Genomic DNA, 72,089 nt, shown 5'->3' with positions numbered 1-72,089 from the left:
ATTTATTCAAATTCTGCATTTGTAATAATACCATAGAACTAAGACTCTCTCTTACATAACAAACAAGAACTCTCAATCTAAGACACTCAATCCGAAATTGTCAACATGAAAATGCAAATCATTCTAAATAACTTAATCATAAATCTCTCATGTAAATCATTCTAAATAACTTAATCATAAAACTCAGACATGTGTGAAACATGATCCATAGTATGGCTAGGAATCTTATCAAGCTTAATAGGATTGTTCTTCCCTCCAACCAACTTTGCCGGATTGCCAACAACAGTAGTCCTAGGAGGCACTTCCTTAATCACAACAGAACCAGCACCAATTTTAGCACTCTCACCAACCTTAATATTCCCCAAAATACAAGTTCCAGCACCAATCAACACTCCATCACCAATCTTAGGATGCCTATCACCATGAGCCTTACCAGTCCCTCCCAATGTTACACCATGCAAAATGGACACATCGTTTCCAATCACAGCCGTTTCTCCTACCACAATCCCCGTCGCGTGATCGAACAATATTCCACTTCCGAACCTCGCTCCCGGATGAATATCAACTCCGAAAACTTCACAAACTCGATTCTGAATTATAACAGCCAAAACCTTCCTTCCATTTGACCATAAATTATGAGCTATTCTATGAGCTTGACATGCTAAAAAGCCTTTGAAATTCAAGAAACAATGAACATGAGTTATACAAGCAGGATCTCTTTCCTTAACTGCTTTCATATCATTCTTAACAGCATCCATAATTTCAGCATCATGTTCAAAAATTCTAATAAAAAGATCATAAAGTGTTGTACTAGTAAGGCTTACATTACTTAACTTAACAGCTAGGTGATTAGCCAAAGCACTTTCCAAAGATTTATGAGAAAAAATTGAAACATGATAGTAACCAGACAAAATAGGTTCAACAGTGACATCAACTTTAGCTTCTTCTTTCATCTTCATCCACATGGAATCTTCAACCTCTTCTTTTTCTGATTGTTCAACAACTGAACTAGTAGTATGCAAGTTGTTGATTCCATATTTGGCATTGTGACCTGCTGCAGACATTTTTCCTCCTGAATGATTATCAACAGAAGAAGAGACAGACATGAAAGGGTGAGAGTGATATTTTTGGTATCTAAGAGAACGAAAGGACCATTGTTTTGGTGTTGGACTGGCAAAGAAGTTGAGGAATCGTCCAATCATCATATTAACTATGTTTGATTGAAGATGTGAAAAATTATGTTAATGGTTAGCACTATTATATTCCTTCTCATCATTATATAGGATTTGTTTTAAATATTAATAAAAAATTTATAAAAAAAAATTGGATGTATTTAAGTCAAAATTTGGACTAAATACATACATTTTCTGTGACCAACCTTTATTTTCTAGTAAATTGTAAGAATTTAAAAAAAAATTAAAATTAAAAGTTGTATGTATTTTATACAAAACTTAGACTAAATACATTTTTTTTAAAAAAGGTTGATTTATAAATATTAATAATTTATTTACATTAATTCATAAATATAAATGAATAATGTCATTAAGGGTTGCACCCTAGATTATCAACTAATACTCATTTAACTCAACTAACACACTACCCAAAATAAATACATTTGATTATTATTTTTTTTTCAATTTTTTTTAATCTTTTTTGAGATTCACAAATGTTAACATTAAATTATATATACTGATTCATTTTCACTTTTTTTCTTTCCTAAAATGATCTTTAAATTTTAGCTTTTAAAAATAGATATTAATATTATTTGAATTGTAATAAGTTTAGTATTTATTTGAGTATAACTTATGCTAAGATTTATGTGGTAAGAAAATTAAATATTTATCTAAATATACTTGACTTTAATTTTTTTGTATTGAAAATTGATTTAATTAGTTTTTTTTATTAAAAATCTGATTTTTTTTATGAAAACAGTTAAAGTGGTCATTTTAAAAAGTTATTATTTATTTTGAAGATATGTAATTTATATCAATAGGTAAGAGTCCGTTTGTTTTAACATTTTTTAAAAATAATTTTTGTAGTGTTACATAATTTTGTGTAAAAAAATGTAAAAAGAAATTTTTTATAAAAAATTCAAATGAAAATTTTGTTTGAATAGTAATTTTTAAAATGTTAGGTCTTTTATCTTTTACTGAATTTTTTTTTTAGATATCAAAATTTTTAAAAAAATCATTTAATTGTGAAGTCATTTCTAATAGATTTTCATAAAAATTATTTTTTAAATATCATTTTTAAAAAATTACGATTTTGACTATGTTTTGGTTTTCTATAATGGTTGTTTATGATATAGGACGTCAAAAATAATGTTTCAATTTAGAAAAAACGAATATAAATTTTTTTGTAATAATTTAAAAAACGGTTTTGTAAAATCTATTTTGAAAAATATAAAAAAAACAACTATTTTTTAAAACTGAAACAAACAGACTCTATAGTATGAAGGCATTACAATATTTTTTACTTTAGACAATAATACTAAAATAAGGCTAAAACAACTAAAATTGTAGTCTAATATTTTGGACAACAGTTTTTTAGTGGCGGAAGAGTACAATAAGGGGTTCTATAGAACCACTGGATTTAAAAAAGTGATTATAATAAGTCGGTTTGTTACAAATAGATTTTGACTGATAAGTTATTTGATAATTTATAGTTGATGACTGATGACTAATGACTGATAACTTATAATTTATAATTGATGGTTGAGGCTGATAGCTGGTAAAATTAGCGTACGTTCAACTAACTTATAACTGTAAAATGATATAAAAAAATTTAATAAATAGTTATTTTGTTTTAAATTAAAATAAATTATAAAGAATATATGTGGATTTTTATTAAAATAATAAAAATAAAAAAGAAATAAAAATATAAACTATAAGCTAAAACGCTATATGAAATAGCATCTGAACAATAAATTATAAGCTAGCAAAATAAACTATAAACTCCTCAAGAGAAGACTATTATCAAACTAATTTAAATTGTCATATGAACTTATAAATTATAGCTTCAAAAATATGTCTTACCAAATAAAACCCATATATATTATATTTGCTTTTAAAAAAAATAATATGGATTTGCCAACTAAAAATTGGTAATACATGAATATCGTGTTAATTATTTACATTATTAATAATTCATTGTGATAATTATTTAAAAAAACATGTTAAATTGGTATGAACTATCAAAATTGGTTTTATAAATTTTGTAAATACAATATTTTTAATATAATAAAAATAAGTTAAATTACCATTTTAGTTTCTCTATTTTATTTATTCATTTAATTAGTTTTTATATTTTAAATTTCAATAATTTTAATTTTTCAAACTGATAAGATGTTATTTTCAAAATGATATGGCATAATAATGTTGGAATGTAATATTCTACTTGCACCCTGATAAACACCCCATCACCACTTTGGATGCTTATTTACAAATAAGAAATACGAAAGTGAAAATACCTTAATATGCAGCTTTTTGCAGATCCGAACAGTTTAAACGTAGATTTAATGGTTAACGATTTTAGAATCGTTGGTTTATTGAGATTGATGGTAGAAAAATGAAAAATAGGTTTTACTCATCTTTTCTTTCTTTTGAAGTTAATTATTGCGTCTCTCTCTCTCAATCCTAAATTAACTCTCTCAACTTAAATAAGTGAGACACAAATGAACTAATATATTTGGGTCTTTCTCCACATAGGAAGGGAGTCAAAACCCAATAAATACTCCCTCACAATTATGTGGAGGAAATCGTCAAACCGAGGATATCACAACAAGCTTCAAACTTCCCCCTTGGTAACACTTTAGTCATCATATTAGAATCGTTATCATTCACATGAACTTCAACAAACTTCAACAACTTAGCATCCAAAACATCATGTGTCCAATGATATCTCACATCAATGTGTTTGGCCCTATTATGAAAAGTCGGATTCTTACAAAGATGAATAGCGCTTTAACTATCAACAAATAACACATATTTGTCTTTAAAAAAACTAAACTCCTGCAAAAAATTCTTCAATCATAGCAATTCTTTCCATGCTTTAGTAATGGCAATGAACCTGCATCTATAGTAGACAATGTTGCACACTTTTATAATTTGGACTGCCAAGCCACAACTCTGTTGGTGATTTTAGTATCATCAATGTATTTTGGTAGTAATGTGATTTACTGTAGGGCGATGCAATTATGCGTTAAGCTTGAAACGAGTTAGGGTAGTGCGGAGTGCACGCTCGTAGAGCCAAACGTGCAATTGAATACGAATAATAGAAACGGGGTTCCAAGGGGCGGAGCCCCTGGCGGGGTGCGGGGCAGCGCCCTGCCGGGGGTCCAAGGTATCCAGGATTATCATACCAGATTTCTAACAAACCCCCCTACAAATTTAATGATGTAGCCTAAATTGGATTTTCTAGAATCAATGTCTTCATCCATATCAGAGTTAGAGTATCCCTAGAGTAGGCTTATCTTCTCCAAAGCAAAGCCTCATACAAGTAGTACCACGAAGCTACCTTAAAACCCATTTTACAACATTCCAATGCTCTCTACCTAGATTTTACAAAAATATATTGACTATACCAACACCATGTGTTATATTTGGTCTTATACACACCATCTCATTCATTAAACTACCCATAATAGATGCGTAAGAGATACATTTCATATCAAAAGTTTCATCTTCACTTGAAGGACTTTGATTAGAATTATCTTTGAAATGAGTAGCAAAAGAAGTTTTTACTGCCTTAGAACTTTCCACTTGGACTCGTTGCAGCATTCTTTTGATATAATATTCTTGTGGCATCCAAAGTTTCTTCTCCTTTATGTCATGCATGATTCTAATACCAAGAATTTGTTTAGTTGCTTCCATGTCTTTGATGGAAAATGATTTGCCCAATTACTTCTTTAACATGTTAATGTTAGAAATATTTTTCCTATAATAAGCATATCATCAACATATAACAACAAGATAATGAAGTCATCGTTAGGAAATTTTCTAATAAATACGCAATAATCTGAAGTAGTCTTTTGGTATCCTTGATCACACATAACATACTCAAATTTCTTGTATTAATGCCTTGGAGCTTTCTTCAACTCATGTAGACTATTTCTCAATCTACATACATGATCTTCTTTGCCTTTAACTTGAAAATTATTGGTTTGTTTCATTCTCTTCCTTTAAATCACCATGAAAGAAAGTCGTTTTCACATCCTTTTGCTCAACCTATAAATCAAGAGTAGAAGCTAAACTCAATACGGTTATGATTGATGATATTTTACAACAGGTGCGAAAAATTCATTAAAAACAACAACCTTTCTTTGATGGAAACCTTTCATCACTAATCTGACTTTATACCTTGGAGACTTAGAGTTGCTCTCATGTTTAACTCTATAAATCCACCAGTTTTTCAAAGTCATTTTTCTTTGAGGAAACTTTACTAAATCATAAGTATGATTATCATGCAATAATTTCATCTCATCATGTATTGCATCTAACCGCTTTAGATTATCATCATTTTCAATGGCCTCTTTAAAACACCCAGGTTCACCCTCATTAGTCAATGTTACATACTTATCAAAATTATACCTTGTAGAATGATGTCTCAGCCTGTTAGGTCTCCTGTCGCGGAGAACACGCTTGAAAGCAACGAAGTTGCCACCAAAGTTTATTTTTAAAAAGGAAAAATATTGAAAAAACTTTTAAAGAAGAAAAATATAGGTATCACAACAAAATAGATTTAGGAGTCGATTATGCGTATGGAAGGTGTTAGCGCCCTACGACATATGTTTTACATAACAAATACCTCTAATTAATTTTGCAACAAAAAAAAAAAAAAGATAGTGTTAACCTTAAGGGTTAAATATGTCAGAGTCCCTATAAAAAGCGACCCATCATTTTTAGTTTCTAAAAGATTTTTCTTCGATGAATGGTTCTTCTAAAAATTTTATGCATGCAATTTTAGTCCTTGCTATTTTGTAATATTTCAAAAACTGTTTAACTACCTTCTAATTTTTAAGTTTTTGAATAATTTTTTTATTCATGTTTAGAATACTATAAAATATTTTTTATCAAATTTTAGAATTTTTTAAAATGCGAAAAATTAAATATGAAAATTTCAAATTTCAAATAATAATAATAAAAGTAATAAAAATCTCGACTTAAAAAATAAATTTTTGAGTTCATTTTTTTCAAGGAACTTTTTAAAACTGTCTAAACATGTCTGCAAAGTAATCATTTAAAAATACCCAATGATTTTATAGTAGGGACAAAAACTACGTACATAATAATTTTGTAGGGAACAAAACATGCATGTCATTTATTTTTAGAGGGACCAAAAATAAAATTTACTATTTTATAGGGACTAAAATCATATTTAACCCTAACCTTAATGTATTTGATTTCTCCTAATTATTATGGCATATTTACAAGACATGGGATACAAGTTTTTTTTCTCTAAGGTGCTTGACAAGATGTGAATCTTACTCCTACGTATTTCTCAGTGTAATGGAGAATTCAAAACTACGTAGTTCTTGGTAGAAAATCTTGTGTGTTGGTTTATTTTAAATAAAAAGGCTTGATTGCGCTAAGGCGGAAAGAAAGTTATTTATTAGCTATAGTTGTTTTTAGGAGGAAGACGAGTATTCAAACCAATAAGTCGTACGACTTGTGTCCGTATACTCGTGGATAAAATGGATGTATATCAAATTTATATTTTTTTAATTCAAATTTTGTTTGAAATTTAAAACGATCAAATTGTACAGTTTGCATCTTGAAAACTCGACTATTAAAATAGATGTACATTTATTTAACCAATTTTTTTTTTTATGATTTAGTTGTTAAGGCGAGATTTAGAATAACCAAGCCGTGTTCGGGAAGAAAGGCAAACATTGAAACAAGCAAGCACTGCGACTTGTGTCCGAATACTTGAGGATAAATAGAATGTACGTCGATTAATCCTTTTTTAATCAGTTTTATTAAAAGAGAAAATTATTTTGGCCTTTAAAAAAAAAAGAGAGAATTATTTTTTATTTTTAATTATAGGATTAGCAAATTGTAACGATTCAGACGTCCAAAACAAGCATTTCCATTTATTCTATTAAAATTGTTAATTACTAAATTTAGTTAACAAATTAGTGATAGTTATATGAAAACTTTGTTTAAAATGAAGAAATTAAATAAACATGTGAGAAAAAAAACAACTCTGAAAGAGAAATTGGATCAATCTAAAAACAGAATTTTGTCATAATTAAAATAAACACTAAAATTTAAAACTATTTGATCTTGTTTTGTTTTTTCTCTCTCTTTTTTTAAAGAAAAAATAAGTAATAAGTAGATAATATTTTCTTAGACTCTAAACCAAAAATGGATATAGCGTATTTCAATACTTTGAAATTGAAATATAGATAGTTAGAGTGTATTGGTCACATCAACGACTCAACTATGAAATTGTCCGTTTCATAGTGAGAAAAAAGGTAGTAAAATATAGGGACCACTTTAGAACAATAACTAGTTTGCAAAATATTTATTAATTAAAATCTATTTTAAAAATAATTAGAGAAATTAATTTAAATAAATAGAAATCATGATAAAAATAAACGCAAGCATCATTTTTTTTTCAAATAAATTTAATTCTTCGGACAAAATCAGAGTATTACAGTTATTCCTAATTAATTAGAGAATGTGAAAGATAGAAGTCTTCATCTAATTTTCGTAAAAGATAATTAAATATAAAAGAATCAAATTTTGTCTTTTGATGACAAGAAAACAAAATGATTGTCTCTAAAATGCATACTAGTGCGTAGATAGACATGAAAGTAAATGATTGTCGCCAGGCGGTACACTGTTCCTTAGATCGACAGAAGAGTAAATGATCGTCGCTAGGCAGTACGTTGGTCCTTAGACCAACAAAAGAGTAAATGACCTTGGTGCCGATGGTTATTGGGCTTTGGGGGTGCCAATGAGGATTGGGCTTTATGCGTGGATGAATTTTGAATAGGGCTTGCATTATGTCGCCCTGATTTTTGCCTAAGTCGCCTTGATTTTTACCTAAGTCGCCCTTTTCGGGTTTTCAACTTAGCGGGCTTTCTTTTTTTAAACATTTTTCAGACATAACACTTTTAACTTTTAACTGCATTAGAGTTAACTGGGAGCGGAAATTCTTCACCATCCATCTTTGTGAGAATCAAAGCTCCACGAGAGAAAGCCTTTTTCACAACATACAAACCTTCATATTTTGGGGTCCACTTCCCGCAAAAATCCTTTTGAATGGGCAATATCTTTTTTCATACTAGGTCACCTTCCTTGAACCCTCAAGAATAAACCTTTTGTCAAATGCCATTTTGAGCATTCTTTGATACAATTGACCGTGGCATAAAACTATCATTCTCTTTTCTTCAATGAGGTTCAATTGGTCAAATATTGCTTGGATCCACTCCAATTCTTCTAGCTTAGACTTCACTAAAACCCTCATTAAAGGAATTTCAACTTTGATTGGAAGTACTACTTCCATTCCATGCACCAGTGAAAAAGGTGTTGCCCCTGTTGAGGTACAAACCAATGTTCTATAGCCTTGTAATGCAAAGGGAAGCATTTATGCCAATCCTTTTAGGTTTTAACCATATTTTGTATTTTATATTCTTGTTTGCTTCTTCTACAACTTCATTCATCTTTGATCGATATCGTAATAAATTGTGGTCGCTAGAGAAACACGTATGGAATGGAAGAGTTACCTTATCCACTCTCTTGTTCTCTAGAGAAACAAATTCACCAAGGATATCCCAGTAGAGATTGTGAAAGGAATATTCACTTCCATTGTTGAGAGGTTTGCAGAGGAATTTTTGAAATAGAAAGGTAAGGAAGGAGATTATTCTCTAACATTGGTAGTTTAGCGTTTAGGGTATTGGTGCTTCCCTTGAACCCTAAATTTGTCCTATTTCTTACGAGAATTGTCCAGCGAGATGATTATTCATAAAATCTTGGTTATGAATCTCTCTCACTATCATTTAATTTCCTCTTCAATTCATATTTTATCCTAAGGTGGGGTTCTTAGGCTTTAATTGTCATTAGAACCTAGGATTATTGCATGAGAGGGATTAGGTTGAATTCTTGAAACTTGCAAGTTTGATTCTAAGAACTTTCTTTCTTGCCATAAATGTGTTTGAAATTATACTTTCATGTGTTATTTTGAAATGTTTATAGCTTTATCTTATGATAGGACATGATTCCGTGGGGTTATGGTTGGAAAATGACGGGAATTTGAGTGATTTTTAGTTCACAACATGGGTGTAACCGACTGTTAGGGACCAAATAGTACTAATTTTCATATATTGTTTTTGGTCCCTTTAACCACTTTTTACTCAATAATCACACTTTTATTCATACAATTTAATAATTTTGCAATTTTGTTCATATTAGTTCATTTGAATTGTTATTTCACATGTTTGTTAGTTTTGTAGCGTTTTTAAAGGTTTGAAGATCATGGAAGCAAAGAGGAATTACTTGAAGACTTGGAATAGCAAAAGAAGTGTTGATGAGGCCAGTTTTCCCCGCAAACATCCTTTGCGCCGCCAACTGCTAGATGCTGAACAAGTCCAGTTTGGAATTTCACTGTTTGCCCCGCAAACACTGCGCTGCAGAATTTTATCTTTTACTTTGTTGCCACTTGTCATGAGAATTGGGCTTATCTTTTGAATAGGAAAAGTTAGTACGAATTAGGGGTTATTTAGGGAGATAAAAAAGGGGAATTAGACATTCTATTCCATTGTGAACCAAACATTGAGGCTAGGGTTTTGGAGAGAAAAGCTTGTAACTTTGTGAGAGATTGATGCTCATAGCTTCTTCTTCATTCTTCTTGTTGTCAACCATGGTGATGAGTAGCTAAATCCCACTTTGACAAGATTGGAGGTAGTAGCTATCCTTGTTAACTATGTATTTTCTCTAACACTTTTGTATGAACTTCATTAGTATTGAAATGGATAAATGTTGTTGCTTTAACTTTATATTTAGATTTGATTTATGATTGAGAAATATATTTCAAATCTTGGTCTACAACATTTTATCAAGTAGTGAATGAATGCTAGAGATAGATTTATTTGCCACTTTTCTATTTGTATCAAACAATCAAGCTTAGTATATTGATAGTTAGAGTGAGAGATCATCTAAAGATTAATATATTAACTTTCACAACTTTGTTTAGACATAAACATTGTTGAGAGGATACTAGAACATTGCATTGCTATTGAAGTATACTTTAGTTGTTAAAGTCACATAGGAGATAGGGATAGTGAAACCAAAACCAATCTTGTCAATCTTTTATCTTTGAACAAATCTTATTTTATTACTTGTTTTACCTTTTGAATAGAAAAATAGAAACTCAACTTAAACCAACTTTGTTACAACTTAAACTTAAAGCGATAGTAACTATAGAACGGCGGTAATATCACCCAATCTCTGTGGATACGATTTAAAAATATTTGCCTTGAATATACTATTCAACAAATTGGCGCCGTTGCCGGGGATTGGCGTTTGATATTGCAAGCATTGCAATAGTTCATTGTTTTAAGTTTTGTTACTTTATTAATATTACTCTTGCGTTTCACTTGGTTTGTTAGTTTTGTAGATTCTTGTGCATGCGAGAAAAAGCTACCGAAGAGCAATTTCATTTCGATCCCGAAATTGAAAGAACACTCCGAAAGCTCAATAGCAAGACACGAAGAAGAAGGAAGTTAGCCCAAGAGAAGCGACAAAGAGAAGAGGCATCTACTTCTTCTAACAATCACATTGAAGAGGTAGTTGTAGACACTTTTGAAGGAGACATGGCGGGTGTTGTTCCAACCGAAATGTCCGCCAATAGTCCAAGGCGTACCGCCCAATTTGCACGCAATGCTCAAGGTGGAGCAAATACGGAGATGAAGACCGGAATCCTCCAACTTGTTTATGCAAATCCATTCACCGGAATGGATCATGAGGATCCTTTCGCACATCTCACCAAATTTTATGAGATTGCGGGTTCAACGGGAGTCGATGCGGCGAATGAAGAATCATTGTTCAAGAGACTATTTCCACACTCATTACTTGGGAAAGCCAAAGAATGGTATCTTGATCAATTACCAAATGTGATGACGGATTGGAATCTATTGGAAGAAAAATTTTTAGAACGATATTTTCCTCAATCCCGATTCATGGAGGCCAAAACGGCAATTGCGGTTTTCAATCAAGGAAGCAACGAGTCCTTAAATGATGCTTGGGAAAGATTCAAATCCATGCTTAGAAAATGCAAGGGTCATGGTTTTGATGATCTCACACAAATTCACATCTTCCGCAATGGACTTCAACCGGTGCACAAGACACTTTTGGATGCTACCGCGGGTGGCTCTCTAATGTCAAAAAGAGCGGAGGATGCAATAATGATAATCGATCGTATGACACTCAATGATCTCCAAACTCAACATGATAGGAGTCCATCACAAAGGAAGCCGTGTGTTCTTGAATTAAACACTAATGATGCCATCCTTGCTCAAAACAAGATTCTCTCTCAACAAGTTAAGTTACTCACCAAGCAAATGTCAAAGCTCCCACAACAAATGAAGGAAATTCATGGGATGCAAATGACTTCTCACGTAGCAAGTTGTGAACTTTGTCAAGGTGACCATCCGACCGGGTTTTGTCCTCCTCCCGAGGGTGAAGAAGTGAATTATGTCAACAATCAAAATCAAGGTTATCAAAGGCAGCCTCCACCTCACAACAATCCTTACCAAAGAAATAACCAATGATTTCAACCTTCAAGATTCAACAATCAACACTATCAACATCAAAATCCTTATCAAAATTCAAACCCTCAAGGTCAAGGTCAACAATCTCAAGGTGGAAGCTCAAAGTTGGAAGACACTCTTACACAATTCATGCAAGCATCCATGGCTAATCAAAGGAGTAATGAAGCGGCCATAAAGAATTTAGAAAATCAAGTGGGTCAACTTGCAAAGCAATTGTCCGAGCAACAACCGGGAGCATCCTTTTCCGCCAACACCCAAACCAATCCAAAGGAGCATTGCAAAGCCATTTTTACAAGAAGTGGGAAGGAGGTGAATAGTGGCGTAAATGAAGAGGTTATAGTGGAAGATAAGGAGGAAATAATAGTTGAAGATGAAGAGGAGGAAGTGACAGTTGAAAATGAGGGAGAAAAGAGTGAGGAGAAAGTGGAGGAAGAATTAGTTGAAAAAGAGCGGAAAGAAAAAGAAGGAAGAGAGAAAAATGACAAAAAAATGAAGAAGAATAAAAAGAGAAATGAGAATGTGAGCAAAATTCCTCTCCAACATCTACCTTACCCGCATGTGCAGTCAAGGAAGGAAGACGCAAGGCGCTACGTTCGATTTATGGATATATTTAAACAACTTCACATAAATATTCCATTTTCCGAAGCATTGGAGCAAATGCCCAAGTATGCAAAATTCATGAAGAAGATGCTCACAAAGAAAAAGAAGTACACGGATGAAGAGACGGTTGTGCTTGATGCTCATTGTAGTGCAATTATTCAAAAAACTCCCCCAAGAAAGGAAGCCGATCCGGGACGAGTCATTTTACCGATCACCATTGGAGGTAACTACATTAGTAATGGTTTGGTTGATTTGGGGTCTAGCATTAATTTAATACCTTTATCCGTTGTCAAGAGATTGGGGAACATTGAGATGAAACACACCAGGATAACTTTACAACTAGCCGATAAGTCTATCATTTCACCATATGGAGTTGTACAAGACATGCTGGTAAAGGTGGACAAATTTTTGTTCCCGGTTGATTTTGTGGTAGTCGACATGGAGGAGGATCGTGATGTGCCATTAATACTTGGAAGACTGTTGGTGCGGTAAAGCGGCAAGCAACAAAAGATTTGGAAGTATTCATCCGGGAATTATCGTGTCCACAGAGATCGGTGAGAAGAACTGCCGTTCGACTATCTCGTGTTCTAAGTTTCATGATTTGGGTGCGGAAAGGTAAATGCGGGAAAAGTAAATAAAAGCAGATAAACAATCTCAATAGTCTAAGAGAAATAGTTATGGAATTGCATTTCGTTCTACCCGTCGAATACTTAAATCTGAAGATCTATCGCTCGACACTCACAATACGCATCAACATCACCGGGCATCACTCGAGATGCCACATCGGTGCCCATGTCTGCAACACCGATGAAAGCTCAACCGTACTATTCACATCAGCGATTTCTCCACCGACACAAACAACACGGAGGCATTAGACTCGATACCCACTACGATTGTTAGTCCTGAATCCATGTCTGCAACCCAGAAACTAACAGTTATCATTCCTAATCAAGATCTATGGTGTCCATGTCTGCAACAACACAAATCCAGAGCATTTAAGCAAAAAGATCAAGAACAACAACAATGGTGATTTGTAAAGCGAATATATAAACGATCCCAAGATCCACAAATATACATACAATAAGAGTAGAAACATACATACAACACCCACCATTGGAATGAAACAAAGGGAAGAGAGAAGATGAACCGGAAAGATCTCACCGGTACAATGAAATCGAGTCAGATCCATGATCAATCCACATGACGTCGCACCCAATGGTGTTTCCTAAGCCTCTAAACTACCAAAAAAGGATCAGAGCTCAACTTGTCAAGAAGAGGTGATAAAAAACCTAAAAAATCTGTTATTAACTATTTATACAAAACTGAGTTTCGCAGTGGGCGCGACGCGCCCGAATTCAGTGCGACGCGCCCTATTTCAGTGCGACGCACCCGAATGATGATTGATATTGATGATGGGATTATGAAAGTGAGGGTGCAAGATAAAGAGGTAATTTTTACTCTTTTTGAGTCTATGAAGCCTCCTAAGGATGAACATGACAACTTTCGAATTGATGATGAAAAAGGAGAAATCATTGAGGTGGAGAATCAATTTCACAAGGACAAGGACAAGGCAAATCATGAGGGAAAGACTCATCACAAAAACTTTGAAGTTGGACGAATGGTGCTTGTGTGCAATTCAAGACTCAAGGTGTTTTCTAGTAAGTTAAAGTCAAAGTGGTCGGGGCCATTTGTTGTGAAAGAGGTGCGAAATTATGGAGCCATTGTGGTAGAGGACCCTAAAACACAAGAAAGATGGACTGTAAGGGAACAAAGACTCAAAGGCTACCACGATGGATAAGCAAGCCACGATGGTGTGTCATTTCGCTCGTCAAGCCTTGGTGCACCATCGAACCGTCGAGCTCGAACGACGTTAAACAAAGCGCTTGTTGGGAGGCAACCCAACGTCGTAAGTAAATTCTATTATGCTTTTTGATTTTTGTTTTCAGAGTTATTTAGTAACTATTTTTGAAAGGAAGTGGAAGTTAAGTGTAAAAATTGGCATTTTTCAAAAATTCAAGTCTGTTTGCCCCGCAAACAGAGCACAAACAGAGAACAAGCCAATTTTGCAAAGAAAATTTCACCTGTTTGCCCCGCAAACAGGTGTTTGCCCCGCAAACAGGTAAGCCAATTTTGAAAAAGAAATTTTCATCAGTGATTGCCCCGCAATCATTGTTTGCCCCGCGAACGGACCAAAAACAGAAAGTAAGCCAATTTTGTAAAGAAAATTTCATCTGTTTGCCCCGCGAACAGGTGTTTGCCCCGCAAACACTTCAGTACAAAAAAAATTCCACTTTCAAAAAAAAAAAATTAGCTTTTCATTTAACTTTTTTTTTTATCTTTTTTTTTTACTTCTCTCCTCTCACTCTACCGCTCTCGTCCTCACTAAACTCATCTCCCATTCTAATACCCTATCTTCACCCACATTCCTTGGAAGCAGAGTATGATGCATACGCAAATTGGCCTGTGGGCAGGCCACTTTTCATGGGGGGGTGCAGGAGGCAACGATACCGAAAATGAGGACGATACAATGGAGGATGTGATTGGGACAGTTGGTGGTGGTGATGAAGAAGAGGATTGAAGTGGTGTTGTAGGATTTTTTTTTTAGTTTATTTTTATTTTTATTTTAGTCTTAATTCTGTTTTGTTTTATTTATTTATGGTTTCACTTTTTGGTTTTTAATTATGTACTTTATGGTGGCTCTCGTTTCACCATTTGAACATCTTTAAAATTGCATTTGTTAGTATTGTAGTTTAATTGTGTGTTTTGGTGGAAAGTGATTAGCCCAACTTTTCCAATTTCTGTTTTGTTAATGGTTCTTGTACAAAGGAAGCTTGAGGAATCAATTGGCACGGACAAGATTTGATGTTGTGAACACTTCGAGTGGCAATGATGAGAAGCGGTATCAAGAAAAATTAAGGTACACTTTATCGCTCACTAGACTTAACATGGTTAGTTGATGGTGTGTGCAAACTGCTTAGCATAAATTCCTTGAGTCACATGTCATTTTTGAATCAAAATTTAGAACTTAGCTAAAGTGAGGAAACTTTCCATTGTACACTAAATGCGGGATACCGAAATTTATTTCAACTCATTTTTATGATGCTAAACCATGCATATTTCTTGTTTTTGAAAAGTGTGAAAGTGATAGAGGCATTGCTTGAATTTGAGAAAAACCACTTGACCAAAAAGTTAAATCAATTAACCTTGTGAGGAGTGATTCTTAGTCAACCCCTTTGAGCTTATATTAGGATTCATGTGATTACTAAATATGTTTTGTATGTGAATCCTAATCTCTTTTTTAATTGAAACCTTCAATCGCAATGGTTGCAATTTTGTCTTGTGCCTATGTCTATGTAGGGAGCATTGTTGTATCTAATATGGTTTGAATCCTAAAGTTGGGGAGAGTTGATTGAAAAACAAATGAAAAGTGGTACTTAGGAGTTTTGTGGTAATAAGAAAAGAACAACACATTTTGAAATTATGGGGCAAGAAAAAGAAAAAAAATCGTTCCCATTATGTGTTGTTGAAGAATAATGAAAAAAAAAGAAAAAGAAAAAGAAAAGAAAGAAAAGGGGATTCAAACGAGTGTTGTTGTTAAGTGAATTGATAGGAATGCTCCCTTAGGATAGGAATTTTTGTTTAATTTCCCTTTAATAAAATCCTTTCTTTGTAACCCAAGCCACATTACAACCTATAAAAGCCCTCTTGATTCTCACTTTGCACATAATTTTTGAAATTGTTATGGTGAACGCATGATTTGAGTTGTTGTTGATTTAAATTCCCGGATGAGTGAAAGTAAACCCTCTTGTATTCATCATTACTATGATGTGTGTGTAGGTTTGATTCAATCTTGACATGTATCTTTTGGAATTTCTTGATAATAATTTGCACTTTGCCATCATTCTTTCTCATGCTTTGTTTCAGTATTGTGGTGAGTGTACTTTGAAAGGACTTATACTTTTGAGCCATGTGATTGTTCGATTACCATGTCATCATTCTCTTGTGCATTGCTCTTGCTACTCTTATGAATTTTTGTTTAGGGACAAACAAAATGGTAAGTTGGGGAGAGTTGTTAGGGACCAAATAGTACTAATTTTCATATATTGTTTTTGGTCCCTTTAACCACTTTTTACTCAATAATCACACTTTTATTCATACAATTTAATAATTTTGCAATTTTGTTCATATTAGTTCATTTGAATTGTTATTTCACATGTTTGTTAGTTTTGTAGCGTTTTTAAAGGTTTGAAGATCATGGAAGCAAAGAGGAATTACTTGAAGACTTGGAATAGCAAAAGAAGTGTTGATGAGGCCAGTTTTCCCCGCAAACATCCTTTGCGCCGCCAACTGCTAGATGCTGAACAAGTCCAGTTTGGAATTTCACTGTTTGCCCCGCAAACATTGTTTGCCCCGCAAACACTGCGCTGCAGAATTTTATCTTTTACTTTGTTGCCACTTGTCATGAGAATTTGGCTTATCTTTTGAATAGGAAAAGTTAGTACGAATTAGGGGTTATTTAGGGAGATAAAAAAGGGGAATTAGACATTCTATTCCATTGTGAACCAAACATTGAGGCTAGGGTTTTGGAGAGAAAAGCTTGTAACTTTGTGAGAGATTGATGCTCATAGCTTCTTCTTCATTCTTCTTGTTGTCAACCATGGTGATGAGTAGCTAAATCCCACTTTGACAAGATTGGAGGTAGTAGCTATCCTTGTTAACTATGTATTTTCTCTAACACTTTTGTATGAACTTCATTAGTATTGAAATGGATAAATGTTGTTGCTTTAACTTTATATTTAGATTTGATTTATGATTGAGAAATATATTTCAAATCTTGGTCTACAACATTTTATCAAGTAGTGAATGAATGCTAGAGATAGATTTATTTGCCACTTTTCTATTTGTATCAAACAATCAAGCTTAGTATATTGATAGTTAGAGTGAGAGATCGTCTAAAGATTAATATATTAACTTTCACAACTTTGTTTAGACATAAACATTGTTGAGAGGATACTAGAACATTGCATTGCTATTGAAGTATACTTTAGTTGTTAAAGTCACATAGGAGATAGGGATAGTGAAACCAAAACCAATCTTGTCAATCTTTTATCTTTGAACAAATCTTATTTTATTACTTGTTTTACCTTTTGAATAGAAAAATAGAAACTCAACTTAAACCAACTTTGTTACAACTTAAACTTAAAGCGATAGTAACTATAGAACGGCGGTAATATCACCCAATCTCTGTGGATACGATTTAAAAATATTTGCCTTGAATATACTATTCAACACCGACTACACTATGTTTGTAACCGGTTGCCATCCTCTAAATTGGTCAAGATTTGAGGCAGAATTGATCCGTAACCGATTACATGTTTTATGTGACCGGTTACGCACTCTGAAACCACCATAAAATGAGTTTCATAACTCTGATTGTTAGGCGGTCAGGTGCATTGGAAAACTATTGAAGATCTATCCAATGGTGAATTAAAATTATGCTTGTATGACATATATCTGTTAAAATAATTGAATTCTTCATGTAATCCTTATAGTGCATTTGATAACACTTATTGAACATAAAGAATCTTGTTGATTATGTGATACTTGTTAAAATAATTGTGAATCCCTAATGGGGTAATAAAGTGGAAGGTTTAATAAAAAAAATTATGAAGCCCTAATAAGGAAATCAAAGTGAGTGTGTGGCAATACCTTTTGAAGACCCTAACGTGGTAATCAATGAAAATGATTTTTCAAGAAGGGAAGGAGGTTTAGGAGGAATTCGTGTATGTTTGTTTGTCATGCATCATACTAGAGTGGGACTAGGTTGTATCTAGATATATTTTCGTAGTACGAATGTAGCTCACATATACTCCTAGATAATTGAGAGTATATGGAAATCTAGAGAGAATGTTGTAGTACGAATTTTGCTTGCATGTCCTCCTAGATTAGAGTTTAGCGAGAGTGTTGTAGTGCGAACGTAGCTCAAATGTACTCCTAAACCATTGAGAGTCCACAGACATCTAGATATGTACCCATGTATTACAATGTGTACCCATGTATTACAATGTGTGCTCTTTATCATAGTGTGTGCTCATTTATCATAATGTGTGCTCATTGTCTAGTACATGTGCCCTTCAATTACTTCAATCACCCACTTATAAAAACATGGGAAATGATGTGTTTCTACCCTGTAAAAGTATGGGAGGGGCAATCTAATAAGGAAGTCACATTCTCCAAACTAGTAGGGGAATAATGACTCCACTTTCCATACTCCTAAGAGAAGAATATTATAACCGCTTTCATGGGTCACTAAGATACAATCCCAAGGGATTTCTTTAAATACCCCAACCATTAGGTTGAGGGGAACATTCAACTGACTAACAAGTCACGTAAATATAGAGTTTTTCATAATCCTTATGTGAGTTTGTTCTACACAACAACAATCCTAAAACTCTCAAACAATCCTACAATATTAAAGATTGTCACTCATTATATATTTAGGAAGTTGATTAATTATGTAAACAACACACTTTTATTAAAGAAAACATTCAACTTTGAACTCTTTCAAAATATTTTTTTATTGAAACGTTTTAATAATTTGAGCTCTATTCATTGATTAATTCTCTCATATTTCGCGTTTCTTGATGGCCAATCCATAACCTTTTCATGTCCTTAATAAGCACACTTCCTTATGTTAAAATGTTAAAATGAATAACTAAATTAAGCAATTTCTTTCTTTCTTTAGAAAAAACTAAACTAAGCAAATTCCTACCAATCAATATACATACCCTAACCAATTATATCCAATTACAGCGATGAAACCATGTGTGTGTGTGTGTGTTTTTTTATTGCATAGACACTAGGTCATGGCACTCATCACACCATATCCCCACAAAGACTTTGGAGCATCCTCACCATTCATGAGTGCTTCCTATTAATTGTTTTTACCTTAAATTTATAAGTGATTGTAGATAAGGATGAATTTGAAGTAGTAGTTTGGTAAAAACTGAGGAATATGGAAAGGTAAAAATTAATTCTCCCTAGATATTCTTTGATGCACTTATTGATTTTGCAAATGCTACATTGTACTGTATGATTATTTCATAACTACTACATCTGTGTCCTTTTTCTTTATTTTAACCAGTTTTCTTAACTGCCTCTATATTATGGTATATATTGTACAATCTAACTCAATAATTGATCAAATGCTAATTAATTACTAAGATTATTTATCAATGGACTGATTAGTTTTTTAAATTAGAAAATGTTCCTACTCAACTAATCAAACATAATTGTGCTGTCCCCCAAAACTAAGTAAAATGGTCCACGAGAAACATATTTTGAAAAGAATCTATCTCTATTTGTCAAAAGTCTAATGAATAGGAAAAAATTGGTGGTAGAATATACTGAAAAAGTGATGTTTATTGTATAATTGACTATGAGACAATTACTATTAGGAAGACTAACTCTATAAGATTTTTTTTATTTAAAAATGAACTCAATAAAGACAAGGATGAACATGTATGATCATTGGCTCCATAGTCCAAAATTTATGCCCAAGTATGATTGACAGGTTTAGAGATATTATTACAAATAATACTTGGTGTAGATTTCATAAGTAATGACTTGTTGAAACTGAGTTGGCCAAACTTACTTGTTGGAGCAAGTTAATAAGTTGATCATATTGAGCTCGAGAAATAATAACATTGTTACTTGTGTATGAAGTCATCAATGTCTTATCAACAAATTGAGAAGGTTCATAGTCATCCATCCGACTCACATTAACAATAGACTTGTGTTTATTGAAATTAGGATGTCCATGTTTGATAAAAAAAAGTTAATTGTATGACCACTTCTATGATAAAAGATGTCAACTCTAGTTGAATTCTTGAAATTGTGAGATGTACATTTGTTCTTAAAGTCGGGTGTTTATTCAACATTAATTAAAATATATATATCTTCAATTGTTATCAAAATCTTATGATTACTTTCTTCTTGAATTATAAAAGAGTAGATACGAATAATAAAAGGTAAAAGATCCATGAACAAAACTTGCATTTTCATGACAGAAAAGGAATCATTTCGTCTTGTTAAGAACGGAGTAGCTTGATCTTCAAGTCTATAATCGTGAGCAAGTTGTAGAGCAGCACAATTGCATCTATGAACATAGGTACAACTAGGTAAAAGTCGATGTGAACTAAGTTCTTTCCATATGATTTTCAATTTAAGAAAATATTCGATGATTGATCTTGAATTTTGCTGGAGGTTGTTGATAAATGAATGAAGAGTAACAATGCAAACTTGACCAGCTTTGGAGAATCTTTTATAAAGATCATTCTACACATCCAAAACATTTTCATGAAAAACGATTGTTGAAGCAATTTGACCTAAAACTAAGTTGATAATCCACAAATGAAAGAGGTGATTGCATTGTTCCCAATGAGCATGGTTGAAATCATCTGGTGCAGGAGTTTCAATTGATCCATCATTGAATTTCAACTTATTATTGGTTTCTAAAGTTTTTTCATAGATTTTCTCCGAGCTAAATAGTTTGAACCTTTCAATTTTGGAACAACATTGAGCGTATTTAGACCTTCGCTGGGATGAACATAGTATGCTTATTCGGTATCAGGTTGTTGATTTTTTGGTGCATAGTGTTGAGGCATATTTGGATCGATGAAAATGATGATTCAGAAAACGCATAAACGATCGATGAAGATTGAGAAGAAAATTTATTGCAAAGTGATATCACTTTGCAGATTAAGAATAAACTACTGCAAACTGAAGCAACTTTACAAATAAAGAACAACGAATGATGCATAAAGACTGAATGAGAGAAGAATGAAGCTCATATATTTTACTGATACCATATTGAGAAACCTGAATTGAGCATTGTATAAGAAACTTTCTCATTGATTTGATCATCCTCTATGATCAATTATACACAAAACACTTGTGACTTGCATTGTAAGTAACAGTAAGTAACTGTAGGTATCGTACAATAGAACATAGCTTGTTAATCAAGTAACTTCTTTAACAAATTTTTAACTGAATTGTAATAGAAAATATCTACTTAACTAACTCATAGCTTCATGTTTCAATAAAAAAAATTGTTAAATTTGAAGGTTGAATTTAAAATTAAAGAAAAAAAGTGAGTAAAGTAGTTCAATTTGTATTTGTTAGTTAAGTTAAATATATGACTGTTGGTATAAGATACAACTAGTGGGATATTTGTATGTTCGGACGGGTACTGGTGTGGTACGCACGTTTTGTTTTCAAAATTTAATAAAAATATAAATAGGAAAAACAAAATAGCTTTAACAAAATAGTTTATTATTTTCAAAAGAAAGACATATTTTTAAAATAAAAATAAAATTGTTTTACATCAATAATATATATGTCGACTTTCCATATATTATCTTAAAAAATATTGTATCTTAAATTTAAAATAATTTTAAAATAAAAAATTTATATACATAATTAATTAAAAAACAACACATTTTCTTGTGTTTGGATTCATACATTATTTTAAATATTTTTTTTAATTGTACAAAAATATAATAACATGTGCGTTCGCAGTTCGCACGGATTCCGGTATGAATACCCATACGTTCACACAGGTACCGGTGTGTTACACACGTTTGATTCAAAAAATGTAATAAAAATGAAAATAAAGAAAAACAAAATTGCTTAGCAAAATAATTTATTGTTTTTAAAAGAAAAACATATTTTTATTTTTATTTGTATCATAAATAAATAAATTCACATATAAAATATTTGGATCAACATTATATTTTCTTGTATGTAAATATTATTATGATTTTGATATTATTTATGTCTAAAAGGAAATAAATTTATTATTGATGTTACCAATAGCACCGTTGGATAGTGACGTGACAGTGTAAGGACCGCACTTTTAGTAAGTAGCATTTATTTATATTTATATATTAATAAAAAAATAACTTGTTTATATTATAAATCAATATTATTTTTTAAGAAAAAAAAAAAGAGATTAAATAGAAAAAAGAGATTCTCACAATTTTAAACAAAAAATAAATACAATTTTAAACTATAAATATTTTAGTTCAAACCAGATCAGGTTGAAGTATATAATTTTTGTTTGTTATAATGATAGAATAATTACACTTACATTTTACGTGTATTTGATTTCTTCATCTCGTGGCACACACGTATATTGTAGTAATAATAACAATAATAAGTGTTAGTTTAGGAGGGACCAGCATTATTCTTAATCATAGTTCAAACATCGTACTAAAACCTCAACTCAAAGCGTGTTACCAACTCATACAAATTCACATGTTATAGCAAATTAATCAGAAAAATAAATAACCCAAACTTAATTATCTACTAAATAAAAAATTAAGAAAGTATCAAAATTTGGTGGTTCATCAATTATGAAAGGAGGGAAAACAAAATTTGAAGAACATAGTGGGAAGCAGTTGCACCCAATATGCCTAAAACTAAACCCCATGTTCTTGTTTTCATCAACCGTTTCATCTTTTTGTGATCCATCTAAGTTCAAAATTAAACACAAAATTTAGACATAATCCCATATTTATCTAATTAATGTCTTTCTTATGTTTCTTGAATTAAACTCAAACTTTATTCAATTTTTCTTTGTAACTGACGGTATCACACTATCTATCACAAACCTTAACGCTCGGTTATTTATTACAATCAGCTACTTCATGCTTCAACTCTAGATTAATAATTTAACCGTTACACAATCTTTCTATCTAGTTTCATATTTTGATATATATGAAAACATAACAATACATTAGATAGTGTGACAGTTTTTTCTTCTTATGATGTTGTTGTTCATGGATTTGTGTTCTAGAGTTGTTGTGATTTTGTTTGGTTTGGTTTTTGTGATGTTGATGGTTGAGGTGGATTTAGCAGAATGTGGTAAAGGCGATGATGATGTTAAGAGTTATATTAGTTGGGAAGATTTGATGGTTGATGAACAAAGATTGGTTTTGAGAAAGAATAATGTTTATAATCATAATGAGATTAGAGTTATTATTGTTGATCAGAATGGAAATGGACATTCGGAAACTGTTCAAGGCGCTGTTGATTTGGTTCCTGATTGGAACAAACATAGAGTCAAAATCTACATTTTTCCAGGAACTTACAGGTTTGTAATTTAGGTAATTATTGTTTTATCTATAGTACACGACACTGACACGTTAGACATACATCAGTGTCAGATTGGACACTACAAATGCACATCACGTATTTGATCACACGACACTGACACATTGACATCATTGACATCAGTGTTGGATTGGACACTAACGAATGGCATATCACGAATTTGATTGAAAGTGTATGTGCTGTTAAGGTAGAAACATGATTTGATTTTTTTCTTTGTTTATAACGATTGGTTTGTATGAAATTTATGCAGAGAAAGAGTGTTTGTGCCGATTACGAAGCCTTATGTATCGTTTATTGGTAGAAGAAATCTAACTGCTGGGCCTGTAATTACTTGGAACAGCAAATCATCGGATAGAGGCCCAAATGGTCAGACATTGGGAACCTACGGATCAGCGACTGTCGCGGTTGAGTCAGATTTTTTCTGTGCAACTGGTGTCACTTTTGAGGTAAGGACACAATTTTCAGCATGCTTATAAACTGTGTTAATCGTTAGTGGTTGCAATTACGATTACACTGTGATGCTTGGTTCGATGATCTTTATGTGGTGCTTGCAGAACACAGTGGTTGCATCCGCAGGTGAAAAAGGAATGCAGGCAGTGGCACTGAGAGTAGACAGTGATAGAGCAATGTTCTATAGAGTTAAGATTAAAGGAACGCAAGACACTCTCTTGGACAACACAGGAACTCACTATTTCTATCGGTGTCTCATCGAAGGAAAAGTTGATTTCATCTTTGGCAGTGCAAAATCACTCTATAAGGTAAAAAGAAAAAGAACAAAACTAGTTTAATCTTTTTCTATGTTTTTTATGAAAACGAAACTAATTTCATCTATGGAACTTTGAACGATTGTGTGTGTATTTATCAGAAGTGTAAGCTTCAATCGGTAGCCGAGAACTATGGAGCAATTGCAGCACATCATAGGGATTCACCATTTCAAGATACCGGATTTTCCTTTGTAGGATGTAGTATTAAAGGAACGGGAAGTGTGTACCTTGGAAGAGCTTGGGGAGATTACGCGAGAGTAATTTACTCTAACTGTCATATGGATGATATTATTATTCCAGAAGGCTGGTCAGCATGGGATCATCCCGAAAGAGAAAAGTATGTATAACATTATACCTGTTCTCTAAGTAGCTCCGACACTTCAGATGAAAATCTATCTAAAATATGACATGTGATACCGACTGGTGTGTCAGTATCGTGTCAGTGTTTCATAGTTAATTCACATATGATTTAACATTTAACACTATTCAAGAACTCATGGCGTGTTTCATAGTTAATTCACATATGATTTAACATTTAACACTATTCAAGAACTCATGGCGAGGCGGATTTATTTATAAGCATTTTGTGTTTCAGGACTGCGGTGTTTGGTGAATATATGTGCTATGGAAAAGGAGCAGACAGAACACAAAGGGTGCCTTGGTCAAAATCATTAAGCTATAAAGAAGCAAAGCCTTTTTTGGACATTAACTTTATAAATGGAAAAGAATGGCTTAGACTGTAGAGTAACAACACACATATCAAGTGACATATATTACTCCATAATTTATATCCTTGTTTATTATCTCACATATCAAAAAATGAAAAATTCTAAGTAATTTTTATTTGTATATATGATAAATGTCTATCATAGCATAGGGTCCTAGATTTTCAATCTGTAGTATAGTTGTATATGTTGTGAGCTTGAAAAACTCTGTCAAGAATATTCACAAAACCAGAAGTTAATACAAGATGAAGCAAAATGAATTACTAAAGTAATTATAACAGAATTGAGTTAAATTAGTTATGACTAGTAACTAATGTAACACATGGTTACAATCCCCATTAACCTTCCATTCCTTTTGGAGTTCATCTTCGATACAAGTAGGAAGAATAAAAAACCATGTACAATACTTATAGAATGGCCTGACCAACCAATTTTTAAAAACTATACAAGAATGACATATAAATTTTGTAACAAAATTAATTAATGTTATGAGTTTTTTTTAATATAGGTAAAAGTGATATATATATTTATAAACAGAATGAATAATAATTTGACATAATGTTGAAGATGTGGTTAGCTTTTCTACAGTGTCACCTAATCAAATTTATATACCTAATAAAGCTCTTTTGTTCCCAAAATAAAAAAAAAAGGACTAAACTACTATAAGAAAATTTTATTTCGGAAATACATCTGTGTCACATAGTATGCAATGCATTTTTTATGTGTTTCCAGTAAGTTATTTAAAGATATAACTCCGAACAATTGAAGTAGGAATTTGAGAATATGTCACTTTTGCATGTCAGATAATTACAGAGATGCATCTCCGAAAAGATCAAATGAGTTATTGATAAAAACAGTCGCCTGCATGATCAGACCCATATTTATTTTTTCCATAAACTCTTTCTAAAAACCCCTTCATTCTCAATCAAAATTTTCACTCAAAAACTTCAATCTTGTTTTATACCAAAACGCATTACAGCATAATGTGTTATGGCATTTGTATTATTGTTTCATACTAAAATACACTCGAATGAACATCATTTGACATGTAGGAAATGTTCACTTTAACGGTGTGACACCCTCGAAAGAATATAAGATCACTGAGTACACTCTTCTTGAAGATCTGAAATACAAAGTGCATGAGCTCCTACCATATGGCGACAATCGCAAATTGTGAAAATCGAGTTCCGCTTGCCATCCCTTGACAAAGAAGGAGAGATTGAACTTAGCAACTATGAGATGAAGATGGATGTTGATTTAAGGGCTATGTGGAAAAGTTTTTTCTGTTAAGAATCAAAAGTTCCGATCAAGCTGGATGCGACTGTTTTGAGATCGGTCGATAATAATATCAAGATGTTGCAAAGTCCACCTGAAAATTAAAATGTAATGTTTGATCTATGTTAACTTATGTATTGTTGATTTTATGATATCAATTGTAATTTTATTTTGTCAACATGCTGTTTTTTTATTCTATTTTTCTGCTACTGCCTCGTAACTCTTCGAATATAAATCTATGTAATATTTTGAAAGACACGTCTCTGAAATAAAGGCTCATAAAGACTCATAAAGACTCATAAAGGCTCATCAGTATGTATTTTAGCGCATTTGAAAATACATCTTTAAAATTTAAGAATATTATTGTATTTCCACGCGATGGCTAATAAAGCATGCGGTGCATTATGAAATCTCCTTTTCCATATCATTGATTTGAATTTATATTTCAAATCTAAAATATATATTTTTATGTATATACTTCAAAAATTATATATATGTGTGCAGCGGCGCAGACGCTTCTTGAAATTATTTTAAGATAATAATATTAATTGATTCATAAAAAATCCATAAGTTATCAAAAGATTAATCATATTTTTAATAACTCAATTTAATATAATGATATTAGGGAGTTTTTTAATGCACCATATACAAACGCCTCGTAAAAATACAATAATATTCTTAAATTTTATATTTTTAAATTTATCTTAAACACAAACAATTCATTTATTTTTAAACTATCTCTAACTAAATATATTTCTAGAATTTAATTATAAAATTGAGATATATTTTAGAAATGAAAAATACATTTAAGAAATTTAAAAAATATTTTCGAATTTTTATAAGGTGATTGATTGGCCATCTTAGTCCTTAGAGTATGCTAAGAAATTCCCTAATAAGAAGCATTAAAAGCCCAAATCGCGGCCCAGAAAGAGGGGTTAGTGAAGCAGCAACAATTTAGTTAACAAAACACTAATCTCCTTTCTTCTTTCTGAGAACAACAAGAAACCCTATTTCAAAACCTCTACGCTGAATTCTCAGTGTTCTGCAATTTTCCATTCAGAAGAAACTATCAGAAGAAATCGAAGATGGCTCGTAATGAAGAGAAAGCTCAATCCATGCTCAACCGTTTCATCACCATGAAAGCGGAAGAGAAGAAGAAACCAAAAGAACGCCGTCCTTTTCTCGCCTCAGAATGCCGCGACCTCAACGAAGCAGACAAATGGCGTCAACAAATCATGCGTGAAATCGGCCGTAAAGTCGCCGAGATCCAAAACGAAGGTCTCGGCGAACACCGCCTCCGTGACCTCAATGACGAAATCAACAAACTCATCCGTGAGAAAGTTCATTGGGAGCGCCGAATTGTCGAACTCGGCGGTCCCAATTACGCTCGACATTCCGCCAAAATGACCGATCTGGATGGGAATATTGTAGATGTTCCAAACCCTAGCGGCCGTGGTCCTGGTTACCGTTACTTCGGTGCGGCGAAGAAACTCCCTGGTGTACGTGAGCTTTTTGAGAAACCACCGGAGCTTCGCAAGCGAAGGACTCGATATGATATCTATAAACGAATCAATGCAGCTTATTATGGTTACCGTGATGAGGAGGATGGTATTCTGAAAAGTCTTGAAGAGCCTGCTGAGGAAGCTATGCGACGTGAAGCGAAGGAGGAGTGGCTCCAGCTTGATATGATAAAGAGAGAGGCTAGGAAGGCTGTTAGGAGTGGGGAGGTTGCCGAGGTTACAACTGCTGCTAGGGAGATACTTCATGAGGAGGAGGAAGATGTGGTGGAGGAGGAGAGGATGAAGGAGAGGGAGATGAGGGATCAGTCGGATAAGAAAGAGAGGGAATTCATTGTTCATGTGCCGTTGCCTGATGAAAAGGAGATTGAGAAGATGGTGTTGCAGAAGAAGAAGACGGATTTGTTGAATAAGTATGTTAGTGATGTTCTCATGGAGGAGCAAACTGAAGCTAAGGACTTGCTTAACATTCATCGCTAGCTAGGTAGGTAGTTTTTATGCCCTGCTCTGAATTGGAACTTTTTACTTACATTGTTACATTATTACATGTTGCAGTTGATTTAGGTTAGATGCAAGCATGTGTTGCTATTATATTTAATGTTTTATGAATGACCTATCTATTCATTAACGAATTTAAATGCATAGAGTTTTTGAAATTAGATTAGTCAACAATTAATCATTGAGAGAATTTAAATTGCACGAGATGATATTCTATGGTAAGAATTTTGCAATTAATCATTATTAGTCAAAAACCTTTTGATACTCTTGATTTGCAAGGAGTAATGTTTTACAATCTTGCTATCCCCTCTTGATAGTTTACATGAATAGAGTATTCAAGACTATAGAAAAACCATTCATGTAAACTATCATTCAAACCATTCGTTAGTTTCTGTACAGTCTTGAATACTCTGTTTTACATGTTTGGGTATGAAGATCAGAAATGTCATTTAAACTGTTAAATCAGCCTACACATACTGATATTTTAGTGGTAACTATTAGTAAGGAATTTTTGAAATCAGATTCTTCAGTGAAGCATACATAGAGTGCTAATTTGGGGTCAGTTAGGGGGATTCTAATGTCTATCTCACGTCTTAGCTTAATCATTATTATCCAGCATATGCATGGCCTGAAGGAACTATATCCAGCATATGCATGGCCTGGAGGAACTATATCCAACATATGCATGGCCTGGAGGAACTATATCCAACATATGCATGGCCTGCAGGAACTATGTGTAGTGTGTAGCACAGAGAACCAACAATGAAACCGTACACAATGCGAAAAAAAAAAAAAAAGGATATGTACTTGTTATTGATAGTGAAGAGCAAGATACATTTAACTTAGTCCAAATAGTAATTAGGCCTAGGAAAGGAATTGGCTTAGAATGACCAAGTGTGACATCTAAGAAGATACTTATCTACTATGCAGTAAGATAGAAAGGAATATCAGAGAACCTAATCTATCTAAGACTATAAGGAGAAAAATTAAAACAAACCCACTACCCAAGGCTTTCCATGATTATGTAGTAAAGCCTTCATAGACTTTGTTAGCTCTTTTCTCTCTTGTGCTGTGCCTCAATTCCTTGTTTGTTGCATCGTCTGCCATCTGTCCTACGATTGTCAATGAGTCTCTTATTCCTTTCACCATGTCGATTCCCTCATTTGCCCATTGTGTAATACTGTTGCTGGGTTTGCCAACAGCAATAACCTTAGACTGTTTTTTGTTTAGCTAATTGTGTTGTTTACATTACAGGAACCCTCTGGTCTTGAGGTTAACTACTGACTTTGTGCTGGATTAACACTGGATAATAGAGCAAGAGTTAGTACTGGTTTGAAGAAATTTGTAAAATGGATGATATTCAACATTAATGCAGGAAATTAGTTTGGCAGGCATCAATGCAATGAAGGGTGGGTTCTTTTTGTAGAGGGATATTAGACATGGAGTTAAAAGTTGGAAGCGGTATGGATATATATATGATGTGCTTATGGTTTTTCTACGATTGTTGGCAGCCGGGTGGCTTAAACTATGTGCATAAAAGGGGACTGGTGCATCCATAAGGGAGAGTGCTGAGTTTTCCCTAATGAATAATGGATTAAAGATTGCTTTACAAAATATTTGCCAACTAATTTATAAGTTTGAGCTAATACATATAATGGTGCAGTGTTTTTAAAATTTGGCCAGTGTTAATGTGATCGCGAGTCTGGTGCATTTATTGGAACAGTTTTCGTGTAACCCGTTATAGATCAGTTTTCTTCCCTGCTTCATTTTATATTTTGAACAGCACAAGTTTTACATATTGATGTTTTTTTATCTTCTTTCAAAATTGGTTAATCTTTGGATTTGGACAACGTAACCTCTGAAATTGGCGCTTCCTTTCTTTTCTTTAACCTACCCAAGTTATGTTGATATGTGTGTCCAAATTCACTAACCTTGAAAAAGGACAAAGCATTTTTTAGCATCTTTAATATCATATGGGAGAGAGACAAATTTGACAATGAGGGGTTTCTATGTATATATACTGATAATGATTAGTTGTGCTATTATAATCTTCACTTAAATATATTTTTGCGAGTTTTTGTAAGTTTTTTTTGTCTGAGTCTCTATATCTTATTTTTTGCTTACGGCTTAGTCTCTAGCCAAAATCTGCAGAAAAATATGATACTGGGAATTTTGATTTTAGGGACTAAAACGAACGGGGAAGTGAAATATAGGGATTTAGACCAAGGACGAAAATCAAAAACTCCTAACTTACAGAGACCAAAAGTGCATTTAAGCCTATAATTTTTTTGACATTATTTGAAAACTTAAACTAAAAACACACTAAATGAGATGTTAACAAAGCAAAGTTGTTTTAAATGTAACCAACAAAAGAACATGGTATCACATATTCAATCATACATAACAATCATGCCCATTGTAAAAAAAAATAATACCTCAAACTCTATAAATTTGTTGCATAAACTCTTTTCTCATATTATAATTGTTAACGAAATGAAATCTCACGGTGAAAGAATGAGCGAAACAAACATTAGTGAGAAGATTTTGAGATCAATGGTTTCAATAGTTGATTATGTGGTATGCTCAATTAAATCGAACAACTTATACATGATGACAATTGGTGAGTTGCAAAGTGATCTTATTCATGAGCAAAGAATGAGAAGCCATGAAAGAAGAACAAGTTCTAAAGATATCCCATGAACATATATCAGGAAGAGGTCGATGTGTATTTAGAGGTGGCTGAGGAAGAGAAATGAGAAGACAATCCATCAAAAAAGTTGTCACTAATGAGATTTTTGGGTTTTGGGGTATGTAACTCATCCACAAGTCCATACTAGAAACGAAGTAAGTTTTACAACAAGAGCAAGAAATGTGTTCTGGTGGAAGTCATGACGAGTTAAAAGCCCACAGATAATATGTTCTGGTTTTCAAGGAAATAACCATTAGCAAGAATGTGGTTTTTGAAGAAGATGACTATTGGAATTAGGGCTAAAGTGACAAGAAAGAAAATTCGATGTTTTGGACTGCAAATATGATTTCACAAATGACATTGAAGAAAAAGGAAATGGCAACGAAGACGAAGGCAAAATTTCTAATGTAAGAAATTAAGTGAATCTATTTCAACTTCTAGTGAATCACATGAGAATGAATCCTTAATTATGAGCGAAGGGAGGGTAAGAAGAACATCATTTTAGATGGATGACTGTGAAACAAGTGAAGTTTTATCAAATGAAGATGGCCTGAATGCGATGATAATACTCACTGAAGATGGCCCACTTACATTGAACAAACTGCCAAGAGCAAGAAGCAGATGGACACAATGAAGACAAATATTTAGTCAATATAAAAGAACAAGACCTATGAACTAATTTTTTTCCTGAAGGAGTGAATCTCATTGGAGCTAAGTGGGTTTTCAAGATGAAACTTAACGAGAACAGAGAAATAGATAAATACAAAGCGCATCTAGTGAAAAAAGGGTATGCACAACAATAATGGGTGGATTATATTTAAGTTTTTGCTTCAGTGGCCACACTTAACACCATTCGATTGAGACTTACTTTGGCAACTCCAAGCAGTTAGAATATTTTTTTAGTTTGATGTATAAAATGCATTCCTACACGTGAATTCAATAAAAAAGAATTTGTGCAACAACCACTGAGATATGAAAAGAAAGGTGAAGAAGGAAAAATCTACAAGCTTGGAAAGGCATTGTATGGATTGAAACAAGCACCGAGAGTGTGTTATAGAAAGATAAAGGCTTATTTTGTTTGAGAAGGCTTCAGAAGGTGTTTTGTGAATACACATTGTTCACAAAGTCGAAAAATGGAGATATAATTTTAATAGTAAGCATTTATGTTGATGATTCAATATATATTAAGTTCTAATGTGTACACATTTGCGTGTCGATTGGTGTGCTTTTGTAGCCATGTAGGCAGACTACACTTGGGTTACTCACCACAAGTGTGCTTATGTAGCCATATTGGCGTAAATCAATTGGGTTCCATATTACAGTTGGTATCATAAGAATATGTGTGATGAATTTAAGAATTTGATGAAGTTATAATTTAGCATGTCTGATTTGGAGAGCTCATGTGGGATTTTTATACCTTAAAGAAATTATGCTTGTGAAATTTTATCAAAGTTTGGAATGGAAGAAAATAATCCAATAAAGAATCCTATAGTACCAGACACAAAGTTGTTAAAGGATGAAACTGGAACCAAAGTTAATGAAACTTTATTCAAACAAATTGTTAGGAGATTGATGTATCTGACTTCTACGTGACCCAATTTGATATAGGGAGTGAGTCTTATCAGTAGTCTTATCAGTAGATTCATGTTTTATCCAACTAAATCTCATTAACTTGCAAGCAAAAAAACTAAGATATTTGAAGGGTACCATTGAGCTTAGGGTTTTCTATAAAAAAGAAGGTTGCACATATCTTGTGGTTTATGCTGACAGCAATTTTGATGGTGATCTAGATGAACATAGAAGTACTTCGAGCTTTGTTTTCTTACTTAATTCTAAAGTTGTTTTTTGTTCTTCAAAAAAATAACATGTAGTACTCTAGTTCAGTGTTAGTGTGTTTTGATGAGACAAACTTCAGAGAAACTTAATCATAAAAAGGTGCAGAGTACTCTTGTTAAGTGTTAGTGTGTTTGAATGAGACAAACGTCAGAGAAATTTAATCATAAAAAGGAGCAGAGTACTCTTGTTTAGTGTGACAATAGCCTTACTATTGAATTGTCCAAAATTCCTTTCTCTCATCGCAGAAGCAAAGCATATTGACATTATTTTATTTTATTTTTTTATAAATTTGACAAGGGACTTAGCCTCTCAAATTAGTAGAGTTTGTAAAATTCCGAAATATGCTAGAAATGATTCATCCTTCAATGATAAACTAATGTTTATTACATATAAAGGAGCAAATGTTTAATTTATTTATCGTTTAGTATTTACTGTTTTTATGTTTATAAATTCGTTAAATAAAATCATATACTTTAGGGAACTCTTATTTACGGATAGGGTTTAGAATTTTTCCAAAAAAAATTCTCTGAAATGATGTCAAATTGATTCTAAAATAATTAAGTATTTGGTTCTTATAAAATAGAATTTGTTTTGCCTTCAAAATCAATTCAACTTGAAACTACAATTCGTAACTTGAGTTTAGATGTCATTTTTACACTAAAATTTATTATTCAACTCAATTTTACGTACATGTATTCATTCATAAATTACTTTACATCCAACTCACTTTTAAAGAAAATCAAATCTAAAAAATCAATTCACTCAAACCTATATCTTCTCACCACAAAACCAAACATACACTAAGTGTCATCTCCAATCAATAGCCAGAGAGAAAGCAGCATAATATCTAGATTTCAAATTGCTAGAATTTATAGTGTAGCTTTAACTTTTTTTTTGGGACAAGTAGATTTATCCTTAACCATCTGATACCATGAGTCATGACCAAACGTACATGACGCATACATAAATGGAGAAACTGTGGCAAATCTATTATAGCACTGCACTAGTTTAATTTCATCATAAATGACATCTATATGTTCAAACATACCAAATTACAATGCCAGAATTGGTGGAAGGCAAAAAGAGAGACCGGAAATGGGAAGTGTGAGAGTAAAACAAATATTTTAATTTTTTTAAAACCTGTAGAACAATTCCCTTCCAAAGTAAATAAATTGTCCTAGGAACAAATGCTGCTTTGCATCCCATCTCTCTTAAGTTAAGCTTTGGCCCATGTAGTAATAAAATCCTAAAATTTGTGTTCTATTTTGCCATTTTAGAAATCGAATGTTAATTTTGCAAACGCAGTCACTCTTTGCTTACATTTCAAACTGAGTTGCTACAGAAAATGTGGATTTGCAGATGTCCAACGGTGACATCAAGAACAAAGAACAAATATTTCTATCAGACTAAAAACAGCAAAAACCTATAAAATCAATAAGTGCTTTCCAGCAACGGAACTTATGTAGGCCAAAAAATGATATGGTTCAAGGCATGAAAGAAAATCTACATTTTATCTTCAGTTTAATCACACCTCAATCTGCAGTGGCTTCAAATATCTTTGGTAAACTGACCCAATCAATTATCATGAAACTGACAATCACTCTTTCTTTAGATCATCTAATTCAGTATTGTTACTGGATCATTTCCAGAAGCGTTTCTGTCCTTGTGTTTTCCTGCATCATTTGGAAAACACCCTCAGTAAAAATGTTGAGGAAATAAGACAGGAAAAATCCTGTTTATCAATTATTTATATGTAACAAAAGAATCCTTCAACAGACAACCCAAAATCAATTTCCAATAATAAAAATACAGAAATTAAATGATTGGCACTCGGGTGGGCACGGTTTGTTCTGTCTTCAATATAATTGAAATATTTGTAATACTACCTCCGTTCCTTTTTATAAGAGAAAATGCACTTTTTAGATTCATTGAATAATCAATGTATCTAGTCTATAAAGAGACCAAATACATTAGTTATTCAATGAACCTAAAAAATGACTTGTCTCTTATAAAAAGGAACGGAGGTAGTAATAGTTAATGTCTTGATTTTAGTTTTGTTTCTTGTTTTCAAAAAGTTGATAAGAAAACAAAATCTGGGTTGTCATTTATTTCTCAAAATTTCGCAATTAGTAAGAAAATAAAAACAATTAGAATGTTACCTCATATGCTCTTTGGAACGCCGGATGAATTCACTCGGAATATCAGATCCTTGGTAAGATTGTAGCACCGGTCTTATATCAGCCGGACTACTACGGGCAACAACTGCATATGGATAATGGAGAGAGTAATGCAATAATTACCAACCATAAAATGTCAATATTACTTTTCAACATGAATACATTTATACACATCTTAAGAAGAATGCACTTACACTCAAGGAATGGTATGAAATCCACAAGAGCTGTATCATCTTTATCAGTCTGCAGCCATGGCTTAATAGGGACACAGTTTTCAGGTTGTAGGCAACTTTCAAGAGCATGGCCACTTAAGTACATAACTTTTGCAGGATTCCTGTTTAATTTTGTAAGATCCTGCCAATGAAGGGCAACAGGGGAAACATTTCATTAACGGTATTCAATGCCACATTTTATGTAGTATCATAATAAAATAACAGGAAAAAGCAAAGGAAATATTATTTATGGGTCTGTTATAATATTCTTTAAGAGTAAGTTGTATTATGCATAAAAGTTACAATCCAAGGCATATGTTCTCTATTATAAGCAACACTTGGTCGTAGACTTACCACAAGTGTATATATAAATAATTCGAGAAAGAATAATACATGAATATAATAAGACATACTCTATAGTGTTTCCCATCCTGATACTTAGTAGCAGGCCTTGATAACCTGTACCTAATGCAGTGCTTGGGATCCAGCCTCTCTATAACAGGGTCTACAAACTGCACAAATCAACAAAAGCATGAGCTCATAAGTCATAACAATGATAAGGATTCGTTCAAAATATAGAGAAACAAAATCAGATTACCATATTTTGTTCATCTGTATACACTACTATTTCATAGAACTGAGCTAGATGTTCTAAGAAAGCATCAACTCCGGGTCTTTTAAAAGTCTGCCAGCCAGTATCTCGCTTCACATTCCAAAATAAATAAAAAATCAATATATTTTAAGTTAGATGTCTGCAGCATGTAAGCATCAACTCCAACTATTTATTATGTGACAAACATTATAGAAATGAAATTGTCAATAAAAAATCATATCTCAATCTACAAAAATTGGGCATTTTCAGTAAAAGTCTTACTGTCCAAATGTAGTGAATCAGTGTTTCATTGAGATCTAGAACAAGTGTGAACACATGTTGTTCCTGAGGAAGCAAATCTGGAAGGAGCTTGTCTGTGTATGGCTCCGTATAACTCTGAAAAATGCAAGACCAGAGAATTAAAAGTTTTACACGAATGAGAAAATAATAGTGTTGACAAAAAGGAAAACGTACAAGGCTCAGAGAGGTCAAAGTATGCACATACCCTAACTTGTTCTTCAATTAACCTTCTTGCGTCCAAATAAAGCTCGATGGCTTTGGCAGGCACTGAGATAAAGCATGCAGGAGATTCAGCAAGCCATAAAAATGACAAACAGACATATATAATTTGGAGTATAAAACCCCTCCCCAAAAAAAATTGCATGCAATGTCTATTAGTTTAGCCAGGCTTGATATGATTGTACAGAGTACAGATCCTATGGTACGTTTAAAAATTGCTGTTTAGTTTAATATCATAAAAGCATTTGCTGTACCTAATACTCATGCAAACAAATATTTTTCCAAGGGACCCCTACTGCATGTTATGTTTGGTTGATGAGCTAATTTAAGAGAAATATTGCTTATGCAAGTTAAAAGCACTTCACACAAAAAGATATAGTGATTAACGCATCCATTCGTTTCATGTAACAAAAACATTCCAGGAATCCAAAGGAAGAGAAACTCACATGTACAGAATACAGTTAGGAAACTCACCTGTAACTGCAGTTGAGTATACAAGCCCTTGAAATTTCTGCCAGCATGAAATCAAAAAATGTCAACCTACTAATGTTGAGGCCTATAAACATATTATAAACAAAAGAAACAATGATAACCTATCACATCCAAAACAATGCAGAGTTCCAAAACAAAGCAATCGTAAGTACACAAAGGGCTCTTACAAGTAGCAAAACAGTCAAAAAATCTAACATTGTAGGTCACTAAAAGTTATCAATGTGAGCAATCGAAAACCACAAAATCTATTTGTTGCATCTAAAGGTAGCACACCAACAATAAATTGATAAAATGAGGCCAAAAAAAAAAAAAAGAAGTAAAATCCACACACAAATTTAACCCATTTCATGTCATATATTGCACCAGCAGCATTTCATTTCAACATCGAGACAACAGAAATTAATTAATTAATTATTTAGAGTTTAAACAACAATTCATACCAGGAAATAAGTTCAGATCAAAAAAATAGCAAAGAAGATTGAATGTAAAGAAAGATTGCGAAACAGTAAGCAAACTCACATCGAGAGCAGTAGCTCCGTCAGCTGGAGTGTTCTTAGCTGATTGTCGAAACAGCTTCGTTTTCTCATCTATTTCATCTGCACTATATGCTGTACATTGCATTCAAACAAAAAAGAAACCGAAAAAGAAAATTAATTAATCATCAACATCCAACAAATCATTATTTACAGATCAATCCATTTCATTTGCAAGAACAACACAAAATGCCGACAACAGTGAATACGTCAACAAAGAAAGAGAAAATAAAACTAACCGTAAGAAGCATAGCCGGTTACGGCAGCGGCTCCGGTGAGAGCACCGATGACGGCGTATTTGAGGAAATTCCAGCGGTTAGGTGAAGTGGTGGCGGAAGGAGGAGGAGGTTGAGGAGCAGTGGGAGCTGCATTGGTGGAGAGGAATCGCTTCGATGAAGATGATGCTACGGAGGAGAATCGAGATCGGAGAATTCTGAGAGACATGGCTGAGAAGAAAGCGAAGGAAATGTAGAGAATGAGGTTCAAGTAGGGTTTTGGGTTGGCTTTGCAGAAACGCGCCGATCGACGCTGTGTTCTGTTTGGCTTTCTGTTATTACTTTAACTGATTCTGTTTTCACTAGTTGGAGTCTTGACGCCGTTAGTTTTACAAACGATTATTCTAGAACCCCGGTAAAAACAATTATATTTATAGATTATTTACTGAATTATTTAAATAATCTTTAAAAAATAAATTCAAATAACCACAATTTCTAAAAATAGATCAAAGTAATCGTTTTTTAAACAAAAAAATTATCACATATTGAAGGTGTCACGTTGTGTTGTGTGACGTATGCATTGTAATTAAAGATGAAGCGTTACATTGTATGGTGCATGGACCTCTGTCATGTCACGCAGTGTGGCGCATGCACTATAACTTTAAGTATATGTGTTATCCAGTGTGGCGTATGCATTGTAGTTTTACGTATATGCGTTATCTAGTGTGGCTACTGAGTTGTTTCGATATTTTTTATAAATACACTCATTCGTCTCCACCATTTACCACACATCTTCTCGTTTCACTTTTAAATATGTCTTCTAGAAAGTTTCCAATGTTTTTAATTACCAAAAGAAATGCTCAACTTTTTTTTCTCCAACAAAACTTTGGATGAAGATTCAACTTTTGAGCACAGAGACATTCAAGCATTTTCAAAGGAGCTTGACCTAATGGATAGACGGAGAAATTCCTGACAGTGAACAGATTATGAGAATTGATAGGCTTGTTACGGTGTCCAACTAAAATGGGGAAACTTGTTCCTAAAAACCTGTTAAAACCAACAATGATGTCCATATGATAATGCTTGGACCAACTGATATTGTCTTAATGGTTGTAATCTTTTAGTTGTGTTGATGTGTTTAGTCGTTTTATTAGTTTATCGAGGTGTTGTTTTATGTGTGGTTGTCTTTATTTTGTTGTACCCAAATGTTGTCTTAAATATGAAATGAAAGTTGAATTTAAATTGAAATTTCTTAGTTACAACAAATAAATTATATATCAAAATTGAAATATAAAAATTATGTTGTAGAGTTAGACTCAATATTCGGACAATTATTTTGGTTATGTGCAGCTTGAGAACATGTAATGCATAATCTTATCTTTTTGTTTGTTGTATTCATTTCAATTCAAATACGTGTGTTGGCCAGCCCCTTTTCTTCCTTCGCATTTGCTCATTATGCCAAACAATATCCCCTTGATAAGCTGGTCAATATTCCTCTTTTGCTACCACCAAGAAGGTATTGATGTTCACATTTAATATGTTTCCGACTTTATAAATGGGGGATAAATTTCCTCTAGGGTCCAGGCGAGCATGTGAACATGTCGCTATGATATGAAAGCAAGACATACAAAAGGCTTGAAACTTTTCACAATCGCACCAACCTTTAGCTAGTTCGACCCGATAATATCTCATTGACCTCCCCTCATTATGGTCCATTGTCTCTTGTACACTGAACCAACCTTTAATACTATCAAACAGTATAACATCATGTGTGTTAGCTTTGGCAGTTTCCTCCTGAATAAATTTCATAGAACATAGCTCTATGTTGAACTCATTACTAAAATCCTCCAAAACATCAGTTATCCCTTTGGAGAGGAAGAACCTATCTTTGTTGCCCAACAACCAAGAATAATGAAAAGAATGAATACTCCTCCATCTAGCCCCAACACCAACATCCTTGGAGAGCAAAGAAAAATGAATGAAAATCTAAACTTGCTCATCAAGAAAATGACTAAGAAAAATCTCAACTCTCCACTTGCCTCCAACGAAGATGACGATGAGATGAACTAAAAAGTGTTTATGCTTTCTTTTTTTGTTTCTTGCATTTTCCTTTCCTTATTGTAATGCATTTCCCGTATGATTCCAATAAAGTATGTTGTTTCCTTTCATAAATACCTTATAAATACCTTTTGTTAGTGTTATATAAGTCTTGATTGCTTAAAAAGTATGTCTACAACCTTGTTTTGTCTTAAATATCATTAGACATCTTGCATAAGTGTGTCACACATTTAAAAGTAAAAATATTATCCCTCACAAAGTGTGACACTTTCTATGCCATGACTTGAATACTATTTCTAGGCACACCTTAAGATGAAAAAACTTATACATATTTTAGGGAACCTTATATGCATCATCTAGAGTGATATTTCCTATACCACAGACATACTTCATGATACTTCTTCACCATGTCATATTATCTTTACCATGTATAAGAGTTTTATATCAAAATGAATCAAAATCATACTTTATTATTCCATACTAGTTGTCAAAATACACCAAGGGACCTGCTATTTATATGCAGTCAATATCCTATCTAATAGTAATAGAATTCTATATATCCTATTTAATAATAATAGAATGCTATATCAAGCCTAAGTAAAGGGAACAATAATTAAATTAATAACTAAGAGTTTTCCTTCATTACTTCAAATTTTATTTCTCTATTTTACCTTTTCAACTCTATACTCATAACATAGACAAGAACAACATGTTCCTCCTTTGTAATGGTCTCCTTGTTTTTGTTGGTTTAACTAAATCTTTATCATGTTCTTCTTGTGATATTGATGATGGAGAGTCTTCAAATTACACAAAAGATTCATCATCATCATCAGCACAATATATTGAAATTGAAGGTGATGAAATTTCACAATCTCATATTAGTTCAAGTAACCACAATTATGATATTCTTTCATTTGATCATGCTTATTGTGCTAAAATTGTATGTATCCTTAAATTTTGTAACTCTATTTCTTCGATTTTCTCAAATAGGTCAACAAATATAATAATTTTATTATAATGATAAAACAATATATTAATAAAAGGATAAAAGTCATTGAAGTGCACGTGAAGTTCTAAACGGAAAAAAAAAAGATAAATAAGAAAAAATTAATGAAATACCAAAAAACTAAGTCCAAATGAACCATTTAAAAAAGAGAAATGCTATTTGTATACTGGATTGTACACTTATACCGTATATTTGGACAATTAGGATATACACATCAATTTTTTAATAATTTTTTTCTTGCCTAGGCAACTGTGCAGCACTAAAAGAGATGTATGTATACGGTGTAAAAAATATTGGGTGTAGAAAGAGAGTGTAAACATAGCATTACTCTTTAGAAAAATCATCCAAGCAACTATGTAGGGTTTCTGTTAGATGTCTAACCATCGTTAACATATAAGAATTCACAAGAACCAAAAACCACATCCTAATATTAATCTCAAATTTAAGACAAACACTCAATTCACTATTAATTAAAATAGATGATAGAGTTCTAAAGACAGACAGAGAAAATACATGTGTACGCATTTGATATAACTAGAAATCATTTTTTGGCCCAAAAATTATTCTTCTCCCTCATTTCATTCCCAGTTGTTGAAACACCATTAAAGATGTCATCATTACAAACCTTTTAAATACACCAGACAACATGATAAATCATTACACACCTTAAGATGGGTGATATGTGGTGTGTCTCTAACAAATGTATGTTGCTCCTAAAGGTAGTTCCCAAGTGTAAAAATGCTCCTTGTTTGACCTCCCGAATTGTGCCAACAAATGGTATCACGAGCCTTTGGTTTCGAGTGAAGGGACCGACTTACTTGTATTGATATTTTTTTATTAGATAGGAGGTGATCCGTTGAGAAAAACGGAGGTACAAATGTATGTGGAGACTCGAATATTTATAAGTGGGAGAACCCACTCACTTATCTCCTTAAAATTTTGGGTAAATATGTGATGTGTTTCTCACAAATGTTTGTTGCTTCTAAAGGTTGTCCCCAAATATAAAAATGCTTCTAGTTTGAGCCCTTGAATTGCACTAACGTTATAGTTATTAAGATATACGAATGGTCTTTTGTACCAAAAATTTTAAACTACTTTCTATTATATTTTCATATGGTTGAACAATACGGAAGAAAAATATTTGGTGAACAAATGCTATTTGGCATGTTCAAGACAGCAAACTTCCATTTCAATGAGTACTAATTTGACGGATGTTACGACCAGCATTTGAAAGATTTTGGTCCTTTTAAAAGTGTTGTGTTAGGTTGGAGATGTCTAAAAGATAGATTGGCAATGAAATAACAATTGTCTAGAAGGGGAGTAATTTCCAACATTCATGATAGGGTGTCATCTCTTGTTATCATGTCCTTTTTTGAAAATTGATCAGCAAAATGTGCTCGTTTGGTTAGGGGTGTCTCAAGGTCAGGCTTTGGGGGTTTTGGAATATTTTTTCGTAGTTGAGAGATTATTTGTGTGACAAAGTTTCTTCAAAGAAGAAGTTGGTTGTATGGCTGGAAATTTGTTGGGCGTTGTGGATCAAGAGTTTGTCAATTATTTGATACAATTAAATGGCCGATAACTCATAAATGCCTTGATCTAAATATTGTAGAAAACAATGGACATTTCATTTTCATACTCTTAAATGAACTTTCATCAGAAGGGATAAATCCCAAGTAATCCTCTATATTAAGTGAAGTCAATTCATTTTGAAAATGAAAAGACTTTAATTGATCTTTCCCTTTTGTGGAGAGCAACATCATTGTGGGTGAGGTGAGATCTTAGATGATGCTTCCAAATTTCGTGTGTCTAACTCACAAGACAAAAGCTAGATGATAGTGGTAAGTATTCTAACTAAAACTTCTATACATGATAGTGGTAAATATTCTAATTCAGATTTTTATGCACTCCGCTATCACATACATTTAAGTAGTCAAAGAAAATCTTTAGAGATCGTATAAGATATATTAACGCATAATATTTAAAATTTATCACAAATATAATTTTATTTTTATTTTTTTGACTTTACCACATCGATATAGTTTGATTCGGGAATTAAATATAATTTTATAAAATATTTATCAAAGTTAAATTATAGTTAAGTATAATTTTTATTTATTGTGTGATATTTAAACAACAATTAATTTAAACCGGACATCTAAATATTTGAGCAGAATTTCAACAAAATAAAATTGTTGAAATGAATTTGAATGTTTCGTGTATTATTGAGAAATGTTCATTCAATTCAACACAAAACCAATAACATCTACTGTATGTTATATGGTCGTGTGATTTTTTTAAAAAAATATTTTCTTACAAAGGAATGTGAAGTACACCATGATAAAATGTAAATGATAAAAGTAGAAAATACGTGTTAAAAATGAATGTCAACCTAGTTTTTTTTTTTTATCTTATACTCCTTCCGATTTATATTATAAGCCAAATTGAATTTTTGTGGTAAGTTTTTTCTCACATTCACACTTTTACGATAATAGTAATTGTTTAATCTTTGATCAAAAGATTTAGAGTCTGATCTTGATCAGACTGTCATGTACACTTGAATGTGTTAATGCAAAGTTTTTTAATGCAAGAAATTTGGGTTCATTTACATTCTGTTTCCAGACTTAATTGAGCAACATTTTACTTACGATGATGTAATGTCTTTGAAATAGATGTTGATTTTGTATAATATGATTCTATTTTATTATGTTTTTAATTTATTTGTTAAACTAAAGTATAGAGAGATTGAAATCTTAATTGTTTTATTCGATTCAACAAACATTCGATATGAATAATTCATTGCTTAGTGTAATTTTTTAATCCCATGCTCCTTTTTCTACCTTTTTTTTTCACTAAATGTGATGATGTGGTAGAAATATGGATTTAGAGACTCTTTTAATATATTATAAATAGATTGAATAAGATGTCATTCATATTTATTTATCAAATTATAAATATATTTTGATAATTATCAATTTAAATTTATTTTGAGTATGTATGTTTTAATAAATATATTTAAAAAATCGAATAAACCTAAACCGTATCAGTTTGATTTGATTTATAAAAGTCTACTGAATTAAATTAAACCGTATGTTTTTTCTCTCGCAATTCGGAAGATTTTTAACATCAAAACTGTACAAACCATATCGCAAACACCCCTGTTATCATGTTGATATCTATATTATTATTATTAACTAAAAAATTTCATGGATAATTGTTAGGTACCCACTCCAATTATACATTCATTATTATTATCCACCAAGATGGCTATATGCATGGAGGCTGTGATTAATTTTGAATAACGGTGACCCTCTCTCCTTTCTTGCCGCATCACCCCTCCATTTGAATGGCATGAATGCTACTTGACAAATAATACATGACAACTGGTTACTACTAATTACCCTTCAAGTACCTATCATGTACATGACAAAATATCTTCATGAATAGATGTAAGCTTTGTCATACAGCCTAACATGCCATCTGCCAAATAATAATTTTGCAACTATGCACATTTATGGAAACAATTTAGCCGTGTGATAGGGTTGGAGCGATAGCTCTGTGTAATGGACTATTGGTTTTAAGATTTAAGTCATATTTTTATGCACCTATGAACAACATAAGTCAACCTCTAATTCATATTATACTATATAATTTGAATTAATTCTATAATACACAACTGAATTAAATGTTGTACCATACACAAATATATACATGGTAAAACATCATTTTATTTATGAATAGTAGAATTATTAACCATGATTTGATGGGCCTCTAAGATTGTGGATGCACACAGTCTTCAAATTCTTTTCAAAAGCCAACAAAAATAATAATAGAGACACCCCTCTCCACACACCATTCACCACTATATATAATGAGTCCTTCATGCCTTAATTCACCAAACCATCTCCATATTTACTAATCTCTCTACTTTTCATTTCTTCAGAAGAGTGAACACCATGGACACTAGTTGTCAACTCAAATACCAAATCATAGCAACACTAACTCAGGGGATGAAAACTAATTCCAATGTTATTAAATATACACAATTATTCATTTCAATATCAGTGTTTTCATTCATTTTTGCACCTTCTTCATTGTTTGTTTTCCTCCATTACTTCAAATTCTATTTCTCAACTTTACCTTTTCAACTCTTTACTCACAACATAGACAAGAACAGCATGTTCCTCCTTTGTAATGGTCTCCTTGTTTTTGTTGGTTTAATAACCAAATCTTTCTCATCTTCTTCTAGTGATACTGATGATCATGAACTTTCAAAGAACACACAAGTTTCATCATCATCACCACAATATATTGAAGAAGAAGATGAAGAAGGTTCACAATCTCATATCCTTGATGTTGAGGTCAATGAGCCAATGTTGGAGAGAGAAGCTGAGAACACAACTAGTGAACAAGATGAACAAAGTGCTGAAGAAGAGGAAGAAAAAGTAGAAGAAGAAAACATTGAAAACATAATTATGATTGATCAAGAAGAAGTTGAACTATTTGATGGAGAAGACAAAGAGGAAGATAAAGAGTCAGAAATTGAAGAAAACAGTATAGAAGAAGAGGAAGAAGAAGATTATGTAGAAGAAGAAGAAGAAAGTAATATGTTAAGTACCGAAGAGTTAAACAAAAAGTTTGAAGATTTCATTAGAAAAATGAAGGAAGATCTAAGAATTGATGCCAGACGGCATTTAGTAATGGTCTGATTTAGTTAAAAACAACCATGATCTTTTTTTCTTTTGCCATGCTTCTTGTGAGTCTAGTAATTTTGAAAACTATGCATATTCAACTGTAAAAGTGTAAGATCTTTAGCACCAGTATTATTGTCTATTGTAATTCAATTTAAAAATTTAGTCTTTGGAAATAAGAATTCACCTTTAAAATTACATAATCTTATTTATGTGAGAGTGATCTAATTATGATTAATCAGAGGTATCAACTAACTAAACTAGAAGGAATGTATCATTTCACAAGAAATGATAGATGACGCCTGCTTGCTATAGCTATAATTTAACATACAAAATATTACTAGTAGTGGTAGATATTGTATATCAGTATCGTTTGGCAAAAAAAGTGGTGTCTTAATGAGGAAATTCTGTTGACCTACATACTTAAATCGAATATATTTGTATAAGTGGTGCAACTTATTTTTGGGTTTTTTTGTGGGATTCATTAAGACACATTATCTATAAGCAATTCATCTAATTTTCACTCCAATGATGCAATTCTACCTAACTTATATTGGATCCCACAAATTTACTTTATATGTTAGTATTTTATTCAACTAAAGTGTTAAAAAAAAATAAATAAATAATTATTGGTGAAAGTCAATTTTAATTTTTTTATTATTTTATTTTAAAGAAACGTTGCACTGCATTGTAACGGTTGGCTAGGTTGGCCAACTCCAATAGCTGGAAAATAGAACATTACGCTTGTCATGCTAGAGGACTGTAGAAAAATCTTTCATTGGAGACACTCTAAGTGCCAAGTTAAGTTGTGATAGATCTCGGAAAGTAAATGACGACACTATTGAACTTTAAAGAAAATTGCTCCAAACTCGATTACAGACTGATCACTTGATACGATAACTCTCCAATGTGAAGTGTTGATCGCTTGCAAAATTTGACAGTATATGGCTTTAGTTTGGAACTAAGCTTGGATTCTTAAAACCCTAAAAAAAATACAAAAATGCCTTAACGCGCGTGGATAAAATCTAGGGGGAGTGGGTTTCTTCTTGACTAAGAGAGCCCAACTTTCAACTGTTTGGTCGCCCTAATATGTGGCGATGGGCACAAGGCCATGGCGACGGGTCTTCGGTGGTGAAGAGTAGGTCTTTTGGCCTTTAGGTTGTGGGTTGGTACTTGGTCGTGGCTATCTCCATGGTGAACGCCATGGTGGTTGCCACAAGTACAACATGCTTCATTTTCTCTTGAATTTGTCTGTTTTGCTTCATTTCTCCGCGAACGACTTCCAATTAGTCAATTTCCTGAAATACAAACAAAATACAAGCATAATAGAGAAAATATGAAATAAATAAACAATAGACGTACATAAATCAAAGTCAAATACATGGTGTAGTTTAGTGTCGTCATCTATATCCAAATTCAAATGAACCATCCAATCCAACCCAATAACCAATTGATCATTTTTATTTTTGGAAGAAACCCAAAAGTTTGTCATACAAATGGCCGATAATCTTTAAATGCTTTGACATAGATATGGTAGAAAACTATGGACATTTCATTTTCATACTCTTAAATGAAATTTCAATTTAGAAAAGATAAATCTAAAGTGAAGTGAATTCATTTTGAAGTTGAAAACGACTTAGTTTGATCTTTCCCTTTTGTAGAGAGTAACATCAATGTGGGTGAGATCTTAAAGGATACTTCTAAATTTGGTGGGACTAACTCATAAAACAAAAGGAACAATCTTAATTGAACAATAATTGATGTGTGAACCACAAACAATAAGAATTATAAACTCTAAACTTGAAGATATGGATCTTGCATCTAGAAAATGAGAGTCCTTGTGTCCTTGAAAGTACTGATTAATGCATGCATACTAACTCAATAATACAAAGAATGTGAAAGCTACTAATAAAGTAGTGTTATGACTTATGAGTCCATCCACGTGTGGTTTTATCATGTGGCAGGGATGGCTTTTATATACATAAATTATTGATTATTGAATGGTGTGGTTTAGAGAACAAGTCTTTTTCTGATGTGCAAACCTAAGCACATGAACGTGTTTGCATAAGTTTCATTGGTGAAGACAATTAATAGGATCATTTTTCATTTGATCATTCTTCATTGGTGATAAAATAGAAATTTAATTAAAACAAAAAATTACGTAAAATATTAAAAAAATTCAACATACAATTTCTTTTTCAAAACGTACAATCAGTCTTCTTACATCAAAAACCTTTGGCACGATATACAACTGGTAATGTCCCATATGCACGATTTAGCAATAAAAAGCGTAAATAGATTGAAAAACAAAACCCACACCGACGAAGAATGTATGGCGGTTTTGATTATTTTTTAATAATGTTGATCCTCTCTTCTTTCTTGCCGCATCACCCCTGAATTTGAATGGCATGAATGCTACTTGACAATCAAACCTCAATTTGTTCAATACGAAGAAGATAAAAGTTGCAAATTTCTCTAACAAATAATACAAGACAACTGGCTACTACTAATACTTACCCTTCAAGTACCTATCTAGTACATGACACAATATCTTCATTGATAGAGATGTAAGCTTTGTCATACTGGCTAACATGCCATCTGTCAAATGATAATTTTGCAACCATGATCATTTATGGAAACAATTAAGCATGTGTAGTGGACTATTAATTTTAAGGTTTAAGTCATATTTTTTTTTGCACCTAATCCTATGAACATCATAATTCAACCTCTAATTAAATATTATACGATACACAAATATCTACAACTGAATTAGATATTGTACCATACACAAATATCTACATGGTAAAACATCATTTAATTTATGCATGATAAAATTAACCTATGATATTTCAGAAATGATATTCTTACATCAAGTCATATACCTACGCCTTTGTATTACTTAAGTTAGGTCTCAATTGGTGGTGAATTTTCCCCTTCGCGGCTTTGTCCGTTGCTTTTGTAACCTTGTTCGGTGAACTTTTGTTCTCATTAATGAAACTTGCTTACAAAAAAAAAAAAAAATGTACGGACGACACTGTTCACGTTACTATTCATGAATAGTACTTTACAGTAGTCGTTAAATTTGGTTAATGCAGTGTAAAAATTTAGTTAATGCAGTAATGAAGTTGGTTAATGCAACATTTAGGTATTAAAAATAAGTTTTAACAGTCACCAAACTTAGTTAATGCAACATCCAAGTATTAAAAATAATTTTTAGCAGTCATTAAACTTGGTTAATGCAGTGTAAAAATCTGGTTAATGCAGTAATGAAGTTGGTTAATGCACGTCTAGGTATTAAAAAATAAACGTCTGTATGAACAGTGTCGTCAGTACATGAACAGTGTCGCTCGTACATATGATTTAGGTGTGTGACTTGGTGTAAGAATAGTTTTTCTGATAATATTTTGATGCGATATTATATTTGATGGGTCTCTAAAATTATGGGGCAATCTAGACCTCACAACATTTTATGAAATCTTATTTAATTACAATATAATCATGACTAATTTTTTACATTAAAGAGTAAGGACTAAGGATCAGGAAAACAGCCATGTGGGTGCAGACCTTATTTAAATTCTTTTAGGAAAACCAACAAAAGTAATAATAGAGTCTCCCTTTCCACACACCATTCACCGCTATATATAATGAGTTCTTCATGCTTTTAATTCACCAATTATCAAACCATCCTATCTCACTATAACCTTCTTTTACCAATCTCTCTCTCTCTAATTTCTTTTCATTTCTTCAATAGAGTGAACACAATGAACACTAGTTGTCAACTCAAATACCAAATCATAGCAACACTAACTCAGGGGATGAAAACTAATTCCAATATAATTAAGTTTACACAATTATTCATTTCAATATCAGTGCTTTCTTTCATATTTACACCTTCTTCATTGTTTGTTTTCCTCCATTACTTCAAATTCTATTTCTCAACTTTGCCTTTTCAACTCTATGCTCACAACATAGACAAGAACAGCATGTTTCTCCTTTGTAATGGCCTCCTTGTTTTTGTCGGTTTAACCAAATCTTTCTTAAGTTCTTCAATAGAGGATGACAAACCTTCCAATAACTCTCAAGGTTTATTATCATCACAATATATTGAAGTTGAACACGAAGAAGGTGCACAATCTCTTATCCTTGATGTTGAGGCCAAGGAGAAAATATTGGACAGAGACGGTGAGCAGAGAACTAGTGAACCACATAAACAAATTGCTAAAGAAGAGGAAGAAAAAAACATTGAAAACTTAATCATGATTGATGAAGAAGAAGAAGAGATGAAGGAGGTAGAAGAAGAAGTTGAACTATTTGATGGAGAAGACGAAGAGGAAGATAAAGGGTCAGAAATTGATTACGTTCTAATTGAAGAATATAATATAGAAGAAGAAGATTATGTAGAAGAAGAAGAAAGTAATATGTTAAGTACTGAGGAGTTAAACAAAAAGTTCGAAGATTTCATTAGAAAAATGAAGGAAGATCTAAGAATGGATGCTAGACGGCAATTAATAATGGTATGATTTAGTTAAAACAACCATGATCTTATTTCTTTTGGCCATGTTTCTAGTGAGGCTTGTAATTTTGAAAACTATATTCTCGGATTATTCCCCTATGTCACCAAAGAGCAAGTTTTGAATGCGAATAATAATATGATTACCATGAAACAGTGCATAGCAACAGAAAGATTTGAATGTCTTTCAATTCAACTGTAAAATTGTAACAACTTTAAAACTCTGAAGCCAGTTTTATTGTCCATTGTTTTCAATTTAAAAATTTAGTCTAAGTTGCGTACAAAGATATCCATTAAGAACATCATCAATAGGGAGAATTTATTTCTATTGTTTAAGTTATTTATATGGGATCCAATTCTCACTTTGCATTTAAACAATGTGTCAACATCTAGGCAGTCTAACCCAATTTTTTTGAGCAAATAAAGAATTATATTTCCAAAAAAACAATGAAGTACATGCTGATTCACAGGGGATCCAAGCTACAAATTCACAAAACAGACAAACAAAACTTATAGGGTACTACAATAGGTCCTAAGCTTGTTATCTAATGCCACTCTTTCCTTGATTATCTCTACAATATCCAGCATGTTAAGCGCAGACCCATGTTCTTGTTGAAACACTCTCTTGTTCCTAGCCATCCATACATAGTATACCGTTTCAGCAGCACATAATCGCATCAATTTTGCTCTTTGGCTCTTGCCTTTGCTTGCCATCAGGATCCATTTCAATTATGCTTCCCAGTTCTGCGGTGTATGATTTTCCCTCTGCCATTCAAGCATTTGTTTCCAGATCCCCCCAGTAACCTTGCATTGGAATAGCAGGTGATCACATGTTTCATTAACATCACAGAAGGAACACTTTCCATCAGTAACAATGCCATACCTTTCCACTCTATCCTTTGTATGAAGTCTATTATGGCAAGCTAACCATAAGACAAACAAAGCTCTTGGTCTTGCCCAATTGCCCCTCAACAGATTTTTCCACGAGACATTTGGTCTAGACCCATTCACTTCCTTGTACATAGCCCCTGTTACATATCTCCCATTCACACAAGCCGAGTCCCAAGCCTCAGTCTCCATTATGTCCTCCTTGTGTTTGAAAATAGCCTTTATAGTCCATGAGGCTGTGACCTTTGGCAGAAAATCAGTGAAACTGACCCTGTGCAGATAATACTGATGCACCCATTGGATCCATAACCTATCCTTCTTGGTGTAAATGTTCCAGAGCATTTTCCCTAAGGTAGCTCTGTTCCAATTGCCTAGTCCTATAACATTCAGTCCTCCTTTAGCCACACTTGTACATATTTGATCCCATGAGATAGGGCATGTCTTCCTAGCATTTTCCTTGCCTGTCCATAAGAATCTACGGCACATCCCCTCAATGTGATGGATTATCTTTTTAGGGAGCGGAAATATTTGCAGCCAGTAGTTTGCAATTGCAAACATAACACTCTTTACTAACTATAGTCTGCCAGCATAGGATAATAATCTCGTGTACCAATTGTTGAGCCTGCCTAGAATCTTATCAATGAGTGGTTGGCAATTAGTAATTGTCAGCTTCTTACTATCCAGGGGTACACCTAGGTATTTAAACGGTAGTGTTCCCACCTGGAAGCCAGTTTCAGTCCTCAAAATGTCTTGCTCATGTGAGTTAACTCCACCAAAATAAATCTTGCTTTTAGGTTGGCTCATGTGTAGACCAGTTGCCATGAAGAATTCTCTAACCTTCTGCATAATAAGCTTTATTGACTGGAGATCTGCCCTGGCAAACAACAGGATATCATCAGCAAAACACAAGTTAACAATAGTCATTTTGGAGCACTTAGGATGACATTTGAAACCATGTACATCCTTCAAGGACTGTAGTACCCTGCAGAAATATTCCATAATGAGAACAAATAGCAGGGGAGAGATGGGGTCTCCCTGCCTCAACCCTCTTCTGGCTTTAACAATGTCACTATAATCACCATTTATAGAGAACCTATAGGACACTGTAGTCACACAGGCCATAATCCAGTCCACAAACAATTGGGGAAAACCAAGTGAACACATGATATGATACAGAGCTGGCCACTCCACAGTATCATAGGCTTTCTGGATGTCCATCTGTATCATGCATCTTGGTGACAACTGTTTCCTTCCATAGCCTTTGATGAGCTCCTGAGCCAGAAGAATGTTATCCTGAATAAACCTGCCAAGGATAAATGCAGACTGATTTTCATTTACTATTGAACCAATGACTCTAGCCAATCTCCTTGTCATAATTTTAGAGATGATCTTGTAAAAAATGTTGCAGCAAGAGATAGGCCTCCAATCTTTGACATAGGTAGCTGCACTAGATTTAGGGATAAGAGTGATGAGGAAGCAGTTTAGAGCCTTGTGCATATTGCCAGTCTTGAAAAATTCTTGCACTGCTTCTATAAGATCTTGTTTAACAATTTGCCATGTTACTTTGAATAAATAGGCATTGAAACCATCTATGCCAGGGGCCTTTGTGTTTCCTATGCCCTTCAAAGCTTCCCAAATTTCCAGTTCAGTCACAGGAGCAATTAAGCTAAGAGCATCCTCTCTTGACAGCATTTTACCTCTCATAGTGCATGGCTTATCAACCCCTGTTAAATCTTTTGATGCTTTGCCCAACAGTTGCTTGTAGAACTCAAGGACTTCCTTGACTATGTCTTCTCTATTGGTTAGAACCTCCCCTGTGGATGAAGTCAAGGTGCTCATACTGTTGTGCTTATGCCTCTCTCTGATCGAGGTATGGAAATAGGCATTATTGCCATCACCAAGTCTCAGCCAGTCCACCTTAGCTTTCTACTTCAAGATATTCTCTTCAGTTTGGTTCAGCTCCAACAGTTTATTTGTACACTGATTCACTAACTCTGCAGCTGCAGTGTCAAACAAATTAGCCTGCAGACCCTGGTGAGCTTTCTCAAGATCATCTCTAGCCTTTAGGATTTTGGTCCTGATATCACTACACTCTCTCTGAAGGGGCCTAAGGTCACATTATAGTCTTTTCAGTTTGGCCCACAGTCTTTGCATGGGACCACCCTGAGTACTAATACTCCAGCTCCTTCTCACAATGTCTTGAAAGTTCTCCTTGCTAGCTACACAATTCAGAAACTTGAAATGGTACTTCCTTTTACTTTGTACAGATAGGCTCCTAACCCTAATGGGGGCATGGTCAGATATGCTAGGGGGAAGGACCTCAACAATAACATCCGGGTAGTCTTGGAACCATAGGGCATTGCCAATAAGTCTGTCTATTCTGGAGTAGATAGCTCCAGTGAGATGCTTATTTGACCATGTGTAATGGCATCCTCTAGATGCAGCTTCATAGAGCCCGCTCCTCTGCATCATCTCTGCCAAGTCCTTGTACTCATTTAATGTCACAGGGTTACCTCCAATCCTATCCTGGCAAGTAAGCACATTGTTATAATCCCCCATAACAATCCAAGGCTTATCCATGTGCTCCCCAATTTTGTCAATTTGTTCCCACAGGATCTTTCTTCTCTCAATTTGGTTCATTGCATACACAATTGTTGCATAGTATTGAGTTTTGTTGTCCATAGAGATCACCTCCACATGAATGAACTGCTCCTCAATCTGTAACACCTTTATTTTAATCTCATGAGTCTTCCACATGATCCAAATCCTCCCATTGTAGTGATGGGAATAGTTGTCAGTGAATGACCACTTATTGCCAAATTTAGATCTAATTATGTCTGCTTTATCTTGTTTAACTCTAGTCTCTAATAAAGCTATAATAGGCACTTGCATACTATGGAGGTAGGAGCTTACCTCTCTGTGCCTTATATCCTTATTCATGCCCCTTACATTCCAAGTTGAGATCATTTCGAGTTACTTGGTTCACCTCTTAGGCTAACTCCAATCCCAAGAGGTGTGAATATGTTCTGAACAACCAAGTCTTCAGGAGGAGAGAAGACAATCTTCTTCTTAGCCTTGTCATTCTTGCTTGACCCAACCTGAGTCCAAACTTCTGCTTCGGGGGCAGCTTGAGTAGCTTCCTTACCACCATTATCCTCACCTTTAGTTTCAGGTTCCTTAGCTTTCTCTTGCCACACCCTCTGTTTAGGTTTTGGATGCTCATTCACCTTCCTTGTGGCACAGTCGTGTCCAATCTTCAGGCATGTTTGGCAATATTTTGGACGCCATTCATACTCGATTTTTTGCTCCCATTCTTTTCCACTATGGTCTCTGATGGTGACTGATTGCTTAACTGGTTTGGTGATATCAACCTCAACCAGAACCCTCGCATACGATATCCTCAATTTCCTCGCAGTGCATTCATCCGTTGTGATGGGATTCCCTATGGCGCTGGATATTTTAGAGATACTCCTCTCCCCCCATAGATATAGATTTTTTTTTGATCAAACGTATAAATTGTTTATTAAAATCTTTGTTATAGTAAAATTGGGTTAGACTTTACAAATTATTAAAATTAATATTATTTAATGATGTTTTATGAAATAATTTACACAAATATTTAAACAATATGAACATTATGTATATCTACTCCAATGATAAAATTGTTAATAGAAATCTTAGCGTATATTGAACCATTGTTAATCAATAGTAAAATGACATGGAACATATTTTAAGATTAATCTAACTCATTTAGAATTTTAAATAAGTGGCATGGATATTAAAAAAAATATAATTTAACTATTTAAATAATTGAAAAGTGTAATATATTGAGTGAGTCTAATTTATAACATTAAATAGAATGGTGTAGGGATATGGATGCTCTAACTAAACTAAAAGGAACGTGTCATTTCACAAGCAATGATAGATGACGGCTTGCTATAGCTATAAGCCTATAAGTGGTGTCTTCAGGAAACTCAGTTGACTTGCATAGTTGAATTGAATATTGTATGAGTGTTAAATTAGATTGAGATAGATCATATACCTGAAAATGTCACTTATAAAGTTTTAAATAGTAGACGCAAGAAAGACCATGACTTTCATGGTTTTGGTTGATACAGGTGTTGTGCAAATGATTACGGCGGAAGTTATGTGAATTAATTAAATATTTATAAATAGTATTTTTGGTTAGGGGTGGACAAAACCCGGTGGCCCAGCCCAAACCGCCAAAAACCGAAAAAAATAAGATAATTGGGCGGTTTCAAATGGGTGAACGGTTTGAACGGGCCCAGATGCGGTTTAAATCGGTTTTTAATGGGCGGGTCCGGTTGAATAAAGCTGAACCGCAGGTGTCCTGGCCCGCCCGTTTCACTACCTATGTAAAATTAGGTTTAATGAGTTTCCACTTAACCACTCACTCTCTCACTTGCCTGGGAGAAAACATTTTTCTTCTCATCCCTCACGCCTCAGAACCCTAGCCGCCACAGAACCATGACCACCACCACTATTACCAATCATCACCATTCACCATAAGTCAGCCACGATAACCACCTCCACCACTCACCTTCATGATACAGAGGTTTTCATCTCTCACCAGTCAAAATGGATAATCTTGTCATCCTCGTGAAGTTGTATTCTTCAATGTTATGTTGTTTGCAAGGTTGGTGTAGTTTTTTAGTTTCAGAGTTTTGTAATTTTAAGTTTTTCTATTTAGGGTTTGGCATATTATTTTTGTGTTTTAATTTTCTTACATTTTTACTTGTTATTTCAGGTTAACAAACCTGTCATCTACGTGGATCTTCATCGTTCAACATTCTTCTTCTTATTTGCACGGTAAAGTTAACAATTTTAGGTTTTGTGTTTTAACAATTTTAAGAAAACCCTCTTTTAGTGTTATGCTTTTTTATTTATCTTCTTGTTGAATGAAATTGGTAAAGGTAGATTGCTGAGATATTTGTTTGTTTTTTATTTTATTTCAATTTATTTCAATGACTTATTAACTGATTATGACATTATCTTTCTCATTTTTTGTTCAGTGTTAAGTTTCCTCCTCAGTTATGTGTGTCATTTTGTTCAAGATGATTTGGTTTGCAGCAGGACCATATTGTTCTAGGGTGATATTCAGGGTATCATTCTAATTAGGCTGCATAGGGAAACAAGTCAGATTTATATTAATTGTGTGAATAAATCTGATTTATTTGGTATATTTTCCTCTAAAAAGATTTGATACAAATGTTATTACTTAATTTTGTTATATTTTGTTTGCATTTGCGAACAAGAAAAAGTATGTAGAATTATCTCATAAAAGAAGAAACAAGATATTATATAATCTTATTTTCTTTTCTTTTGTTCTTGTTTAATTGCTTCTGTACAGGATAAAGAAGATCAGCTGAACTCAAGGTGAGGATATGATATAATCTTTATTTTCTTTTGTTCTTGTTTAATTTGATATAATCTTATTTTCTTTTGTTCTTGATTAATTGCTTACAATTGGAATTTGATGATTCATACACTTAATCTTATGTATATGGTATAAATTATATATTTAATTGTCTTTATTTATTTATTTAATTGCTTACTGTTATGTATTTATGAATAATTAATTGTCTTTATTTAAAATAAGTTCTAACTTTTTTTTATTTTTTCAGATCTGCAGAGCCATTGATCAAAAATTGATGAAGAAATTAAATGCTTCCCTTATTTTCAATGATACTGTTATTTAATTTTTATTTGTTTGTAATGGCTTGTGTTTATTTTTGGGATGATTCAATAATTATTGTGTTTAATAGTTTATTATTCGTATTCAAAATTATTGTGTTTGTAAATTTAAAATATTTGAATTTATTGTGTATTAAATTTTTATTAGGTGATTTAGACTTGTACACTGCATTTTTAGTATATTAAACTGGAAAAAACAATGGAGAATTTATTTTTATATTTTTCCTTCATTTTAATTTAAAATTCAGTGTAGATAATAATACGTAACAAAAGTATTTTATTTTAAAAAATAGCTAGAATTGAAATTGGGCCTAAAAGTATAATTAACTCAGTAACCCGAAACAATCATCCGAGTTCACCCGGGCCCGTTTAAACCCAACCCACACAACCCGTTTTAAGAAATGGGCGAAAATGGGCCATATAAAGCCAACCGCGGTTTGGGCTGGGTGTGCCTTTTGGGCCCAAAACCGCCCGGCCCGACCCAATGTCCAGCCCTATTTTTGGTGATTAATTTTTTCATAATATAATTTTATATTATCCATTTAAAATAGGTTTTTAGTTAAAGATGTTTCGCGATGTTAACGACATTTTGTCACAGGTGACTTTTTTCTAACAAATCCTTTCAAAAACCTTGATATTACCAATAGCTAAATATATTACTTATAAAATTACCCTTTTCTACGATCAACATGCTCCGTACAATATAGAAATTTATAAATATATTTTTTTAGAAAATATTATTAAGAAAATCTGGGGTGCGAGATTACAAGAGACATTGACATCACATATCTATCCAAAATCTTAAGGTAATGAGGTAAGACATCCCTTTTATAAATCCAACATTACTTTCATTTCTAGTATACGTGGGACTTTGTACAATTATCACACTCGAAACCAATCAATCTCCACCGTAAGTGTGAGTCATCCACATCTCTAATCCACACTATGATCCACATCTGTTCCCCCACCGAGTCAACTAAGGTTCTGATACCACTTATTGGGAAAGTTCGGTGAACGAGCTCCGGAATCGTTAATAAGTCAAACGTTCATAGTTACTAAAGACCCTAACACCACATATTTATCCAAAACTTTTAGACAATAAGATTGTGGGTTACCTCTCTTATAAATATAACATTTTCTCCATTCCTATTATTACTTAAAAATCTTATTTGAAATTTATGTATTATTTAGTTCAACTAACATATATTAATATTTTACAAAAAATTAGTCATGAATATAATTTTAACGTTAATGTTACTTTAGCTACATATTAAAAGAAAACTTAACACAAAACATATAATCTTAAATAATTAGAGAATAGTATAATTTCCTAACTTGAAATTGAAAACAATTGCCAATTGATACCAAAATTGAAAGAACAATAGTTTCATTTTTATTTCGGGAAGAGACCCAAGAGTTTATCATACAAATGGCCGATAATCTTTAAATGCCTTGACATAGATATATGGTAGAAAACTATGGACATTTCATTTTCATACTCTTAAATGAATGTTCAATTTAGAAAAGATAAATCCCAAATGATCCTCTAAAATCTAAAGTGAAGTGAATTCATTTTGAAGTTGAAAATGACTTGGCTTGATCTTTCCCTTTTGTATAGGGTAACATCAATGTGGGTGAGATCTTAAAGGATACTTCTAAATTTGGTGGGACTTAACTCACAAAACAAAAGGAACAATTATAATTGAACGACTATTGATATGTGAACCACACACAATAAGAATTATAAACTCTAAACTTGAAGATATGTATGGATCTTGCATTTTGCATCTAGAAAATGAGAGTCCTCGTGTCCTTGAAAGTACTGGTCGATGCATGCATACAAAATCAATAATACAAAGAAAGTGAAAGCTACGCATAAAGTAATGTTATGAGTCTACGTGTGCTTGTATCATGTGGCGAGGGTGGCTCATATAATTATACATAAATTATTGAATATTGACTGGTATGGTTGAGAGAACAAGTCCTTTTCTTGTAAACCTTTTCTTGTAAACTAAACACATGAACGTGTTTGCATAAATTGCATTGGTGACAATTAATTGGATTTTTCATTTGATCATACCAAATAATAAAGGATTATAGGCCCGTTTATTTGGTTTTTTTTTAAATAATTTTTATAGTGTTAATAATTTTCTATAAAAAATATTTATAAATTATTTTTTCATAAAATTTTTAAAATAAAATTTATTTTGAATAGTTATTTTTAAAATGTTATTTTAGATATTTCATCTTTTCATTAAAAAAATTTTGGATATTAAAATTCCAAAAAATTACTTAATTTTGAAGCTATTTCAAATAGATTTTTATAAAAATCATTTTTGAAATATAACATTTGAAAAAAATTGCAACTTTGACTTAATTTTGATTTTCAATAATGTATGTTTATGTTATACGATGTAAAAATTAGCGTTTTATTTTAGAAAAAACAAATATAAATAAATTGTAATATTTTAAAAAACGGTTTTGTAAAAACTATTTTAAAAAAATACAAAAAAAATCTATTTTTTAAAGCCTAAACAAACAGGCCTTATATTCTTAATAATGAAGATGGTCGAATAATTCAGCGGCTTAGCCTCATCAAATATATGTATAATTGGAACAGAATTATATCATTGGTTTTATGTCAATATTTTACTTGAAAGAGAAAATATGAATATAATTTTTGACATCAAATATTTATTCAAGTTCGGGTTGAACGTTGGTCTACTCCTCTCCTTGAAAGATATTAGAGATTTTAACTATGAACTTGAGCTTTTACATGTTATGCCCCTGAACCTTCAATATAATCAAATCTAGAGATTTCACAATGGCTTATCCCTAACCACACTGAAATTTTTTACCCAGACCAAGCTGATGAACCGATCAGAGATTTTCAAGGCTAATCTCAATAACCAAAAAGAACTTTTTCCGGCTAAGTTGTAGAAACAAATTGATATTTTAGGACTTATTTGAGAGTAATAACAACATCACGATACTAATACAATTTCTTCCTCACAAATAATTTTCACTCAAAGGCACGAACGTAATGAAAAGAAAAATATTAAGAGAGAGAAGAGAGAAAAATTCCAAATAAATAAAGAGATTTGGAATTTTAGTGTGCGACGAGGATGAGAGGTGCCTCGTTTATACAGGAGAAGAGCAAACTAAAAAAAAGCGGTCCAGTGACTTAATTAAAGGTCCAGTCAATTGGATCCTTATCCGAATAAAATGGATGACCTAAATAACTTATTATAATTGTTCATTTTAGAAAGTTTGGATAGAGAGTCATTCTCAATCATTAAGACATTGTAAAAATCAATTATATAATTGATTTGGCTTCTTCTAATCAATCGGCTTAAGGTCTCAATCAATTGGGTATATCAAAAAATGTTTCACAAAATTCCGATCACTCAGACAGACAAGACCAAGAGAGCTTTTACATTTCCTTTCATTCACAACTCTAAGGCTATCGCATATCAAGATCTTTTACCAGATATATCAATCATATAAGCACTTAAATGAAATCTTAAGTCTCCAACTTGATGAGGCTTGGCATGTTTTCAAGTTTGGTTACCATTGAAATTCTGGTATGACAGACTCAGGATGTCACTTACGATGTCAAGACATCTGATATGTTATTAACTTAGCAAAGGCAGAACATAAAGAAACCCAATTTTATATTACCCCTAAGAAGGAGTCCATGAGTACTGGGATCATATATGTTCAGTCAACATAACCAGATAATAAACTTTATTGGTTCTATAAAGGAACAACTATCAAACCTGAACCTGATGTTATACACGATGTCACAACATCCATGACTGAACAAACAAAACATTACAGAAGATAAATAACACGGTTAATTGTTAACCCAGTTCGGTTTAAACTACCTACTCTAGGGGCTACCAAGCCAGGAAGAAGATTTCACTATTAGTAGTACTATTTTATGTAAACAACCTCTGGTTTCCATATAAACAACCTCTGGTTTACCTAGTCACTACCCTATGCAACCTTTATCTCATATATCCATCCAAGACAAGAGAACCTCTGCTCACTCCCTAGTGATACCTAACTGTTACAACCCTGCAACAGCTATTTACACAATTAATAATGAACAATAACTTGTTCTTGCTTCACAGCTTCAATCTAGAACACAACACTCAACTCTTACCTACAGGTTTCGAGTGAAACAATCACTTCTCTTACCTACAGGTTTCGAGAAGGACATGGCAGTCATCCCACAACCTGGGTGGTCTACCTATAGAAACCCTAATAACTACATCTTTTTAAATTCAGTTTTCTATATTTCAAACTAGGTTACAAAGGTTTCTATTTATAACCTATTCCCAATTGGACTTGGGCTTACAAATCGCAACACTCCTTGCTGTTACAAATCAGCAGATATCTTCTGCTACAGTCAAGGTCTTTTAATCACAAGTTTCCTAATTTATCTCCTAAATTAGAAACTGCTGAATCTTCAATCTTCCGATCTGATTCTTCAATATTCTGACTTGATTCCTTTGACCATTAAATCCGCGCCACATTGGATTACAAAATATTCCACGAATATTCTGTATCTGTTGAGTATCTGATTGAATCTTCATTCCAGTTTTGCAGGCGCGATGTCATGAGTTGATGTCATGACATTCCATATAACATCTTGCTTGTACCTGTTTTGTTCTTTTATATTTGCAAGACTTATACATACAAATACCTTTTGCTGCTATTATATGTTTTAGCCAAACATAGATGCCAATCAGACAATAATACATAGCAGAGCATCAACAACCATCATTAGAGATTTGGAAAACTATTACCATCGACTTGAACAATCATTGGTATTATAGTCATTAAAATACTAGAAGGGTGCTCAACATGACCATCAACTTTATACCTGCAAGCACATAGATCCCCAAGGGTTATCCAAGGGAACCTGAAGACTTCCAAAAGGTGTTGTCTAGATAGTTTGAAGTAAAAAATGGTGACTAAGGAATAAATTATGTTGGATCCTCGTGTAGAGATTATTTTCGCCTTACTTAAACATATAGAGAAGAGAAACTTGGTCAAAGCATTTTAAAAGAAACCATTTACTCATGAAAATAAGAAAAAGCATATAAGGACAACATTTTATCAATCAAACCCCCAAGGAACAAAAGTAAAAAGTAAATCCTTTTAGGGCACCATTATTCATTACAAAAAAAATCCCCTAGGGACATAGCTACAAAAAGAAACCACAAAAAGCATAAAAATGAAGTCTTAAGCTCATTGGCCCCCCTTCATAATATGTATTTCCTCGTAAATGCTCTTATTTCAATCAAAATCCACCTCAAGAGTTTTCTCCTCCCATGCCTTGTTGTCTTCAGGTTCAATCTAAGTGTCCTCATTAAGAGATACATTAGACTCAACTAGCCATCACATACCACTTTGAAAAGATCTATTTGACTCTGGTTGAGATCATGATAGATGAAGGATGCTTATTCCTTTGCCCTCTCAAAGTATAAATCAAAATTTTTCACAAATCCATCCTTGAGTGTGGAAAACGCTTCCTCCACCTTCTTTTAGAGTAGAAGGCATCCTCGAGGGACTCATTTTGGCTCTTTTCTAAGGTTGCGAGAACATGTAACTCTAGTGCCACCATTGTAAGGTTTGATTTCAAATTCTTCTTCTCTTTAACTAGAGTCCTTACTATCTCTTGACCTTGGACGAGGTTTCCCTTGGAAATATAGATATTGAACTTCAACTCAATCACTTCTTGGGTGTGGTTCTCACGCTAAACTCATGCCATCAACAAGCCCCTCGGCAAGGGGTTCTCCATCAAGTCAGATAACTTATGAGACACCATATTACATATGACCTAATATTTTATAGGAAAATATTCAGCAAATAAGAGGCGAGTTCCAGTAAACTTTAGGGCGTTAAATGTTGGATCAATCCATATTGAGGTTTGAGGGAGCATTTATCCCTAGCTGGCGAAAAGCGTTCACTCTCCCAAGCCTCTTTCAGAATTATATTTGTATTATCCTTCAAAGGTAGCCTTTCTCGTTGTCGATTGATCATCTATAAAGGTATAAGACAAACTCTCAACTTTACTCTGAAAATTCACACACACTTTCAAACCTTTACAAAGCCTCTCTCATTTTATTAAAATCATCAAAAAATATCTGTGTGCCTAACTAATTGGCTAAGAACTCAAGTTCTTTATGAAGACTTTTTAAACAGTATAATTGATTTATCCATTAGGCATTATCATCTATTACCTTTTGTATCGTCTCATAATTAACTATTAGGCTTAGTATAGTCAATTAAGCAACAACTCTATTGGAAACCTTTAAGTTTTGTACCTCATAATTGATTATAAGATGTGCATGGTCGATTAAGAGCCTTAAAAATTCTTGAATTGTTTTCATATTTGAGTCATCTTTTGTGCTATAAATAAATAGTTCTTTTATCATTTCTAACACACAGCAAAAAAAATTTAAGATACCTTTCTCTCATTCTCATCTCTCTCTTTTATTTTCTCACTTTTGCATTATCTATAATGTTATTAATTCAAAAATTTCATGGCTAATTGTCCCATCAATTATTATTATTATAAACCAAGGTCACTATGCCTGGCCGCTGTGATAAATTTTGAATAATGTTCGTTTTGCCGCATTACCCATCAATTTGAATGGCATGAATGCTACTTGACAATCAAACCTCAATTTGTTCTTAATGAAGAAGATAAAAGTGCAAATTTTCATGACAAATAATACATGACAACTGCCTACTACTACTTACCCTTCAAGTATCTATCATGTACATGACAAAATATCTTCATGAATAGATGTAAGCTTTGTCATACAGCCTAACATGCCATCTGCCAAATAATAATTTTGCAACCATGCTCATTTATGGGAAAAATATGGACTATTAATTTAAGGTATAAATCATATATATTTTTATGCACCTATTAACAACAAAATTCAACTTAAAATTCATATTATAACATATATAATTTGAATTAATACTATAATACACAATTGAATCAAGTCATACACAAATATATTCAGTTTAATTAGAAATTATGAGCTTGAGTTAAATTCAGCTCTGAGCATGCGGCACTATTAAATTCTCTTGAAATTATTTTTATCATTCACGGTAATTTGTCACATCTTAAAGAATTGAATCTTTGTGATTGCAACCAGAGAATATCCGATTTAAAAAAAAAAACAAATATATACACGATAAAACATCATTTTATTTATGCATCGAAGAATTAATCTATAATAATTTGATCCCTAACATCTATTTTATGAGATACCATGATTTGATGGGCCTCTAAGATTGTGGATGCACACAGTCTTCAAATTCTTTTCCAAAACCAACAAAAATAATACTAATAGAGACACCCTCTCCACACACCATTTACCACTGTATATAATGAGTCCTTCATGCCCTTAACTCACCAAACCATCTCCATATTTACTAATCTCTCTCTACTTTTCATTTCTTCAGAAGAGTGAACACCATGAACACTACTTGTCAACTCAAAGACCAAAATATATCAACACTGATCCAGGGAATGAAACCTAATTCCAATGTAATTAAATTTACTCAATTATTCATTTCAATTTCAGTGTTTTCCTTCATCTTTTCACCTTCTTCCTTATTTGTTTTCCTCCATTACTTCAAATTCTATTTCACAACTTTACCTTTTCAACTGTTTACTCACAACATAGACAAGAACAGAATGTTCCTCCTTTGTAATGGTCTCCTTGTTTTTGTTGTTTTAACCAAATCTTTCTCATCTTCTTCTAGTGATACTTATGATCACAAACCTTCGAATAACATTGAAGTTTCATCATCAGCACAGTATATTGAAGAAGAAGAAGAAGAAGAAGAAGAAGAAGAAGAAGAAGAAGATTGTTCACAATCTCATGTCTTTGGTGTTGAGGTCAATGAACTAATGTTGGAGAGAGAAGCTGAGAGCACAACTAGTGAACCAGATGAACAAAAAGCAGCAGCAGAGGAAGAAAACATTGAAAATATAATTTTGATAGATGAAAAACAAGGAGAAGAGATGAAGGAGGCAAATGATGAAGTTGAATTATTTGATGAAGATGATGAAGAGGGAGATAAAGGGTCAGAAATTGATTATGTTCTAATTGAAGAAAACAGCATAGAAGAAGAAGAAGAAAATAATAGGTTAAGTAGAGAAGAATTAAATAAAAAAATAGAAGATTTCATTAGAAAAATGAAAGAAGAGCTAAGAATTGATGCTAGACGGCATTTAGTGATGGTCTAATATAGTTATAAACAACCATGATTTTATTTCTTTTTGCCATGCTTTTAGTGAGGCTAGTAATTATGAAAACTATTTTCTCTGAGTAATAATATGATTACCATGAAACAATGCATAGCAACAGAAAGATTTGAATATCTTTCAATTCAACTGTAAAAATGTAACAGCTTTAGCTTAAGAGTTTTATTGTCAATTAGTCTATGTTGCGCACAAAAGAAATCAGTAGTTTTTAAAATGACATAGTCTTATTTATGTGAGTGACAGTTTGCTCTAATCATGATTAATCCGAGGATCCACTAACTAAAATAAAAGGAAAGTATCATTTCACATGAAATTATAGATGTGTACGGCTTGCTGTAATTCAATGCACAACAATAAAAATACTAGGATCGTAGTATATCATTATATTAGTCCGATATAAAAGTGGTGCAGGATAGCCGTTGACCTATATGCTTGAATTGAATATATGTGTAGGGGTGGTAGGACATGCCCATCCAATTTAGACCGGCTCTGTAAAAGTGAAAAAACGGAACGGAGTGGAATGGACTTGGTTGAGGATAAGAGCTTAAAATTTTGTTCCGCCACCCCAAAAAATTGAATGCATGGTAGGGCGGACATTATACATTTAAGTGTAAAATTGTAAAATTTCATGTTAATATATGTGCCCGCAAAAAGATGGGATGAGGAGTATATATTAGAGAGTACGGACCTAAAATCTTGTTCCACCCTATAATTTTTTTTTTAGTTTAAAATACAATATTTTTGAGGTATGAAACAATTCTGGTAGAACAATATTTTTTTGGTACACAATTTTGATTTTCTTATTTATATTTTTATTATTGATCTAAATATTTTTATGTATGAAACTTTATTATTGATCCAGATATTTTGTAAACAATATCTAAATAAAAATAATATTTGTATATGAGAAAAAAATTATTATTGATCTGAATATTTTTATATAAGAAAACTGGTATTTATGATTCAAAAATGGTACGCGGAAAAAAAATTTATACTGATATAAATATTCTTATATACAAAAAAAATCTGTTATTGATTTAAATATTTTCTTTTTAAATTTTTATTTAGAATAAATAACGTAACAGACGAGAACTCGTGCGTACACACGGGTTTGGTAATTGTAACCTAATAAATATAATATTCTCCTTCTTAATCAACAAAAACATGACATGACATGTGACTTTATCAATTTTCTCTCTCCATTTTCTCTTTCACTTTTTATTTTTCAAAACATAAATAAATAAATTGAATTTTTTTAATAAAATCAAGATGAACACATAAATATTTACTCAAGCAAAAATATAATTATTTTATAATTATTAATAAATTATTTATAATTATTAAAAAATTATTTTTAAATATCAAATTTTCTATTTCTTTCACGGATTACTATCAACAAAATACCTATTTTATTTTAATTAACAATTGTCTTTATTTGAGACACGTAATTCTTATTTTCCGATGTAAAAATTTATATTCTTTTCACAAGTCACTGTTAGTAAAATACCAATTTTATTTTAATTAACAATTGTCTTTATTTGAAACATAATATTTTTTTTTCAAATATCAAAATTAAATTTATTTTTTTATTATTCATTTTATAATTAAATAAAATTTATATCGTATTACTAGCTAGTAATATATTTATGTGCATTTTAGTTTAAAGAAAAATAACATTATGTTGGAAACCATGTCCCTTTCACTTCAACTATGAAAAAGTCTGAAATACAGTTGACAATAGAAAGAAACAATTGATAAACAAACCGCATCGATGGATACATTTATTAAAAAATAAACCAATTCTCTTTAACGCGGAAATGAAATTTAATAATCAATTAAGCATAGATAAAATTAGAAACATGAAAGTGGGATCCACAACTTGCACTGGATCACAACCTTTCCCAAGTCTCACCAACATTCATCTTCTCAGAATCACTTCAAAGGTGAAAACTAAAATTCATCAACTTTATTGGAATTTTCACTTACTGCTTATTTATTGTTTCATTTGATTTTTCTTTCTGTTTTTTAGTTGATTTTGTAAATTCTTGTTTTTTTCTAGTTTTTGTAAATTGGACTGTTTCTCTAATATCTTTTATAAGATTTGAATTTGGAAATTCAGTATTACTCATGCTTGATCTATGATCTGTATGATTTTCTCTTTCCTTTTCTTGCATCTAGAGCTTGATTGTGCTTCAATGCATATGCTACTACTTTCAATGCTTTTTAGTTATTATGCTTTATAGCTTAAAGAAGTAGATGCAGTTATTATTCCTTTTCTTAAGGATAACCACTTGACTTATATATAATGATGAAAATTCAAATGAATTTATTGTGTTTGGCATATTCAATTGAAAGTAGAACTAGGATTCATCACAAGTTCCCGGTATATGTTTGAATATGGTACTAGGTTTACTTTTCTAAAGCCCTTTTAATGAATTTGTAATATGCTACTTAATTTAAGTACTTTGAAGCTATCTAACAGAGACATCTCTGAAAAAAGTGTGTTTATGTCAGTGTCGATATCCAAAACCGACAATGACATTTGTGATTACGTTTAATTTATTTATTTTTTTCAAATTATTACTAGTGTCGACATGTCAGTGTCGTGTTTCCGATGTTCGTGTTTCATAGTTTTTATGTCTTTTGGGTGTATGTGTGTGTTGGAAACTTGTAATATGCTCCTTAATTTCAGTACTTTGAAATCTTTTGGGTGTATGTATGTGTTGGTAACTTGTAATATGCTCCTTAACTTCAGTTCTTTGATATCTTTTGAGAGTATGTGTATGTTGGAAACTTGTAATATGCTATGCACATATTTTCTATTATGATTTTTCTCACACGGCTGGTTTGGATTGGGTTTGGACCGTTTTGCGTGTGAATCAGGTTGCAGATTCTTGCTTTCTAAACTTATCTTCATGGCCAACGATGATACAAACGAGCCCTTGCTATTGAGATCACAGGACACTGCGGCTCAAAAGGCTAAAGGACGGTTAAACCAAAGAAGGCTTCTCCGTTCTCGAAGTGCTCCTCACACAGATTGTGCTCCTCTGGTGAGAAACAGCAATGAACCAAATCCTCTTTCTGAGTCCATGTTTGGGAATCTACATCCAAGCTTTAGAAATGTTGCTATAATCCTTATGGTCTATTTAGGTATAGGAACTTTAATCTTTTACCTTGTGAGGAACCAAATCAAGGGAATGAAAACAGATAGATTCCTTGATGCCCTATACTTTACAGTTGTGACAATGACCACTGTTGGATATGGAGACCTTGTTCCCAATAGCGACCTAACAAAACTACTCGCATGCGCTTTTGTTTTCTCCGGAATGGCGTTGATGGGACTAATCCTAAGCAAAGCAGCAGATTACTTGGTTGAGAAACAAGAAGTTCTGTTAATTAAAGCCATCCACATGCACCAAAAAGTTGGTCCAAGTGAAATTTTAAAGGAGCTTGAGACCAATAAAACACGATACAAATTCATTCTGGTCCTTTTCCTTCTTTTGATTCTCGTTATTGCAGGGACAATCTTCTTAGTTACTGTCGAAAAATTGTATGTTATTGATGCGTTGTACTGTGTTTGTTCCACAATTACAACGCTTGGTTATGGCGATAAAAGTTTCTCTACTCAAGCTGGAAGAATATTTGCGGTGTTTTGGATATTAGCAGGTACTATTTGCGTAGCTCAGTTTTTCCTCTACATGGCGGAACTAAACACTGAAAGCAGACAAAAGGCACTTGTCAATTGGGTTCTTACAAGGAAAATGACTAATTACGATTTGGAAGCTGCCGATCTTGATGAGGATGGCACTGTTGGGTTAGTTCATCTTTCTTTCAAAGTGTTAAGTGTATCTTTGGTTGTTATCATTTTTGGATGCAAAATTGATTTTAACATGTATGGTTGCTCTCAAATAAAATTGATTTTGCCTCCCGAGTTGATTCTTATTTGAATTTAGACTTTTGAGCTTTTGATTCTAGAATTGATCGAGACTCAAATTCACTTTACGTTTAGCTCACTTTTAGCCAAAAATAATTTATTTGAAATCGATTTTTCTCTCAGAGCAAAACTAAACACATGCCTATTTATACTAGGACACCGTTGGAGATTTTCATGATTCTTAAATTTATTTCAATTTCTTTGACTTTATTGTTCATATAGGGCTGCTGAATTTGTAATTTATAAGTTGAAAGAGATGGGGAAGATTAATCAAGAAGATGTTACACTTGTGATGAAGGAGTTTGAAGAGCTTGACATTGATCAGTCTGGTACACTGTCTGTTTCAGATATAACACTTGCTCAACCATCTTAGACTAACATTATTTACAACAGAGCTTTGATGCTCACTGTTTGAAACATGGTTCAAGTGTGATAAAGTGAAAGTGAGGGAGTTAATCTAGAAATTGATGTGTATAGTGTATAACAAACTATGAAGTTGTTTAAATTTCATTGCTTGTTTTTTACTAACTCATATTACAATGTAAAGTAAGAGGAGCCAAATTCATGGTCATAGGTGTGAAAATGCTTAATTGAACTCTTGATATATTTTCTTTATTTTAAATGAATGATGATTCTGAAAGAAAAGAAAAAAAAAACTATTTCTCATAAATGTAGCCTTAAAGTGAGTGTCATAAAATTATCTTTCAAGCATCAATGTTAAATTGGTGGACAAAATCAAAACTATTCCTTACGGTACAGTTTCCCAAAGGTTTTTATTTAAACAATACTCCGAAGTGGAACACTGAGAAGTAGAAATATGTATTAAATATGAACATCTCTTGTAGTCAAAATTAAAGTTTTGATTCATCATGGGCCAGTTTGTTTCAGCTTTAAAAAAATGGATTTTTTCTTTGTATTTTTGAAAATAGATTTTCTAAAATATTACAAATTTTTTTATATTCGTTTTTTTTAAAATGAAACACTTAATTTGACATTCTATAAGATAAACATACATAATTGAAGACCAAAACTTAGTCAAAATCATAATTTTTTCAAAAAGTTGTATTTCAAAAATGATTTTTACAAAAATATATTTGAAATAGCTTCAAAATTAAGTGATTTTTTGAAATTTTGATATCCAAATTTTTTCTCCATAAATAGATGAAATACCTAAAATCACATTTGAAGAATAACTATTCAAACTGATTTTTCATTTGAAGCTTTTATAAAAAAATTCTTTGTAAAAAAAATTTTCGCAAAATTTGGTAACACTATAAAAATCATTTTTAAAAAAAACTAAAACAGACGGGCCCTATATATAAGTCTAATCTTTCCACTAAACTCAACTTCATTGATAAGATAATCTTTTAAATTTTGGTTTTGTTTTTTTACAATGAAACAAATGTATCTGTTAATACATTGACTTTTTCACAAAAATAAAACGAGAAATTGACAACGAATATAGATAAATTTTGTCAAGTATTATATTAATAATCAGGAGTGTCACACTACTAACTAAATCATGTTTCTTTCTCGTTTTTACTTCTCTTTATGCCCATCAACTATTAAGTAAAAATATTATAAAAAGGTGTATACAAGAGACAGAGTTACTGATCCAAGCATCATTTTGTAAATATTTGAGATATACAATCATAACTTAGTTTACGATGATCTTTTGTCTGATTAGTAATAACACAGGTGTGTATTTGAGAAATAAAACCAATCATCCAAGAATCACATCTCAACTGGTATGATGTTGTCAACCTAAACATACACTTCTCGTTGGAACACCTAATTTTGCACCTCTCCGTATTTGTTCAATCTACTCTAAAATCAACAGAGTTTACTATGTGAAAATTTTTAATAGCTCGCACAAAGTTGTCTTTTGAACGAAATTTGTCTCCCTCGTTTAACTGTTCATCTGACTGCATATACCAGTTGTAGAATATATCAGATGATGGTTCATCTTCGTCCAAATTAAAGTTTTTCATGTGCACAGGTGTTGTGTACACATGTGTTGGAGGTAGTGGATCTTGATTGTCCTCTTTAGAATCATCGTTCACCATGTGATCAACTTCTAACTCCAGTTATTCTTCTTCTTCAACGGCATCGACCACAACTTGTTCATCATTAATGGGATCAACAACTTATGACTCAATTGCCTGTGACAGTTGAGGTTGTTGTAGAAAAACGTACAACTCAATCGAGTTGTAATCAGAATATTTATGATTACAAAACATATTTTGAAGATCTTCGTCATCTTAAACCTCAACCTAATAATATTTTATTTGGTTCGTGCCAAAAAAACATGATGTTGGTAGAAGATTTGTGACACCGGACCTCGGTCAAGTTTGACCTCTAGTCGCTTTTTGAAAATGAAAAATTAATTTTTCTGTTTAAACAAAAGCGAGTATTATCCATGTTTCGACACAAAAAACCGGATACATCACATTGGTAATGTCTCTTTTTATTTTGGTTTTGAGTTCAACTCTTAACAACCACAAAATTAATATTTTAAAGGCCTCACTTTAAAACTTTGCTTTAGGCCTCTAAACGGGTTGGACCGGCCCTGCTTGGCTTGCATGTGTTATGTAGCTGTCATGCATAACCACTCCCACCCACCTCATTTATTCTATTTCGACTATAAACACGAATCTCAATTGGTTCATTTTCATCAGCAACTCTTTGCTACAACTCTCTACTACACTCTTTCAATTATGTCTCTTCTAACCAAGGGTGATGATCATCGAGGAACAATTGAGAATATTGCCGCCTTTGTAAGTTTTATATATGATTTACTTATTTATTGTATATACACTTTATATATATATATATATATATATATATATATATATATATATATATATATATATATATATATATATATATATATATATATATATATATGTGTGTGTGTGTATTTTTTTATTTAGGATATATCGAGATTTCGATGCCGCTCACACTCTTATACCGCTCCTGACCCGTTGATTGAACCATATCTAGGAAATGCGGGTTTCGGACTTGTTATTAATATATCAAACTGCATCATTGATATGAAATTTATACTCGCATTGTTAGAAAGGTGGAGACCCGAAACACGCACATTTCAACTTCCAAAAGGTGAATGTATTGTAACACTAGAGGACGTGTACATGTTGTTAGGTCTTTCGGTCGAGGGTAAGGGTGTTAATGGATTGGTTCAACAAGTTGATGCCCTCTACGACGAAATTTTGGAAAAAGATATGATAGATGGAAGTAGGTCTGGAGGCTAAGGTATTAACCTAAAGGACCTTAAAACATATTATCTCTCTTAAGTTAGATGAAAATTCATTTGAGGATGCTAAAATCCTTAAAACAAAAGCTTATATTATGATATTATTTGAAAGCCTCTTATTT

General features: G+C 32.6%; 7 protein-coding genes and 1 long non-coding RNA gene across 9 annotated transcripts in view; 6 read left to right on the top strand and 2 right to left on the bottom strand.

The window, feature by feature from the left end:
• Positions 1–1,233, bottom strand: part of LOC131617787 (serine acetyltransferase 1, chloroplastic-like) — a 1,235-nt gene extending 2 nt beyond the window's left edge. Inside the window, exon 1 of the mRNA XM_058889041.1 lies at positions 1–1,233. This exon is cut by the window's left edge and continues 2 nt beyond it. Within this exon, the coding sequence (XP_058745024.1) occupies positions 171–1,205 (1,035 nt within the window). The 5' untranslated portion in view covers positions 1,206–1,233 and the 3' untranslated portion in view covers positions 1–170.
• Positions 1,234–23,176: 21,943 nt separating this feature from the next.
• On the top strand, positions 23,177–25,105 carry LOC131617786 (pectinesterase QRT1). Its single transcript, XM_058889040.1, has 5 exons — positions 23,177–23,528; positions 23,799–23,994; positions 24,103–24,306; positions 24,414–24,649; positions 24,908–25,105. The coding sequence occupies exons 1-5, from the start codon at positions 23,200–23,202 to the stop codon at positions 25,053–25,055; spliced, it is 1,113 nt and encodes a 370-aa protein (XP_058745023.1). The 5' UTR covers positions 23,177–23,199; the 3' UTR covers positions 25,056–25,105.
• A 2,125-nt stretch (positions 25,106–27,230) lies between these two features.
• LOC131615701 (uncharacterized) lies at positions 27,231–30,123 on the top strand. The gene is made up of 2 exons (XM_058886858.1): positions 27,231–28,313; positions 29,582–30,123. Exon 1 carries the CDS (start codon positions 27,398–27,400, stop codon positions 28,307–28,309), a length of 912 nt encoding a protein of 303 aa, XP_058742841.1. The 5' UTR covers positions 27,231–27,397; the 3' UTR covers positions 28,310–28,313; positions 29,582–30,123.
• A 4,016-nt stretch (positions 30,124–34,139) lies between these two features.
• LOC131617785 (mitochondrial import inner membrane translocase subunit TIM50) lies at positions 34,140–37,949 on the bottom strand. Its single transcript, XM_058889038.1, has 10 exons — positions 37,617–37,949; positions 37,364–37,452; positions 36,827–36,863; positions 36,339–36,400; positions 36,116–36,229; positions 35,840–35,944; positions 35,655–35,753; positions 35,224–35,383; positions 35,012–35,114; positions 34,140–34,525 (listed from the first exon to the last, which is right to left on the bottom strand). Exons 1-10 carry the CDS (start codon positions 37,819–37,821, stop codon positions 34,492–34,494), a joined length of 1,008 nt encoding a protein of 335 aa, XP_058745021.1. The 5' UTR covers positions 37,822–37,949; the 3' UTR covers positions 34,140–34,491.
• Positions 37,950–44,500: 6,551 nt separating this feature from the next.
• LOC131617784 (uncharacterized) lies at positions 44,501–45,547 on the top strand. Its single transcript, XM_058889037.1, has one exon. The coding sequence runs from the start codon at positions 44,610–44,612 to the stop codon at positions 45,360–45,362; it is 753 nt and encodes a 250-aa protein (XP_058745020.1). The 5' UTR covers positions 44,501–44,609; the 3' UTR covers positions 45,363–45,547.
• A 3,424-nt stretch (positions 45,548–48,971) lies between these two features.
• Positions 48,972–50,117, top strand: LOC131617783 (uncharacterized). Its single transcript, XM_058889036.1, has one exon. It carries the CDS (start codon positions 49,106–49,108, stop codon positions 49,862–49,864), a length of 759 nt encoding a protein of 252 aa, XP_058745019.1. The 5' UTR covers positions 48,972–49,105; the 3' UTR covers positions 49,865–50,117.
• Positions 50,118–54,938: 4,821 nt separating this feature from the next.
• LOC131617782 (uncharacterized) lies at positions 54,939–56,504 on the top strand. 2 transcript variants are annotated; one of them, XR_009288678.1, is made up of 5 exons: positions 54,939–55,399; positions 55,511–55,572; positions 55,776–55,865; positions 56,114–56,139; positions 56,388–56,496. It is a non-coding gene; the product is annotated as an uncharacterized LOC131617782 (long non-coding RNA). The 2 variants fall into 2 exon arrangements; XR_009288677.1 differs by having other exon boundaries at positions 55,776–56,139; positions 56,388–56,504.
• A 10,047-nt stretch (positions 56,505–66,551) lies between these two features.
• LOC131617781 (two-pore potassium channel 1) lies at positions 66,552–69,264 on the top strand. The gene is made up of 3 exons (XM_058889035.1): positions 66,552–66,702; positions 67,643–68,573; positions 68,916–69,264. The coding sequence occupies exons 2-3, from the start codon at positions 67,675–67,677 to the stop codon at positions 69,064–69,066; spliced, it is 1,050 nt and encodes a 349-aa protein (XP_058745018.1). The 5' UTR covers positions 66,552–66,702; positions 67,643–67,674; the 3' UTR covers positions 69,067–69,264.
• Positions 69,265–72,089: the final 2,825 nt, after the last annotated feature.

This window comes from Vicia villosa, linkage group LG7, assembly GCF_029867415.1.
Source record: "Vicia villosa cultivar HV-30 ecotype Madison, WI linkage group LG7, Vvil1.0, whole genome shotgun sequence".
Taxonomy (NCBI): domain Eukaryota; kingdom Viridiplantae; phylum Streptophyta; class Magnoliopsida; order Fabales; family Fabaceae; genus Vicia; species Vicia villosa.
The sequence above is the reverse complement of the archived record's forward strand: the minus strand, read 5'-3'. Positions and strand labels throughout refer to the sequence as shown.

Bases quoted from the DNA above. Each gene is read 5' to 3' on its own strand.
- LOC131615701 (XM_058886858.1), top strand. From the start codon at position 27,398: ATGGCTCGTAATGAAGAGAAAGCTCAATCCATGCTCAACCGTTTCATC.
- LOC131617786 (XM_058889040.1), top strand. From the start codon at position 23,200: ATGATGTTGTTGTTCATGGATTTGTGTTCTAGAGTTGTTGTGATTTTG. The intron at 23,995-24,102 runs GTAAGGACACAA...TGGTGCTTGCAG, and splicing joins CAACTGGTGTCACTTTTGAG to AACACAGTGGTTGCATCCGC. The intron at 24,650-24,907 runs GTATGTATAACA...TTTGTGTTTCAG, and splicing joins GATCATCCCGAAAGAGAAAA to GACTGCGGTGTTTGGTGAAT.
- LOC131617783 (XM_058889036.1), top strand. From the start codon at position 49,106: ATGAACACTAGTTGTCAACTCAAATACCAAATCATAGCAACACTAACT.
- LOC131617784 (XM_058889037.1), top strand. From the start codon at position 44,610: ATGGACACTAGTTGTCAACTCAAATACCAAATCATAGCAACACTAACT.
- LOC131617781 (XM_058889035.1), top strand. From the start codon at position 67,675: ATGGCCAACGATGATACAAACGAGCCCTTGCTATTGAGATCACAGGAC. The intron at 68,574-68,915 runs GTTAGTTCATCT...TTGTTCATATAG, and splicing joins GATGAGGATGGCACTGTTGG to GGCTGCTGAATTTGTAATTT.
- LOC131617785 (XM_058889038.1), bottom strand. From the start codon at position 37,821: ATGTCTCTCAGAATTCTCCGATCTCGATTCTCCTCCGTAGCATCATCT. The intron at 35,945-36,115 runs GTAAGACTTTTA...TGGAATGTGAAG, and splicing joins TGATTCACTACATTTGGACA to CGAGATACTGGCTGGCAGAC. The intron at 35,754-35,839 runs GTAATCTGATTT...TGATTTGTGCAG, and splicing joins ATACAGATGAACAAAATATG to TTTGTAGACCCTGTTATAGA.